We start from the raw sequence: 72,089 nt of genomic DNA, 5'->3' as shown, positions 1-72,089 counted from the left end.
CATCTTCAAATACGCTGATCGGTTTGTATAGTTTTAAGTCATCAGCAAATAATGAAAATTGACTGTGTCGGATCTCCTGCGTGATATCGTTGATAAATATTAAAAATAGTACTGGGCCTAAGTGAGATCCTTGTGGAACACCGGATACAGCATGAAAATTGTTTGATTCATGTCCATTGATGACGACTGACTGAACTCTGCTGTTGAGATATGATTTGAACCAATTGAGTAATGACCCGAAAATTCCGCATGATTCCAATTTGTTTAGGAGCAAATGATGGTCAACCTTATCAAAGGCACTACTAAAATCAGTATAGATAGCGTCTACCTGAAGACCGTTCTCTATATTAAATGACAAATCAGACAAAAATGGAATTAAATTGGTTTGCACTGAGCGTCCTGATCGAAATCCATGTTGATAAGTTGAAATTATGGTACTAATATGACAGTTCAGAATGGGACATATTAAAGACTCAAAAAATTTTGACAGAGCGGACAATATTGAAATGGGGCGATAATTAGCTACATTCTTATGATCTCCTTTTTTAAACACCGGGACTATTCGCGCCTTTTTCCACTCATCTGGAAAAACACCATCGTATAAAGAACGATTGATGATCATTTGAAGCGGTTTTGCCAAAGCGTCACCACATAGTTTTATGAAAAGAGGAGGAATTTGGTCTGGGCCCGCGCCTTTAGAAGTATAAATTTTTCTGATTTGGTTAATTATATCGGGTAGAGTAAACTGTATTAGACTAACGAAGTTATTGTTAGATGCTGAAATTATACTATCATTATTATTTATCTGTATAGGTAAATGGGTGTAAACTGACTCGAAGTGGCTTGCAAAGAGATTCGCAATATCATCTCCTCTTTTTGCTGTAGAATCATTGTAATACATTTCAGCAGGAAATATGGATTCACATTTTCGCTTAGCTTTAAAATAACGCCAAAATACTTTTGGGTTCTTTACAATATCAGATTGCAACTTTGCTTTATAATTAGAATAACATTGACGGAACATTCTGTCACAACGGCCTCGAAGAAGTGTATACTCTAATTCGTCTCGTGGATTATTAAATTTACGAAACTTTCGCCTTATTTTATCTTTAAGTACAAGTAACTTTATTAGAGCTCTACTAAACCATGGAGGATGGAAAGCCCTTTTGGACGTTCGAATAGGTACAAATTTAGTTATAAATTTGTTGACCTCTTCGTAAAATACTGAAACCATCACATTCACATTTTCACAACCCGAAAACTTATCATTCCAGTCAATATTTTCCAATTCTAAAATGATGTTATTATAGTCCGCTTTATAGAAATTTGGATCTGAGCGGCACTTAGATTTAAGATACTCTATGTTGGGATAGGAAACAGATATTAATAGAGGGGGATGTACCGGGTCCAACTTACTAATTATATCCAGAGGTGAAGTTACTGTAAGGTTCGAAATATTACTGAAAACAAGATCAAGCATCCGGTTATCGACGTTAACAATACCATTATACTGTGACAAGTTATTAAGAGTTGCAAAGTCAACAAGAGTAGTATCAAGTGTACTACTGTAATAAATAGGATCTAAGTGTAGACTATCTGTGGCACTGCCCCATATAATAGATCCTTGGTTAAAATCACCCAATATTAGCGTATCAGATACTCCACACATAATATCATTTGTATTATCAACAAATTTACACAGGGTTTCCAGCTTAGCGGGTGATGGCAAGTAGACAGCACATATTGCAAGTTTCTTCTGGCATTTATTTACATTAAAATGTATTAAGATCCATAGATCTTCACAGTCACTTTCCCAATTTGTCATTCTTGATGACTCGATATTCCGCGAGACAGCAATCATTATACCTCCCCCGTCAAGCTTGGAACTCCGTGTGATAGCACGATCTCTACGATAAACTACATATCTATTGTCAATAAACTCACGATCTGATATAGTGGAATTCAACCAAGATTCGGTGAAAACAATTACATCGTAATTGTTTTGTAAAATCACATTATGTACTTTATCGGTTTTGGTTCTAATACCACGAACGTTTTGATAGTATATATCAAGCATTGTGAATAAAAAGTGACATAATAATCATTGTTAACAATTTAAATGAGAAAGTAAGTTACTACACAATTTTCTTAAGACATTCCTCATTCCGAATTAGTATGACGTCGCTACTATCTTCCGATTTTCGAGTATAGATTCTCCCATTACGAACCCATACAAACTTGTAATTCATCTCTCTAGCTTTTATACGTGCGGCAGCATGCAGGGATTTGTTTATTGGTGTCAGATGCTCGGCAACAAATACAGGTGAACGCGGTCCTCCAATGCCCAAATGCTGAGAGCTCAATTTATCACATTTTTCCTTCTTGTTTTTGTTGAATTTGGTAACGGCAGCCAACAACTCATCTCGTCGACGTGGGCTGCGCAGCTTTACTATCACCGTGCGGGGTCTATCGCTCTCCTTGTTGAGTTTTGCAACTCGAGTAACGTGTAAGACATCGCCATCACAAAGAGGATTGTTGACGGTTTCAGAAAGCTGTTTCAAGGTCGATTCTAGGTTTTCGGATTTAAACTCAGGTATACCGTTCACCTCTACGTTACTCTCCCTCATGTGCTGTTCCACCAATGATAATCTCGAGGACAAACTCGCCACGGATGTTTTAAGGGAATCATTTTCATCTTCAAGCCTTTGAATGGTAGCGCATTTATCCTCCAAACTCTTCCTTAATTCTTCGTATTGTTGATTGAAGAAATCAAGGGAATTTTTAAAGTCTGATACTTCGTTTTGGATTATTTTTAATTCTCCTGTAACATGGGTTTTCATGGTAGCATTCAGCTCATATTTGAGAATGTCGCGTAGTCTACCTTCAGTCAAGAAAGATTCGTCAGTCGGATGTTCGTCGGCGATTGGAGGTTCCTGTGCGGCGTTGTATTTATCCTTGTTTCGCATGGTTACGTTGCTTATATTCAAGTCAGGGGTAACAACAACCGGAGTATCAGTATCAGTTTTAGGAGAAGTTTTAGGGGTATCAGTTTTAGGCTTTTTGTTGTAACACGGCGTGCATTTCCAGTTCAGCTTATGATTTTGTTCCATCAGATAAAACCTCTGTTGTGATACGTTTGCACAGTAAATATCGTAGTGTAATTTACAATTTGTGCATTGCAAGAATTGTCTGTCAGTAATTTTTCTTTTACATTTATTACATTTGTTAGTAACAGACGACATTATAATAATCAGCACAAGATAAAGCGAAGATCATAAAAGAAACAGTTAATAAAATAAAACACGGGCGTCTAATGCGTGCGCTTTAAAGCGATGTGATAGCTTGATGGTCAACGCAGTGAGCGAGATAGTTGCGTGCGTGTGAGTAGAAGCGACGCTGCGCGTGTGTGTGAGTGTAAGCGACGTGCGCGTCTCTCGGCACGGTAGTTATTCAATGTTTTTAAATATAAATTAGCTTGTAACTCACGAGTTCTTAAGATTAACACAATCACTGTTAGTTCAATAAATAGCTAGTTACTTCAGCTTTACACAGGTATAACTTTGTAAGGAAACGATCACTTGACTTGGAATATACATATAAATTTCTATAACGAAGACCATTTTTATGCAATAAAAGTCCAATTATTAAATTAGTTTTGCCGCAATTAGATGGTCCACAAATAATGCACCTTATTGTATTCGGCAATAGTTTTCCATGACGTCGAGTGTCAGAGCTCGATATACAGGGTGTAACGGAAGGGGGGTATCAAGCCGAAAGGGGTCAAAACTATACCTTATGTAGATCTTATCTGCAAAATTTCAATTAAAAAAAAAAACACTTTTGATATTTTTTTCAATTTCAGTTAAAAAAATATTTTAATATTTCCAGCATGTAAAAAACACGGCACAGCACTATTGAGGTCACTGTTCTTAATCCACTCAAATATTGGCACTACACAAATCTCCTAGCGCGTCCTGGTCGCCTGGTACTCGCGGCGCTCGCACGGCCGCGATAGGTACGAAATTCGAGCGGGCGGCGGCTTTGGCGGCAACGTCAAAAGGAGTCGGCGGCCGATTGGAACAATCCGAGTCGGCGGCACGTCGGCGACTGTAACAAACAAGAATGACACTAAAGCATCTAATAATTGGAGTCATTTTGCTTTGACAACTATTCTCACATTATTTTATGACGTGTAAAATAAGTTAAAATTACCTACTTGTTTAGGTAAGGTATTTAATTTAATAGTAAATAGGAAAAAAAAGTGTGAAAGTGTGGGTAAGTAGGTAGGTAATTAATAATTAGACTTACGTTTTACAAGAAAGGTTCGAAATGTCGTCATCCCCGTTCGATGCACAGACCTGCCGCTTCATCTGTCCACAACACTTTCGAAGCAAAGTCTGGTGAGCTTTCCACTTGAACTCGGTACCATTCTCAGAATGCCACACGAGGTAAATAATCAGCAGGAATTAGCTCGGGCGTACGTTGCATGTGGTAAGGTTCGCGTGGTAGTCCTTGGGTTGGCTGCACGGCTAGTACGGCTTCTTCAAACTCCGGATCACGGGTCGCCGAGCGGCCAGTCTCGGATGACGCGTGGAAAGAGCCCGTTAAATGCAGTAGGCGATTGACCATTTTCCTGAAGCAATGCAGTGAAGGCAGTTGCCTGGCTTCATCAGCTGGTCTACCTTCTATGAATCGCTGATACAAGTTCCGTGCTTCACTTAAGTTGCCATCGCCGGCACCCACACACATCATCATTTCATAATAACCTACATTACTCAAAGACACCTCGAACTATCACTGATCACAGTTATCACAACAAATCCAAATTTCGAACTTCACTCCACAGATAGTAAACAAGCACTGACAAATAATTTGACAGTTTACTTTCGTGTGCATGTTTCTATCTCTTTCGAATGCTAGTATCCTGGTACTTAAGGGTATGTTATTTCTTTGTGCGCAATAAAATATTTTTATGGTATTGTTTGAATGAATGAATGTATTGTATTTTATGAAAGTAGGTACGTATTTTACTTTGAACCTAGAAAAGTAAAAAAGTCGTTTATCTAATAAGGATCACCCGCGCTCACACTCTGGCACTAACACAGAATTGCCACGTTTCTTCGCAAATATCCCGCGCAATAGCAGAAGGCGAAATTAATCTGTCAATAATAAGACATACTATCACTCTGCCCGTATCCCTAATGGGGTGGGCAGAGTCACAAGAACATCCCATTAGCGGTACGGGCATGATAATTATTTATGTACCTATGTTATGATTACTTGTGGCTCTGTCTGCCCCATAAGAGATAAAGGCGTGATATTATGTATGTATGTTTGGTACGGGCATGTAGCGATACGAGCGTGTAGTGGTAAGTGAAATTCCGCAGTCTCTGCCTACTCCAATGGGAAAAAGGCGTGATGTTATTGTTCACTGTTGGATAATACACGACTACAATTTAGGAAGGAAAAAAAACACAAAAAAAAATAATATTTTTTATCATGGTTAATGATAACTTTCCCTTAACAGCACCGCCATTTTGAATTTCGGGTGCACTAGGGCTTGCCGATCAAAAAATTACTATCGATAATCTATCCCGACCGAGAGTCGATCGATAGCAAGACTATTGATAACTCGGAAAGTGGGAACATTTTCGATTTTATTACCTAAGTGCAATACAATCGATAGTATCGTTGCGGATTAATAACAAACTATCGATAATTTTGCCCTCAGTCAGTAGTATTGCTACACTCCGATAGTATGGTTATTTTGAGTGGGCTGATTGTCTAAACTGAATTTCAATAACTCAAAAGTCCATGGATTTAGATTTTTTGAAAAGCTATTTTTTTATTTCTACCAATCAAAATCGTAGTTGAAAATGATTATGATCGATAATCTGAAAAGAAAACTGAACTATCGATAGTTTGAAACACTAGCGTGCCTTTTTCTATTCGCGAGCCCTGGCATCCTGGTACAGGGTATAAATCCCATTAACTGTCCCAATGCAATTTGCAATTCCGTGCTTCGGAAGGCACGGTTGGTCCCGGTGACTACTTACTCATGTAAGAAAGTAGTTATTACATGAGTCATGTCAGGGGCCTCTGGCGGCTCAATAGTTACCCTGACACCAGGGTTGATGAGGTTGGTAATCCACCTCACAACCCACACGATAGAAAGATTTAAAAAAATACTGTTATGTGTTTTTAATTCCTTGTACGCAATAAAGTATTATTGTATTGTACGAAAGTACTTATTTTAAGATCACTTTTACCATGTCATAGTAAAAGTAATGTTAGGTAGGTACTTTACTTGAGAAATTGATTTTGTCTTTACTATGTTGTAAACGTAACATTAATGTCTCGTTAATAAGATACACAATCACTTGCAGCTGCTCGTATCCCTAATGGGGTGGGCAGAGCCATAAGTAATCAGAACATACTAACATAATATCACGCCCGTATCACTAAGGGGTAGGCAGTCACAACGGTACTTGAGAAATTTATTTTGCTTTTACTATGTTGTAAATCCCCAAGGAATTCTAAGAAGCCTCTGACGTTGCCGGTCGCCTCAGGGAGGCACCCCGTCTGGCCAAGGTGCCGGACCCGGTAGTTGGCGGCTCCTTCACACTCCAGTAGCACATGGGCCGCTGTCTCGTCCATGCAGGTTCTGCACAGGGGCTTGTCGGTGACACCTAGTGTAAACAGATGTTTGTTGATATCACCGTGACCACACAGCTACACCTGCTACCTGCAGCTGTTACCTGTATTAGTGGAGACCTCTTCACATTTAGAATTCTTTTGGAGAGACAACTATTGATGTTGGGTAGTGCCATCTTAGCCTGCCTGCATTTATTTACGGTGGTTCATAGTCTGGTGTGTTTGTTCATTCCCAAATACCCTAATACCGAACTAGCTTTATTTGCGGATGATACAGCCATCTATTCTTCGTGCCGTGGTCGAGTTATGATGACCGGAATTCTCCAACGCGCCAATGCCTTGGGCAAGTAGTTTCGCAAATGGAGAATCAAGGTAAACCCGGAGAAAAGTGCAGCGGTGTACTTTTCAAAGGGCTATTATAATACGTCACGGTCACGCTGTCAACTTAAGTCATCAAGATGTCTGGCAAGCCGATCCCTTGGGAGGAGCAAGTCAAATATCTCGGCGTAGTCTTAGATAGACGTCTTACTTTCAAGGCCCATATCAAACGTGTGCGCGATCGCGCCACGTTTGTAATGGGCCGTGTTCATTGTCTCCTTAACAAGCGTAGTAAATTATCCCTTTGGAATCTACACGACTTGCATCCGTCCGATCATGACCTATGCAGGGGTAGTTTTCGCTCACGCGAGTCTCTCTCAAATCCACCGTCTACAGGAAATACAAAATCGTTCGTGGTTCCATCGCAATGAAAATCTGCACATTGACCTAAGTCTGCCAACCATTGCCCAATGGCTCAAATTAGTTTTTTCGATTCTGCTCCGCACCAACCAAATCCCCTGGTAGTTGCGGCTTCCGAATACATCCCGCTTAGGAACGGTACTGAATAGCATCGGCGTCCGAAGTATGTAATACGATCCCGACGACCCGATTACTCTAGCCATAGAATCAGCCAATCAGCTCGCGACAACAAACATTTCAGGACCCCGATACCGACACCGCCGGCGTGGTCGACGACTTCCCTCAATCAGCGCTTATCGCTATCGACTTACTAGGGTCGTTTAATTCTTTCAAATATTTTTCCTCTCAGACGACGCCCTGAGCCGAGGTTCGCGCCCAACTGGGCACCCTCAGGCCTGTTGTCTTAAACGTTGTACCGGGTGAGAGCCTTCAGCGCTCCCCATTTGTCCGGCCAAGTAGCTAATGTCATTTGCGGCAAATCTTCGATAAGTCACGTCAAAAAAAGGTGTGTTTGTTGGCTGCTCTCGTTCGTAGCAGCGAGCGGACCTGTCCGAATGAGATCGGCAATATCGGTTCCGGACCGATGGCTGTTACCTCCCATTCCCCTTCTGGCCAACTCGTCCGCCGCGTCGTTACCTCTTGAATCACTGTGTCCTTTGATCCATTGTAAAGTGAGGTGTTAGTATTTGCACACCTTAGTCAGTGATTGGTGGTAACTGTGTATGAGTAGTAGTAGTTGTTTAGGGCCTGCAAAACTCTGAAAGTATTCTAATGAAACTGTCCCGTACCTAGCTAGCCATGAACGCATTCGCCGCTAGTGTGATGCCCATTTGACCTGGATGACGGTGTTAAGGGAGCCTGATATTACGTAATCATAAAATAAAGCATACTACACAAGGAGACGAGATGCATTGTAAAGTACATTTCTTTATCAACTATTAATGTAGGTAATCGACTACATTTTTGGACAAAACTTGTACAACAAAGTGACTCTGCCCACCTCAGTAGCGCAGTAAGTGTGATATTAGATATGTGTAATTACTTGTAGCTCTGTCTGGTCCATTAGGGATAAAGCCGTGATTTATGTATGTTCACATCTTGTTCTATCCTATTGGTTGTGAGGTGGATAACCAACCTCGTCAATCCTGGTGCGAGGGTTATTATTGAGCCGCCAAATGCCCCTGACATGGCTCATGTAACGACTACTTATTACATCAGTAAGCAGTAACCGGGACCAATGCCCATTGTTTTTTTAACTATTGTGTCTGGAAATCTTGGCCTCACAAGGATGAAACAAAACAATTTAAAAAATATTGATTAATATGGCCATCACTGGCACGTTTACCCTTTACTAGGGCAGGCATAAATAAAAGAGGTGGTAGCTGTTCACTCAAAAGTTAAATACCTTGAACAGCTGATTGCTACGTAGTGTTGTGCAAATTTGAATTTATTACATGAAGACCTGGAATTCAATTGCTCATAACTAATGCAAATATGAATTTAGGCGGCCAATACTCTCGCATGTGATTTGTAGATAGTGACAGAGTAGGCACACTTCGGGTTGATACCCCCGTTCCGTTACACCCTGTAGAACAGATTTCAGGTAGTTTCAAAGCATGTTTCTGTTTCACAAATTTCATTCAAAAAAATTCAAAAATATTTATTTTTCAAAATTGGCTTACAAAGTTAGCGCTTTTTGAACGTCAAACATAATTAAATTACATATTATGTAACTAGCTGTAAAACTACTACCACATCGGAATCTGTAACGCTGAGGGAAAGACGTGGCCAGAAAACCTCCCAGCACAGGGCCCTAGTCCTACTGTTTCATGTTTTCCTTTCTTTTCTTTTAATCCAGTTTGTATTACATAATTTATAGACTTAAATACAATGGTATTCCAATTACAGTCGGTGGAAGGAAAGTGAAACATAAAGAGTTTATGTGACTTTATCACAGAAACAGTGTTTTATGAGCTCCCTGACAGAAGCAGGCCTGTCCACATACGCAGCACCCGATCACGAGTTGACGCGAAAGCCAGCCATCGCTCCCTTCGCACATTTTTGAGGGAAAGGTGCGACCCGACTTCCGGACGCCACCGCGTACACGAACATTTCGAGGCGAGCATGCACCACTTATATAAAGAAGCTCAAAAATCCTCCGCCTGAATATATAAAAAAAAAGTACTCTACTGTTCAAATATCATCAAGTGTTTCACAATCCTTTTTAATCCACTTACAAAGTTATTTCAAATTCAGTATTTTAGGGCCAAGTTTTTATTGCAAACATTCTTGTCTTTCTTGTGTTGAGCTGAAGTAATCCATTTAATATTATTATCTTTAAGATAGTCTCCTACTTTATAATAAGCTTTACTGATTAAAGTAGTTTTTATAACATTCTTCAACATGTTTCCCGAAAGGCCTAGTACATCTTCTGGTATCTTATTATAGTATCGCACACACAGCGCTACAAATGATGTGCTAATTTTGGATAGTCTGGAACTAGGAACTGCTAATTTGTTCTTATTCCTTAGGTTGTATTTGTGCTTATCACAGTTTCTTAAATATAAGTGTAATTTTTTCCTAACATACATAATGTTCATATATATGTATTGACAAGGTACAGTCTGTCAAAGATCATTGGAGTCGGTGCGTCAATCAAACACGGTTGTTACATTAAGACTGCTTTATTTGTTTTTTATTTACAATCACCCTCATGCATATTTTCCAAGATAAATATTAATAATGTGAAGATACCTACAATCCCCTCATTAAAAATAATAATAAACAATTACCTACATAACTTTCATAAAGTTAACACTTATTCAATTGCATCTATTCTCAAGCATTTACTTATTACATGTATAAGTTTTCTGAGCAATGTATTGACAAGTATAAAATTATTAAATTAATTAATTAAGTATAAATAAAGAAATTAGGTACACTGATTATAAAACTCAAGCCTTAAGTTACACTGTGTATAATTTAAGCGAGTAAACAAACTTAATTTATATTACAAAATAAATGGTAAAGATCACATGCACTATGATAATAATATTTTATTGAATAATTAATATTTTCAAAGCAAATGCAATTACTAATTCCTATTACTTAGAAATAGGTACTATATCCTACATTTACGTATACATTATATATTTATTGTTTGTTTATTTTTTACATTCTTATTTATTTATTGTATAAAGTACAGCAATCCCAATTACATATATATAAATTATCTATTAAATTAACATTTTATCATTCATTATAAGGTACCCACACGTGTTTCTTCATTAATACAACCTATTACTAACGTTAATACAAATTATAATGGCAATAAATAATAAATTCACATAATTAAATCCACCACAGGCTTCGTCAAAAAGGAACTAAAAACAAGAACAAACCATAAATCCACAAAAGTTTCGTCAAAATACAAACCGAAATCAGCAACAAGCTTCGTCATTATTCGAAAAGCCCGCCCCGGATCATTCCTGGCTCAAACGTACCCATCAAACTGGCAGCATTCCCGCGCTGAATTGCCAGAGAGATACGCTGAACCAGAAATGAACCGGAGCGAGGGTCTTGCCCCCTTTCCCGCAGACGCTTCCCAAGTTCCCTAATAAAAGACAAAGCCTCATGTCCCCAAGGACCCGCAGTTTCAACCGCGAAGGGCAAAAACACGTAGTTACCCACCAAGTTCGTGTACTTAGCATGTTTCGCCCTCGCTGCCGTCTCCGCCGCCGCACCGGCCACTCGGACTGTACCCATGAGATGCGACGCCGCAAACGTACTTACACACGTTGCATCCCACAACAAAGAACGCCCCTTCTGCCAAGGAACCAATGTTAGTCCATCCGGGCGTTTACCGTCCGTACGGCTTAACCCCGGCGGTTCCAAAAGACACGGCACGTTTGCGGTCGTCAAGGCCCGGCTGATGATATCATTCAAGGCACTGTGTCTGGAAAATCTTCCCGCAGCCCTCACACAGCCCAATGCGTGGTGCCCATCAGCCTCGACATGAACACCACAAACGCACCTATGAGGGATACACACATCACAACCCAGTCTATAAGCCACGGCCATACGTGTAGTGTCTCTGTCCAGTAGTGTCCCCAACTGCGGCGAAGGGAGAGCATACAGCCAGGCGCCAGACTCCGGTTTTGCCGCTGCCCGCAAACGCGCCAATTCCGACCCGGAGGAACTCTGCAACAGACCCTCAAATATGACTTTGCAGCCCTTCTCGTCCCACTCCCTCTGTACTTCCGGATGCTCTGGAATCGTTTGATTAGGGTACAGTATAGCCCACTCAGCCAGAGCCTGATCAACATATGGCATCGAGAATCCGTCACCATCAACACCAAGTATTTGAGCGACCAAAACCCGAACACCATACGCAGAACCCAGGAAAGCTGTAACACCGGCATCCTGTACCCGACGAATACCAAGGCCGCCATGCCTAATCGGCAACGAAGCTTGAGACCACTGGGTGTCACTCAAGGATATATTTAACACATCCTCCAAAATATTCCGCACACATGAATCCATAGATGTCACTTGAGTTGGGCAAAGCCAAGTAGGAGATGTACGTACCGTGTAAGTCAACCTAGGCATAGCGAGGCAACTTCGCAAAAGTACTAAAGCGACACACATATGGAGCTGCTTTAAGTGCATCTTCCGCGAACTCAGAGCCGCCTCCTTCGTTGACAAAACAGTTGGCACTCCCTCAGCAAAGATCGGGGCCCCAAGGAGTGTCAAACTATTCGCACCCACGCTCTGTATTCCCGGTATTAGCTCCTCGAACTGCGAAAAAACCTCCGGCACATCCCGATTGCAGTAAAATTCACACTTTCGCGAATTAACCTCCAAGCCCATTGCCGCCAAATTGCGAAAAAGCTCCGGAATGTCACGCATAACGGTATCTGGACTCCCGCCAATAGTACCATCATCCAGATACCACACATTAAGTGGTGACTTAATTGCAGTGATGGCTCTCTGTATCGCCAAACTAAAAATAAGCGGCCCCAAAGGGTCGCCCTGTTGAACCCCCACCTGCGACGAAATGGTACCATCTCCGTAGAACAGCTTGGTGTGAGCAGAGTAACACTGATGCAGAAACGGATATAGCACAGGAATGTGTTCCTTGATCCCAGCTAATAAGATATCCCGCTCCAAGCTATTAAAAGCGTTCCGGATATCTAGTTTAATTATAACATTATCGGCATTACTCCCCTCACACACAAAGGTACGGGTGGCATGAATAGCAGCCTCACAGCCCAAACGTGTCCCAAATCCCAGCTGATGCGGCTGCAAGTACCGAGACATCTCATCCTTCACAGCCGCACAACCTAGCTTCGCAACAAGTCTTCGAAATGTACTTCCTATGGCAATTGGTCTGATTCCTCCATCCTTCTTTGTTAACGCACAAAGAGTCGCTCCGTACAAATAAGGACTAACTTCGCGATTCAAAGTTCCTCTCAACATAAAATTTGACAGCCTAGTGAGCGAGCCCAACAGACGACGCCCGTTATCACCCGCAGTAAAAGACGTCAGCTCCTTCAGATGCTGTGGACGAATGCCATCCAAACCAGCAGCGGAACCACTATAAAAGCTGGTAATGGCTCTTTCAACATCCTCGTCAGCAGCGGTCAAAAAGGGACATGACGAATCCGGATCGTCGGGCAACACCAAAGCTCGGTTTGAAGAAGGATGCTTTGCACGCAAAGATGATAAAGTATCACCATTATTTGGAGCAATAACGTCATCAGAAATCAACAACCTAACAGCTCCCCTCAAATCCCCTTCAAACACCCTTGATTCAATTGCCCTATACATATTGTATGGTTTAAAACCGTGGTTTGGCGGGAAATACATGCTATCTGACGCAATATTCTCCTTTACCTTTACCGTCAAGGACCTATTATCTGCACTATCAGGAACTCTCGAGGCAGTGTACGCAAAAGTAAATAATTGATACCACTCATCTACCCCATTTGCCCGCACGCAGTTATCAATCATAGCCGAGAGCTTTGCAGCGGCACAGCTCCTCGCACCCTTCGGGATATGCTTCAGTACCCTTACATTCTTTTTTAAATTGTGTACTTCCTCCAATTTCCCTGGCGAAGGTGGTGCAGTACTTGTAAGGATAGAAGCACCATTAGAAATCCCATCCCTGTGCATGCGCCCAATATGTATATTTAGACCATGCGATCCAACAAACCGGCGCGAAGAATTCGGGCAATGAGGACAAGGCAATCTCTCAGGTTCGTGCATCCTAAAAGAATTCTGGGATTACCATAATAGATATTGGTCTTTAATAAAAAAAAAGGGCAAACACTTCTTAAAACAAAATATATATCTATTATCTGCTTTACGCATCGTCAACTTAAAAATATAATACAAAAAAAGAGTTAAATTCTAAAAAAAAAAAAAAAATATGTACAATATTAAATGCACCATGCAATAGCACGCACTAAATTAAAAGCATTAAAATGAAATAAAAAGTAAAAAACAAAAACTTATTTACAAAGACTAATTAATGAGAAATATGTATACACTTTTCTAGCCACTAGGTACCTATTTTAATTTCACTTAATTAATTATTTGTTCAAAACTGATAAAATACCAACAAAAATCTATCCACTTAATAATATCTTCCATAAAAACAAAATAAAAAATTAAATTAAATTAAAAACAATTAAATATAGTACGAAATTAATAATAATAATAATTTAATTTAATATTATGAAATTTTTAATCGTAAAAAGTTTTCACCACCAGAGGCGCGAACCCAGTGTAATATATAAATTAAAAAAAAAAAAAAACAAGAAAAAAGTTCATAACTCCAAAAGTCTTCATCAACTAGGATGCGATCCCGGGGACATTGGTTCCACCGCTCCGCGGTACTGTATCCAGCGCTCGCTTTGCCCGCCGCTCCACTAAGGCGATGATACGTCACGTCGAAAACATCAGTCGCTTCTTACAATGTTTTAACAATATTTTTATTGCGTGGGTATACGCGAGTAAATATCTCGTCAATAAACGACGACGAAGACAAGATACCCGCACTGCACTACTTTATCCTACTTGCACACACACATTTTATGTGGTTTTTTTCACTCCATGTTCACACTCCCAGATTCATTTTTATTTGTAAACCTTTACTTGATCACTGTTTCCCACTTTCTATCACTTTTAGTTGTGGTTTGTCGCGGTTTACTTGCTAAAAATATTTAAAAACACGGAGCTTTGCGTATTTACACCCGCACGGCGAGCACGCGCGGGGGGGTTTTCATTATAATATTTATTTTAATCTTGCATAAATTAGTTTTAGCTAATAGTATCGTAATTGATTGAAATAAAATATGTATTATAATATGATGTACACCTTCCTTCTTGTGACATCATTGCGCTAACGCACTTGTGGGGTATGCAGCGGGCGAGTGTCCCCACCGATCAGGAGGCCGCACTGTCCTGCCGGAACGAGTACGATAACAATAATCATTAGGTTGTGAGCCATGATCAGCTGATTGCGAAACCGGATTGCTGGAGCCGGCCGATGCGCAGGAGGCGGGGAGTGCGGGCCCTATTGTTATGTCATCGTAATGAGTGTTGACTGTTGATTCACATCGTCTATTCGAGTCTATTATCAGGTGTTTTCTATTTCGTCTTATAACATTCCCGTTTGCCATGTTAATGTAATATGACCTAGGTCCTATTACTTTTTTAACTGTTCCCGGAATCCAATGATTGTTTAACCTAACTTTTACGAGTTGACCTGGTATTAATGGTTTAGAACCCCTGTCATGATAGATTTTTTGCTGTTTTTGTCGCAACTTTAGTTCCTTTGTGTAGTTTTTCTGTATATTTGGTTTTAATATGGATGGTTTGCATGGAACGATACTTCGGAGTTTCCTGTTGTGCAATAATTCTGCCGGAGAAACTATGTCCTTGCTAACTGGAGTATTTAAATATTCTAAGATAGCCAAATTTGTATCTGTTTTTTCAAATGTGGTTTTTTTTATTATATTTTTTATGGTTTGAATTGCTCTTTCAACCTGACCGTTCGACTGAGGATATCTAGGTGAAGACGTGATATGTTGAAAACTCCAATCCGCTGAAAATGTTTTGAATGAGTCGGACGAAAACTCTGGTCCATTATCCGACATGACGATTTCCGGTATTCCTAGCCTGCTAAAAATATTTTTTAATGCGTTTATTACATTTGCTGATGTTAATGAGTAAAGTTTCGCAATTTCAACGTATTTACTGTAGTAGTCAACGACAATGAGATACGACTGGCTACCTACATGAAATATGTCCGTGCCCACCTTGCACCAAGGTCTGTCGGGTATTTCATGTGGTATGAGCGGCTCTTTACTGTTTTGCTCCCTATACGTCAAACACGCCTGGCAGTGCGAGAGATAGTCTTCCAAGTGTGCGTTCATGTTCGGCCAGTACATAATCTCCCGCGCTCTTAGTTTACATTTATCTATGCCCAGATGACTAATGTGAATTTTCTTTAGCATGTCATATCGCATGCATTTTGGTATGACCACCCTATCACCTTTCCAAATTATTCCAAAATTTACAACCAACTCGTCCCTTACATCCCAATACGTTCGCAAACAATAATCGACTTCTTTCTTTTCATTTGGCCAACCTCGTTTTATATTTTTCATTAGTTTTTGCATTTCCGCGTCTTGCTTTGTGCATTGTTGAATTTTTATGAAGTGTGTATCGGTCAATGTGTTATTGGCTGCTATGGCACAAACCTGCGCTTGCGCATCGAGGTAGTCGCGGGGCGGCATATATATGTCTGCGCTAGGCGCCGTTGCTCGTGATAACGCATCCGCTATGTATAGGTACTTTCCTGGTTTGTATACCAATTCAAACGTATACGGTTGCAATCTCATTAACATTCTTTGAAGGCGCGCTGGCGCGCTGGCTAAAGGTTTTTTAATAATATGAACAAGAGGTTTATGATCTGTTTCGATTATTACATCCGTGCGTCCATATATATAAGTGTAAAACTTTTCACAGGCGAAAACACATGCATAAAGCTCTTTTTCGATTTGTGCATACGACTGTTCTGTTTTTGTTAATGACCTTGATGCGTAACAAACCGGTAGGTTGTTTTGCATTAAGCACGCGCCTAGGCCATTCTTACTCGCATCTACAGATATAGTAATTGGTTTATTTAAATCGTAATACTGTAGAACAGGGGGGCTAATTAGAAATTTTTTTATAGACTGAAAACATTGTTCATGTGCACTGTCCCAGTACCACTCGACGTCCTTCTTTATTAACTCTCGTAATAAAGTTGTTTTTTCTGACAGACCCGGGATAAAATTTCCAACGTATGTTACTAAGCCCAAAAATCTTTCGACGTCTTTGCAATTTTTTGGAGTAGGCATATCATTTATGGCGGTAACATGCGAATCATCCGGTCGAATACCGTCTACGCTGATTTTGTGTCCTAGGTATTTTATCTCTGTCAAACCGATTTTGCACTTGAGCTTGTTTAATTTTATATTAATGTCTTCGCATCTTTTCAACACAATTCTTAATCTTTGATCGTGAACTTCCTTAGTCGGCCCGTAGATTAATAAGTCGTCAACAAACAATACAACGCCCTCTATATCGTCGAAGTGTTCGTATAAGCGTTTATGGAATATCTCTGACGCGGATGATATTCCGTACGGCATGCGCAGGAACTTATATCGGCCAAACACTGTATTGAAGGTACATAAATCGGTACTTTCAGGACTCAATTTTATTTGCCAAAATCCTTGCTTTGCATCTAGGGTACTGAAATATTTTGCGCCTACTAGGTTTGCAGTTATTTCGCTAAAAGTTGGTAATTTAAAATGTTCGCGTCGAATTGCTTTGTTTAGGTCCCGGGGGTCTAGGCAAATACGTAAATCCCCATTGGGTTTTTTGACTACGGTCATACTATTAACCCAATCTGTGGGTCCCTCAACCTTCGCAATAATACCCTCATTTTCCATCTCTATTAGTTTATTCTTAATCTGATCCCTCAATGCTATTGGTAACTTCCTAGGTGCATGTACCACCGGACAAACATCATTTTTTATCCGTATTTGATATTCTCCTGGCAAACATCCCATGCCCACAAAGACGTCCGGATATTCATTTAATATATTTTCTGATTCATTCGACTGTGACACTGCCATAATGCGTTTAATTAATTGCAACTCTTCACATGCGTGTTTGCTTAAAACTGGCGTCGAATCTACATCTGCTACTATGAATTCTAAAAAATATGTAACATCCTTATACATAGTTTTTAAGTATATTTTACCCACGACCTTAATGTTTGCACCAGAATAACCGCTTAATTTAAGCGAAGTTTGTGTTAGACTATCTTGTGATACATTTATACGCGTTAAACAATTTTTCGGCAACACATTCACGTCGGCTCCAGTATCCAATTTAAAACGAATACGATTATTATTGATTTCTAATTCTACTGTCCAATCACCCTTTGATTTATTGTTACATATTACCTGATCGGTGGAGTCCTCCTGCACCGCATACACTTGACGGCCCGCCCTGCACATTCTCGCGAAATGATTCATACGATTGCACTTATTACACCGCATACCATAGGCTGGACACTCCAATCTCCTGTGGATTCGTCCACAATTCCAGCAACTTTTGTTCGTGCTCATTTGATTTTTGTTTGATAGTCCATGAGACGACGATGACGTAGCACTATTCCACGCTGACTTATTTATTTGCTGCGCGTTTGTTCGGTTCGTCGTGTTGTAACGCATCGGTGTGAGTGGCGGCCGCTGTGTACGAGATTGAAACGGCGGTGGCCGACGGTTGACTACGTATACATCACCATCAGTTTTTACTTCGTCGCTGTTTTGGTTTTGTGATATTTCGTGTACGTGTTGTTCATTTTTTTCTGATTTAATATTTATTGCTTGCATTCTTGACATTTCCGCCAAGCGGGAAATATCCAGCGCTTTTTGTAAAGTTATATCGGGTTCCCTTAATAATCGTTCAGAGAGACCTATATCTGTAATACCACATATAAATCGGCTGCAAACTAGATCATCTTGCAGATTACTAAATTCACATGTACCCGCTATTTTCTTCAGCTCAAAAATGTATTGTTCTGTCGACTCCAAATCTCTTTGATCTCTCTTGAAAAACTTTTGCCTTTCAACTGCCAGATTTTTTTTCGGTATAAAATATGTGTCGAATTTGCTTAGTAACTCCTTAACTGTCTTAAATTCTCCTGTGAATTGTTCACATACCTCCCGGCATTTCTCTCCGATTATATGTAGTAATATGTTTATTTGTGCCTTCTCGGGTTTTTTCGACAACTCACATGCTTCGTAATAGATATGAAACGATTTTTTCCATTTTGACCACTCTGCACTCAAGTTTCCTGATGTGACGTTAATTAAATTGTTCTCGTATAGAAATGGTGGCGGCGGGTGCAAAATTGACTCCATTGTACACGATAAATCCTCGATTGCTTCACTTGAATCCTCAAATTGTTCACTGTCACTGTCACCCGACATGCAGTAGTTCAACTGTTCCCCGCTAACACGCGAATTTATTTTAAATATCCTACCGACTGCGCCATGTCAAAGATCATTGGAGTCGGTGCGTCAATCAAACACGGTTGTTACATTAAGACTGCTTTATTTGTTTTTTATTTACAATCACCCTCATGCATATTTTCCAAGATAAATATTAATAATGTGAAGATACCTACACAGTCATAATGGAAATCTCTTTAAAAAATTCTCTGAGAGAATCGCGGCATCTCAGTTTATAGATAGATCTGATTGCCCTTTTTTGTAGAATGAAAACGGTTTCAATATCAGCTGCTCTACCCCAAAGCAAAATACCATACGACATAATACTATGGAAGTAGCTAAAATATACCAATCTTGCAGTCGTCACGTCAGTCAGTTCTCTAATCCTTTTGACTGCAAATGCAGCTGAGCTAAGTCTACCTGATAATGATTTAATATGTGTGTCCCATTTGAGTCTATCATCAATATTTAATCCCAGAAAAACTGTATTTTTAACAAAGTCTAGTTTCTGGTTATTTAGAAGTATATCACAATCAGCAGAATTTACGTTAGGTAAACTGAATTTAATACATTTTGTTTTCTTTCCATTCAAAACTAGGTTATTTATTGTAAACCAGTGGTGGATCTGGCAAAGGGCGTGATTTATATGGTCATTGTTGGGCTTTCGTCTGTCTGTTTTAAAAATAAGGGAAGTATCGTCCGCAAAAAGTACGATATTTGACAAGTTCTGACCCTCCACCATGTGGGCCAAGTCATTAACATAAACTAAAAACAAAAATGGCCCGAGAATGGCGCCCTGCGGAACACCTATCTTGACTTCAGAGCCGAAAGATTCTGTATTATTTATTTGAACCTTTTGTGATCTACCAGACAAATAAGATCGCATAAATTCCAATTCTTTACTTTTAATACCGTAGTGTTCTAATTTGAGAAGCAAAGTTTCATGATCCACACAGTCAAAAGCTTTTGAGAGGTCGCAAAAAACTCCTATAGCATCTTGGCGTTGCTCCCAGGCTGCGAAGATATGTCTCATGAGAGCAACTCCCGCGTCACTTGTCGAACGACCCTTTGTGAAACCAAACTGTTGCTCGTGTAGCACCTTAGTTTGGTTAAAATGTAAGAGCAATTGGTGCAGTACAATTTTTTCGAAAATTTTACTAAAAACGGGTAATATAGCAACAGGTCTATAATTTCCAGGATCTTTTTTGTCACCGGATTTATATAACGGTACAATTTTACTTTGCTTCATCAAATCAGGAAACATACCCTTGTCAATACACATATTGAAAGTAATAGCTAGATATGGAGCTAGTGTATCAATGACGGCTGTAGCTTTCACACTCATCCCAAACAAGTCCTCTGTTTTTTTTACTTTGATTTCTCTAAAGGTTTTTACAATAGTGTGCGGGGTTATATACTTAAATTTAAATTCTAATTCACAGAGAGGCACATTTTTCTTAAGTATCTGAGCTGAAAGTAGCGAAGAAGAGTTAAGAGATTTTGTAGTTTCAATTGGAATATTACTAAAGTAATCTAAAAATTCTTGCGTAACTTTTGCATCAGACTTAGTAAGACCACGAGGTGTGTTAAGCACAAATTCATTATCTCGGGGTTTTGCTTTACAAGTTTCAATATTAATCACTGACCATGTAGTTTTAGTTTTATTATCTGCGCTTTTAATCTTGTTCGTCAAAAAATTCGATTTAGCTTTAGCGCAAACAGCTTTGAAAAGTTCAGAATATTTTCTAATGTAATTCTTGAATTCATCATCCTGCCTTATAGTTCTCTCTCCATACAAATCAAAAAGCAAATCTCGACTCTTTCTGATGCCTTTAGTAGCCCAGTCACTGAACTTAAACCCGGGGCGTATAACTTTAGAAATCTTAGTAAATAATTGGTTATATTCCTGACTGACAATAGAAAATAATCGGATAAATAACTTGTTTGGGTCATCGTGTTCACAATTAAATAGATCTAATTTTAAAGTCAGAGCTTCAATGAATCTGTCTACTCTACGAATTGTGATAGGTCGGCTTACTACTGTAAAACTCTGTAACTGTTCTGTGACAGTATAGATTACACTTTGCCCAAAGTGATCTGACTTGAGCGATTTCACTATCGACTTCTGCAGATATGGGCAATTACAAAATACGTTATCAATACAGGTGGCCGATGTATCTGTTATTCTAGTCGGCTCAAAAAATACGTGATCCAAATTAAATGATTTAAAAAGGCCCACAAACTCAACACTGTGACTATCACTTTTTAAAATGTCTATATTGAAATCCCCACATACAATTACACATTTCTTGCACTTGCAAATAATTCGTAGAACATCCTCCAAGACTTCGCGTAAAGTTTTAAAAGAACTGGTGGGGGGGCTGTATGCGCATACTACTATATACTTATCCAGCTCAACACAGGATAACTCAATGTGTCTTTCAACCATCAGTCGAGCTATGTCTTTACGTTCCTTATATTTATAATTTTTCCTTAACAAAATCAATGAACCTCCACAGCTAGCCGTCTCTCGATTGAAAGCACTCACAATATGGTAGTTCTCGTAGTTACATAACATCTGGTATTCCTTTTGAAAGTGTTCTGTTAGGCAGACTACGTCAAATTTGGTTTTTTCTAAAAACAATTCAACCATTGCTAATTTGCTGGAGAAACCTTGAATATTTTGATGAAAAATATTAAAAGTCCTTTGTTTATCCTTTGTCAATGTTTTGCCAGAAACTCCCACCTTGTTTTGTCCAATGACAATGTCAGCGTTAGGAGTATCTTTTGTCGAACTAACTAGTTTTTTAAATCTAAAAGAGGTACGTTAGTAACATTACTAACATTAGTCAACGAATGTTGAATATAAGTATAAAGCGATGACAATTTGTCTATTGCGTGTTATAGCTTTTACAGCAATGAAATGTATTTCTTGACGCAATGTTATTTAAACTTAAATATTGATGTGATATGCCGTCTCGTAGGTTATGAGCATTCTAATTCGAAATTGTGACAACCACAAACGGTGGTAATACAAGGATTAATAAATACTGTTTTGCGTTGTCGATTAGATAATTATTTTAAAACAGTTTATTGTTGTGTGAATATACCTACTTTCAATTTGTGAATTGAACATTCTAGACGAGTTTATTGTTAAAACCCCACACGGAACGGAGTGAGCGCAAGCGAACGAAGTGAAGTTTTGTGTTTTAACGATAAAGTGGTCTAGAAAGCCAGGACAAAAATCTAGACTCAAAAAAATGTGATATGAAATCGACTCGTGCTATACTGGTGAGTGTTGTAGTTGCTAACCGATTGATCGTAATATTAAGAACCACACTCGATGTTATTGGGTATTTCTAGACCATCGAAGTGAAGGGATTCGCGAAAATGTTCTTGGGCATTCTAGACCATCGAAGCGAAGGGATCCGCGAGAGCGCGCGCGATAGCCAACGCGCCAACGCGCCAACGCGCTCTCGCGCGCGCTCTCGCGGATCCCTTCACTTCGATGGTCTAGAATGCCCAAGAACATTTTCGCGAATCCCTTCACTTCGATGGTCTAGAATGCCCAATAACATACTACTAACATACAGACCAAAAAATGAGCAAACAAACTAAGTTGACAAACAAATATTAAGAACTCTTACGTGTACCTCGCACGGCGGTTGACAGGCAAGTGAGCCCGAGACTCTCGTACCCTGCGCTTTTATACTGTCAGCCGTCGTACTCCTATCCTTAACCTAACTAATATCTGTGATGTATGTAGGTAGTTGTGTTTACTTTTTATAAGGCAGTTAAGAATATACAAGCTAACGAACGGACGTGTCGGCCTATTATTTCGCATTTCCCTACTTCCAAGGACATTACAGTGGCGAACGATTGGATGGATTGCGTGCTGTGTATTACATTTAGATAGTGATTATGTCTATTGGAAGAGTGAGCGAGTTTGATGTGAAGACGGGTGTGTGGTCGTCATATGTCGACCGACTGGACATGTACTTTACGGCCAACGATGTGAAAAGTGATCGTAAACTACCTACGTTAATCGCGGTTATGGGGGACGAAGCCTACGAGTTATTAGTGAATTTATCAAGTCCTAGCAAACCGTCGGAGTTGGGGTATGAAAAGGCCGTCGAATTACTGCAACAACATTTACAGCCGGCACCGTCGGCGTTAGCGGAGCGGTTTAAATTCAGGCAAAGAAGACAGGGTGCGGAAGAAAGTGTGTCCTGTTATGTCGCAGAGTTGAAAAAGCTAGCGCGATTCTGTAAATTCGACAAGAATTTAAGTGAAAATCTGCGCGATCAATTTGTCTGCGGGCTCCGAAGTGACATTATTCGTCAGAGGTTATTCGCGGAAGATGACGCATTGACGTACAATAATGCGGTAAAAATGGCTACGTCTTTAGAAGCGGCAGAGCGCAACGCGGCAATCGTAGACGCGGCGGGAACAGCCAGCGTCGGAGGGGACATCGCTGTGCGGGCCGGGGACTTGCACGCCATAGCTGTAGCGGGCGGAAGGCGGCGGCCGGCCGCGGGTGGCGGCGGCGGCGGACGCGGCGGAGCGCGAGCGCAGCGCGGTGCTCGCGGCGGAGGTGCCCGTGCGGGGTCGGCAGGCGCGAGCGCGCCGGGGAGGAAAACTTACCATGGGAGCATAAGGCCTTGTACAGGTTGTGGATCGACTAACCATGGATACGAGTCCTGCCGATTCCGGGAATACGAGTGCAGTCGTTGCAGGCGGCGGGGTCACTTACGGCGAGTGTGCCCGGAGCGAAGCCCTGCCGAGGCGGCAGGTTACGGGAAGGAACGCACTTTGTATTATGCAGACATGGATGACGTTTTGGAAGGTCAGGGGACCTTGGAGGAGGAAGAGAAATTCCATCACCTGTGTCTAAACGACTACCGGGCGGTGAGTTTGCCGGTTTCTATCGAAGGTTATACGATTAGCATGGAGGTGGATACGGGCTCTGCGGTGTCTTGTATCAACAGTGACACGTATTACAAATATTTCGGACATTTAAGTTTAGAAAATACAAATGTCAAGTTTAAATTTTATGATGGGTCCATTCTAAAACCATTAGGTATGGTAAAAGCTAAGGTTAACTATGCGGGAATAGAAAGGATGTTAGAATTGTTCATAATAGAAGGGGGTACTACCTCACTTCTCGGGAGACAATGGCTAACGGAATTAATTTATTTTATTTATTTTATTTATTTTATTTAAGGAAAACCAACAGTTATAAAATACAGAAAGTAGACAAAAAACATAACAGTTGAAAACTAATTACAGGTTTCCACTGATAATCTTAAACTAGTAAAAATGATATTAGAGAGTTGTGCACAGGCAAATTAAAGTTAAAATAAAGAACATAAAAAGAAGATTAGGCATCAAAAAACCTTTGACTGAGTAATCTCCTCGCCGCTGCAAAACCGGTGTTAAACAAGTCAAGATCAACTTCCTTACAAAGTTTATTGAAATTATTACACGCTCGCCATACATAGGTGTTCTGTCTATAGTTTGTTGAGGCCGAAGGCAGAGAAAGGGGTTGGTGGAACCTGAGGGTCCTGTTAGGGACTCTGATGGAGATTTGCGATAGAAGTTCTGAGCAGTCTATTGAATTACAAGCAACTTTTAGCAAAAATATCAGATCGGCAATTTCTCGACGTTTCATCAGTGGAAGAAGGTGATGTTTTCTACACTGGTCGTAGTAACCAGCAGACTCATAGCGGTCGTTACTACGATAACATAAGTAGCGAACAAACTTTTTCTGTATACTTTCGATACGATCAACGTAAGTTGCGTATCTGGGGTTCCAAATTTGAGACGCATACTCCAGGTTACTGCGAACTAAAGAGCAATACAAAATTTTGAATGTTTTAATTTGCGTGAACTCCTTACAGCTACGTTTAACAAATCCAAGTGCTTTAGATGCCTTAGCCACAATGTTATCAATGTGGCTCTCAAATAATAGCTTGGAGTCATGAATGACTCCGAGATCGCGCACGGTAGACTGTCTTAGAAGAATTTTGTCTTTAATCTTATAACTATGCGATATTAAGTTGCGTTTACGACTGAAAGTCACAACACTGCATTTGGTAGGATTGAGATCTAATTGATTTAAACAACAGTACTCCTCCAAACGTACGAGATCAGCTTGTAGGTTATCAGCATCAGCCACCGACGAAACACGCGCATAAATTTTCATGTCGTCTGCGAAACATAGTAGTTGGGAAGTACGGAAACAGAGGTCGATGTCATTTACGAAGACAATAAACAACAGAGGGCCTAACAACGAACCCTGGGGAACACCACTTGGGACTGTGACCCAGCTAGATATGTAGTTATTAATAACAACCGCTTGTGAACGATTATCAATATAGGAAGCGAACCACCTTAGCAAGTCCCCGCTGATACCTATTTTTTGTAATTTCAATAGAAGTAGATCGTGCTGAATTCGATCAAAAGCCTTACTGTAGTCTGTGTAAACGACATCGACCTGGCTGCCCATATCCATAACTTCGGTCACGAAGGCATTAAGTAACACAAGATTAGACACAGTTGATCGACCCGTCAAAAAACCGTGTTGGGATGGAGCAAATGAATTTTTTAATGCTGGGTAAACCTGACTATAAATTATTTTCTCAAAAACTTTTGATACTATGCACAACTTGGATATGGGACGGTAATTGGTTACTTCAGTCTTAGGCCCTTTCTTATGAACTGGCGTAATAAAAGCTTGTTTCCAAAGACTGGGTACAACACCCTCGGCTAAAGATCGTTTAAAAAGAATGCTCAATGGAACCGCTAAGGTTTTAGCGCAGTTAACGAGAAAAATAGCCGGCAAATGGTCTGGTCCAGCTGATTTAGAAGTGTCAAGTTTTTGAAGAAGGCTTATAATAGTATCTGTGTCGATTTGAATAGATGAAATATCAAAGGCAGTGGAGCAGGAGTTGGAAATTTGAGGATCGATTTGATGGCTTGTTGTGGTCAAGAAATTAGATTGGAAATAAGACGAAAAAGCATCACATATGGAGTTTCCAGTGTTAACTACAATATCATCATAATTTAAGCTACTAGGCATTGTATTGGATTTTGATTTCGATTTAAGATACGACCAAAAAAACTTGGGGTTTTTTTCAATAGATTTTTCCACAGTACCAATATAGTCATTGTAACATTTTAATTCTAAAATCTTAACACGGTCCCGCAGTAGTTTGTAAGACTGCTCGTCCGAACGGTTTCCGTAAACTCGATATTTGCATAAATATTTAAATTTTTCTTTGATAACTCTCTTTAAGGTTGACGAGTACCAATTAGGGTACGAACTATTCTTTATAAGTTTAGACGGTACATACTTATCTCTTAACCTTTCAAAAATGCTGTAAAAACCACCCACAGCGTCGTCCAAAGAATTAATGGACAGTTCAGCGTGCCAGTCAATATTAGAAATTTCTTTATTAATAGATTTGTAGTCTCCCCGATCAAAAAGAAACCTAGTATATGGAGCAGTAATTAATGGGTCCCATTTAACAAAGTCTAACTGTATTGAGAGGGCGCCGTGATGCATATCAACAGGAACTAGAGGGTCACTACTGCAATCCCGGACTGTAACACAGTCGTTAGCCAATACGAGATCGAGAGTCCTACCGTAAGAGTTTTTAATTCCATTATATTGACTTAAATCAAGAGCATTCATCTCATCCACTAAGCGGACTTCACAATCAGTTCTGAAGTTAGAGGGTATCAACACATTGTCATCGTAATTGCTAGGCGTCCACTCTATGTCACTCATGTTGAAATCACCCACTACAAGAAATTTATCCTCCGGGTTAACGGTTACAACTTCGTCGAGTTTGGTAAAATAGTTATGTACCTGTTGCGAAAAAGAATAACCCAAGTTTTGTTCGCATAAGTAAAGCACACAAGTGTTAAGCTTTATGGGCGACCTGCTACCGTTGTATTTAACAGACAATGTAAGCCATAAGTCCTCAGCGCATGAGTTAAAGGTGGGCTGCGGGGTGACCGGGATGTCCCTGCGTATAGCTATAAGAACCCCTCCGCCTTTCGTTTGCTGAGTAAAGGCATAGTCACGGTCTCGTCTCCAAACCACATACCTTCCATCAAACAACTCAGCATCCTTGATTAAATATAAAAATACCTACATTTACCAGTTGTAATAAAATTGAAAGTGTGCAATTCAATAAAGAGATACAAATATTGCTCGACAGGTATAAGGAGTTGTTTGATGGAGGTTTGGGGCGATACACAGGAGGCAAGGCAACATTACGGGTACGGGACGGAGCGGCGCCGGTGTTCCATCGCGCGCGGCCGCTGCCATATGCGCTGCGCGACCGGGTCGACGCGGAGTTAGATAGCATGCTGCGCGACGGCGTCATCGAACCTGTCGACTGCTCAGACTGGGCTTCTCCTTTGGTACCGGTAAATAAAGCGGACGGCTCATTGAGGATTTGTGCGGATTATAAAGCCACTGTAAACCCAGTATTGCTGGTAGATCGTTACCCCTTACCTAAGATTGACGATGTTATAGTGGGATTGAATGGGGCTCAGTATTTTTCGAAGATAGATCTCTCCCAGGCCTACAACCAAATTGAGTTAGACCATACAAAAAAATACACGTTAATTAATACTCATAGAGGTTTATACCAATACAACAGGTTGGTTTATGGTCTCGCGTCTAGCGCGGGCATTTTTCAGCGTACTATGTGCAATTTGTTGAGCAATATCCCGAATGTGGAGGTATTTTTGGACGACGTAATAATCGGGGGTAAGAATAGGGAAGAACACTTAAGAGCGTTAGAAACTGTTTTTAGTAGGCTACATCAAAAGGGAATAAAATTAAAAACCAGCAAATGCGTTTTCCTAGTGGAGGAGGTGCAGTACTTAGGTTATATTTTAGGGAAAGATGGTATAAAAACTGATCCAAAAAAAGTGGAAGCAATAACTAAGATACCTAGACCTGCTAACGTCACTGAGTTACGTTCATTTATAGGATTGATAAACTTTTACGCCAAGTTTATACGGAACATGAGTGCTAGGTTAGTGCCTTTGTATGAATTACTTAAAAAGGGTAGGGTTTGGTTTTGATCGGGCGACTGTGAGCGGGAATTTAATGACATTAAAAATGTATTAGTCAGCGCGGACGTGTTAGCTCATTACGATCCGAACCGCTCTCTTATTTTGACTTGTGATGCGAGTGCGCGCGGTGTGGGGGGGGGTCCTCACACAGCCGGCCCTGGACGGCCGCGGCGAGCGGCCGATAGCATATATATCACGTACACTTAATGACGCGGAAAAGAACTACTCTCAAATTCACCGAGAAGCGTTGGCTATTATATTTTGTGTTAATAAGTTCCATCAATATTTGTACGGCCGCCGGTTTGTGTTGCGAACGGACCACAAACCCTTAGTGTCTATTTTCGGGCCTCAAACAGGCATACCTGTTATGGTGGCAAGCCGCATGCAAAGATGGGCTATTATTCTTTCGGCATATACTTACGATATAGAATACGTGAGGACAAATGAGAACGGAGCGGACGGTTTGTCTCGGTTACCGGTCGTCGCTAAGGATAGTAAACAAATGAGTCATGCGTATGCAGTGCCCGAACAAACCTATCTGCATTTCATTCAACAAGCGTTGTTATTAGATTACGAGGAGATAAGACGTCAAACTGGAAAAGACCCACTGCTGTCTAAAGTTTTAAGTTACTTACGGGATGGATGGCCTACTGAGTGTGAAATAGCGTCGCTACAACCGTTTTTTAACCGGAAAAAGGAACTTTACGAGGAGTTAGGTTGCGTTCTATGGGGGCATAGATTAGTGGTTCCGGAGAATTGTAAAGAGAAAGTTTTGCACATGCTCCATGAGCCGCATATGGGGATAGTCAAGTCGAAGGCAATGGCGAGGAGTTATGTGTGGTGGGCTGGCTTAGATGAGGCAGTGGAGCGCATGTGCCGCGCGTGCGAGCTGTGCGCGGCGCAGGCCGACGCGCCGCCGCGGCAGGCGCCGTGCATGTGGCCGTGGCCGAATCGTGCTTGGTCGAGATTACATTTAGACTTCATGGGGCCCATATTTGGTAAAACTTATCTAGTAATAGTCGATGCTATGTCTAAATGGGTGGAAATTTTTAATATGACACGTACCACGGCCGGGGCGGTCTTAGATAAGCTGTGTGAACTGTTTAGTAGTTTCGGACTTCCCAAGCAAATTGTTTCGGATAATGGGCCACCTTTTACTTGCACAGAATTTAAAAACTTTGCCACTAATCATGGCATAGAACATGTAGCGGCGCGCTCCGCGCACGTCCGCACTCTTCGACGCCGCGACGAGCAAAACCGAGACGCGGTCAGGCCGGTCGTATTTATAGCTCGCGCAAAGTTTCCGGGGTGGAAAGCGACGCGCGGGCGCAGAGGAACGATTGCGCCGCGCATGCGCGTACTGCATATTTTACTTTAAATTGTCCTTTTTTAATTGATAGATAATAAGTTTATAATGTGCAAACCTACCACTAGTTGCGTAGACATTTTGTACACATAATTAGATATCCCGAAAATAAAAAAAGGACAATTCATTTCACTACGCGAATGGAGTCTTTTATTTGCTAGGTGTAAGACCCCATTACACCTACACTGGTGACCACCGAGTCTGAATCTGCGCACCTTCCTGCTACTGCAACCCTGCAAGTTTCATCACGATGGAATCTCCTATTACTAAAGAGACGAAACGAGCCGACGAAGCAGGACCGACGAAAGAAATCTCCGCTATTTCGCTGCAAATGAGAATTCCGAAGTTCTGGCGCGACCGAGTACGACTATGGTTCATAAGTTTCGAAGCTGTCACCCACGAGCTGAAGAAAGGCCAGAAGGAGCTTGCCCAGATGGTCGTCGCTCAACTTGAAAAACACGACATTGAGCAAGTCGCTGATCTCCTCTACCATATGCCTGACGAGAAGCCATACGACGCCCTGAAAGCCCGTCTTATCTCCGTCTACGAGGAATCCGAAGAGTGCCAACTGCAACAGCTGCTTTCCGAAATGGAATTAGGCGATCAGAAACCTACTCACCTGCTAAGGAAAATGAAAGAGCTGGCGCACAACAAGATTTCCGACGACACACTGCGCATGATGTGGATGAACCTCCTACCATCCCATGTCCGTTCCGTACTAGTTGTCAGTGACAGTTTCAGCAGCAAGTCGAAACTAGACGAACTCGCACTCCTTGCCGACAAGATGATCGAACATACACATCAAGTTTCCTCAGTCGCATGTCGACCACAGCCGCAGAATCAAGATCTAATCGAAGAAATTCGCAAGTTAACACTTGAAGTAGCCGAATTAAAGCGAAATCAATCACGATATTCCCGTCCGCAAGCCCGCCGCAACCGCGACTCGTCGCATAGTCCACCTCGCTCGCACTCACGTGGATCGTCTCGCTCGCACTCCGCAAGTTCGCCGCACTGCTACTATCACCGCCGATTCAAGGGAAATGCAAAACGCTGCCGATCGCCGTGCACTTTCAAGAAAGAAAATTCGGAAAATTAGATAGAACGCTAGCTGCGGCGGAATCTAGCGTTCCCGAGAAGCTTCACCGCCTATTTGTTACGGACAGAAGATCAAAACTTACCTTCTTGGTCGATACAGGCGCTAATATATCTGTACTACCAAGGAGCAAAGCTTCTACATTGCAACCGCTGTCGTATACCCTGTACGCAGCTAACAACACGCCGATACCTACCTACGGGGAACGCACTATGGAGCTAGATCTCAAACTACGACGCCCGTATACCTGGAAATTCGTCATCGCAGCAGTCAGCAAACCCATCATCGGAGCAGATTTCCTCGCACATCATAACCTCATCGTTGACTTAAAACATCGACGTCTCATCGACGGTACTACGCAACTGTTTATCAAGACACCAATATGCACCAACACATCACCGCCGACCGTGAGAAGTATCGACACACAGCAGTCATACCACGACATACTAGCGGATTTCCCCGGCACCACTCGCCTAACATCGATGAAATTGAACCCTAAACACATCGTGGAACATTACATCGAAACCACAGGACCACCGCTACACTGTCGAGCTAGGCCGATATCACCGCACCGATACGAACGAGCGAAGAAGGAGTTCGAGATGATGGTCAATCAAGGGCTATGCAGACCAAGCAAAAGCCCGTGGTCTAACCCACTTCACATCGTCCCGAAGAAAAATGGTGATCTACGCGTGTGTGGCGATTACAGAAGGCTCAACTCCGTCACGAAAGCAGACCGATACCCGATACCGAGGATCAAAGATTTCACCTATCAACTCGCCGATAAGAAGATATTCACCACTCTCGATCTAAACAGAGCCTATCAGCAGATCCCCGTCACACAGCAAGACATAGAGAAGACTGCAATAATAACACCCTTCGGACTTTTCGAATTCCCACGAATGTGTCCCGGCCTTAAAAACGCCGGACAGACATTTCAACGATTCATACACGAAGTACTGCGTGGTTTGGACTTCGTATTTCCATTCATCGACGACCTACTCATCGCTTCAGTCAACGAGGAAGAACACCGCCATCACCTACGCACCGTACTGTCACGCTTAGACCAGTACGGTATCACAATCAACCCGGCTAAGTGTGTGCTAGGCAGGAGCGAAGTCACTTTCCTTGGTTACACCGTGAACAGCGAAGGCACTAAGCCACCGCAAGAGAAAGTCGAAGCTATGATTCAATATCCCCAGCCGAAGACTGTCGAAGAACTCCGACGTTTCCTCGGAATGTTAAACTTCTATCGAGCCAACATTCCCAACGCAGCCGCAGTACAAGCCCCACTACACGCATATCTACATAATTCGAAGAAACGCGACAAGACAGAGATACAATGAAATGAAGAATCATCAAATGCATTCGAAAATTGCAAGCTAAGCATCGCGAACGCAGCGCTACTTGCACACCCGCATCACTCATTCCCACTCGCACTCATGTGTGACGCGTCGAACACATGTGTCGGAGCTGTACTACAACAAGGAGTTGAAAAATGTTGGCAACCACTGGGATATTTCTCGAAAAAGTTCTCCGAAGCTCAACAACGCTATTCTACATACGACAGAGAACTACTGGCTATCTACATGGCTACCAAACACTTCCGCAAAATGTTCGAAGGCCGAAACCTCATCGTGTTCACTGACCACAAGCCGCTAGTATTCGCATTTTCGAAGAACAGCACAGACAGCGAAACACCTAGACGCACGCGACAGCTACTCTATATCAGCGAATTCACTACTGATATACGACATATTAACGGACAAGAAAACACCGTAGCCGACGCCCTGTCACGTGTCGAAACAATCAACTCACCATCGCCTATCAACTACGAGGAACTAGCAGACGCGCAAGAAAGAGACAGCAACATCGCACCTCTCGCTCAGCAAGATAACATCAAACTGAAGAAAATACTACTACCTACTTCTACCAAGCCTATATACTGTGAAGTATCTACGAGCAACATTCGTCCATACCTACCGACGGAATTCCGTGTAGCCGCATTCAAAGCACTACACAACCTAAGTCACCCTGGTACCCGGACTACTCGAAAAATGCTTCAACAACGGTTCTTTTGGCCATCAATGAACAGCGACATCGGCAAATGGGCGAAAACATGTATTCCCTGTCAGCGTGCGAAGGTACATATACACACGTCGAGCGCACTTTCTACAATTCCGCCATCGGAACGCTTCAACCATCTGCACATCGACATAGTCGGACCGCTACCTACTTCAGCCGACGGATATCGATATGTTATCACGATGATCGACCGTGCGACGCGCTGGCCTGAAGCCTATCCAGTCCGTGATATCACCGCAGAGGAAACCGCGAAGACACTGTACGACGGCTGGATATCACGATTTGGCTGTCCCGCGAAGATAACGACAGACCAAGGAAGACAGTTCGAGAGTCAGCTGATGGCCTGTCTCACTCGCACAATGGGAATAGAGAAAATTCGCACTACGCCCTATCACCCGCAATCGAACGGAATCGTCGAACGATGGCACCGATCCATGAAGGCAGCTATAGTAGCTCGATTAACTCCTAACTCTAACTGGATTATCGAGTTACCTACCGTGCTACTCGGACTACGCGCAGCCACACGAAGCGACACCGGTGTAAGCGCCGCCGAGCTAACATACGGCTGCACACTCCGCTTACCCGGTGAATTTTTCACTCCGCCGTCAGCCACGCCTACCATTATGGATTACGCCTACGTAGAAGACCTACGCCGAGCAATCAACAGCCTACGACCAATACCTACAGAGCCACATAACAACAGCAGAGCAGTTTTCGTCCATCCGCACCTACAAACTTGCGAGAGCGTATTCATGAGAGTAGATGCCGTAAGGAAACCTCTAACAACGCCGTATGAAGGTCCTTATCGTGTACTATCGCGCACGGATAAGTTTTTCACACTCCAGTTGCCAAATCGACAAGCAACAGTGTCGATAGACCGCCTGAAACCGGCCTACATTCTCAATGAAGACGAACCGACCGAAGATACGACTACACCTGCATCGCCTGAGAAGAACGCTCATCATACCAGTCCTCCACCATCGAATCGACCTACATCGAGCACAGAAGAGAAGAAGACGCAGTCTGGCCGCATTGTCAAGAGGCCGGTACGCTTCGCTTGAGGGGGTGTACTGTAGCGGCGCGCTCCGCGCACGTCCGCACTCTTCGACGCCGCGACGAGCAAAACCGAGACCGTGTGGTTTCTTCTCGTCGCGGGCGAAGCCCGCGACGGGGAGACATTCACGGGGCGTAGCCCCTCTAATGTAGCGGCAGTCGCCGCCCGCAGAAACGGGCGTGGCACGGGGGTGGGTCACGGCGGGCGAGAACGCCCCTCCGTGAGCCCGATGATGTTTCGTCCGTGGTGCCGCCAGCGAGGTCGAGCCCACCGGGTGGTTCCCCATTGGGGGAGGCCCAGTGAGCGCCCGTCAGCCGGCGGTGGTGTCAGTCCGGTGAAGCTGCTCCGTCGCCGGGGCAGCTGGTGTCGAGTCGGCTGGAGGGGGGGAGAGGACTGCTTCCACTGCCACTGGAAGCGTCAACTCATCCCCCGGGGGGGTGGCCACAATCCTGACTACTCGACGGGGAGTAGTGGATGTGGGCAGCCCCGGTCCAGTCCGATGTCCGAGAGGTCAGTGCCCACCAGTGAGTTGGCCCAGCAGTGATGCCAGGCCTCCCACGATGATGGGCACAGGGTCAATCCGTGAGCGGATGGCAGCGAGGACGTTGTGCAGCAGTTGGATCGTCTGCTCCAGCACTTCCAGTTTCTCACTGGATGGGGCCGATGGTTCCTCCACTTGGGGCTTCGCCTTCTTCCCCCCCCTGGGAGGGGCGGCGACCGCTTGGTTCGGCGTCGGTGTCGGCTGCGGCTCGACAGTGATGGAGGCTGCAGGGGCAGGCTTTGCCCTCGCGCGGATGCGCTTCGGCCTGCGCGGCTTGGGCCCGTCTGGGCCGTTCGCCGCGGCCATAAGCGAGCTCCGCGCGGTCGGCTCGCTGTTGGGGTCCACTGTTGAGGGTGGAGGTGGCAGTGGGGCTCTTCTTGCTGTGGTCATAGGCGCGGTTCCCGCCTTCGTGTTCCGCAGCTCGCGCAACTTGACCGGGCAAGAAGGGCTGTTGGCCGGGTGTCCCCCCCCGCAGTTACAGCAGGTGGCTGGAACCTCCCGGGGCCGCTGACAGTCCTTGGCCGCGTGACTTTCTCCACAGCGGACACAGGCCATTGGCCGGTGACAGTTGTGGCTGCTGTGGCGAAATTGTTGGCAGCGGTGGCATTGGGAGGGCCCCTTGCGTCCTCTCCATGCCTCGATCTTCACGCCGGGCATGCACAGCAGCTCGGTGGTCTCGTATACGGTCTGGAAGCCCTGTGTCCTCTTCATCTCCACGAAGAAGACGCAGCCTCTTTTGCCCTGGATGGGGCGCACGTACTCCGGGAAGAAGCCACGGTTGCGCAGCTCCTCCTCCAGGTCGGTGGGATTCGTGTTCGCGGGCAGGCCGAGGATCGCTAGCTTGAGCGAGCGTTCCGCCGGGGGTGCGTAGGCAAACCAGGAGAGTCCAGAAGCTCTCTCCAGGTTGGTGAGGTAACTCTGGTAGAGCCTGAACTCCCCCTCGGTTCTTGCCATGAACCGTACGCCTTTGCCGTAGGGGCGCGCGTTTGGAGCGTGGCCCAGCATCTCCCGCAGCTGGCGGAAGTGGTGCGGCCAGTTCGGCAGCTGGTCCACCACTATGGGCGGGATTTTCCTGCTCGCGGGGGCGAGCGGCGGTTGCTGGGCGGTCTTCTTCGACGGCGGCGATGGCGTGGGCGTCGTCCGGAGGGACGGGCGCGGTGGCGCGTGCGGCGGCGAAGCCGGGTTGGTGTTTAACACCGCCGCGTATGATCGCGGCGGTGTTGTCTCCGTGTCCGGCCTGGACATGGAGGGCGGCGAGAAGGGGTTGGTGGGCGCGAAGCTGAAAGTGCGCGGCGGCGATGTCTCCATGTCCAGTGAGGGCATGGAGAGTGCGACGGGCGGGCTAATCTTCGTGCGGAGCTGCGGCGAGGGCCGCTCCGGCGGCGTGGAGGTCCTCTTTGCCGCGGCCTCTGTTCCCGGAAGTTGGGGCAGGGGCAGCGGGAAAGCGGGTGGCCGGTGAGTTGCGCCACTGAATGGCGGTGTGGCGGACGGCATCATTGCTGCGATTGCAGCGGTGGCGTGCGTTATGGAAGGGCAGGTGCGCACAAATACGCGCGACCTGCGCTTCGTTATTCCGGGCGTTGGGGGAGCCATGCTCACCCCGTATGGACGCAGCGTGGAGATGTCCTGTGCGCGATGTCGAGCAGTCCGCTAGGCAGGGCACACGCTATCACACCCTCCCCGGTGAGACCCGCTGGTGGGAGGCCGGGGGTGATAGGCGTGATAACGGTGTTACCTAGCGAACGTGCGAAATCTGGAGGGTACTTTTGAATAAAAATACCCCCCCCCAGCTCTTTGATGATGTCAGGCAGCAACGTACGGCGACAGAGGTGCATCCGTGCGCATCGAAGGACAAGCGAATCCGCAAAACCGAGACGCGGTCAGGCCGGTCGTATTTATAGCTCGCGCAAAGTTTCCGGGGTGGAAAGCGACGCGCGGGCGCAGAGGAACGATTGCGCCGCGCATGCGCGTACTGCATATTTTACTTTAAATTGTCCTTTTTTAATTGATAGATAATAAGTTTATAATGTGCAAACCTACCACTAGTTGCGTAGACATTTTGTACACATAATTAGATATCCCGAAAATAAAAAAAGGAGGATCGCTGCTGTTAGCTTGTGCTCGGAAGCCTAATCGAACGTCTACCCACACGAGCTGCCTTAGACGGAGAGAAGCAGGGGGGGGTATTTTTACCAAAATACCCTCCTGATTCCGCGGTACCAAACGGTATCACCGTTACTGCTCCTACCAACCCCCGGCCTCCCACCAGCGGGTCTCACCGGGGAGGGAGCGGTAGCGCGTGCTCTGCCAGGCGGACCGCCAAGCTTCGCACGCTGACAGCCACACACCGCGCCCTAGCCGTAACGGGGTGAGCATGGCTCCCCCAACGCCCGGAATAACGAAGCGCAGGTCGCGCGTATTTGTGCGCACCTGCGCTTCCCTAACCCACGCTACCGCTGCAATGGTAGCCATGACGCCGACCACCATACCGCCATTCAGTGGCGCAACCTACCGGCCGCCCGCTTTCCCGCTGCCCCTGCCCCAACTTCCGGGAACAGAGGCCGCGGCAAAGAGGACTGCCACGCCGCCGGAGCGGCCCCCGCCGCAACTCCGCACGAGGGTCAGCCCGCCCGTTGCACTCTCCATGCCCTCACTGGACATGGAGACAACGCCGCCGCGTACCTTTACCTCCGCGCCCACAAACCCCTTCTCGCCGCCCTCCATGTCCAGGCCGGACACGGAGACAACACCGCCGCGATCATACGCGGCGGTGTTAAACACCAATCCGGCTTCGCCGCCGCACGCGCCACCGCGCCCGTCCCTCCGGACGACGCCCACGCCATCGCCGCCGTCGAGGAAGACCACCCAGCAGCCGCCGCTCGCCCCCGCGAGCAGAAAAATCCCACCCATAGTGGTGGACCAGCTGCCGAACTGGCCGCACCACTTCCGCCAGCTGCGGGAGATGTTGGGCCACGTCCCGAATGCGCGCCCGTACGGGAAGGGCGTACGCTTCCTGGCGAGGACCGAGGAAGAGTTCCGGCTCTACCAGCGGTACCTCACCACCCTGGAGAGAGCTACGGGACTTTCCTGGTTCGCGTACGCCCCCCCGGCGGAGCGCTCGCTGAAGCTGGCGATTCTCGGATTGCCCACGGACACCAACCCCACCGACCTGGAGGAGGAGCTGCGCAACCGCGGCTTCTTCCCGGAATACGTTCGGCCCATCCAGGGCAAAAGAGGCTGCATCTTCTTTGTGGAGATCAAGAGGACCAAAGACTTCCACACCATCTACGAGACCACCGAGCTGCTGTGCATGCCCGGTGTGAAAGTTGAGGCATGGAGAGGACGCAAGGGGCCCTCCCAATGTCACCGCTGCCAACAGTTTCGCCACAGCAGCCACAATTGCCATCGCCCGATGGCCTGTGTTCGCTGTGGCGAAAGCCATGCGGCCAAAGACTGCCTGCGGCCCCGGGAGGTTCCAGCCACCTGCTGTAACTGCGGGGGGGGACACCCGGCCAACAGCCCTTCTTGCCCGGTCAAGTTGCGCGAGCTGCGGAACACGAAGGCGGGAACCGCGCCTATGACCACAGCAAGAAGAGCCCCACTGCCACCTCCACCCTCAACAGTGGACCCCAGCAGCGAGCCGACCGCGCGGAGCTCGCTTATGGCCGCGGCGAACGGCCCAGACGGGCCCAAGCCGCGCAGGCCGAAGCGCATTCGCGCGAGGGCAAAGCCTGCCCCTGCAGCCTCCATCACTGTCGAGCCGCAGCCGACACCGACGCCGAAACAAGCGGTCGCCGCCCCTCCCAGGGGGGGGGAAGAAGGCGAAGCCCCAAGTGGAGGAACCATCGGCCCCATCCAGTGAGAAACTGGAAGTGCTGGAGCAGACGATCCAACTGCTGCACAACGTCCTCGCTGCCATCCGCTCACGGATTGACCCTGTGCCCATCATCGTGGGAGGCCTGGCATCACTGCTGGGCCAACTCACTGGTGGGCACTGACCTCTCGGACATCGGACTGGACCGGGGCTGCCCACATCCACTACTCCCCGTCGAGTAGTCAGGATTGTGGCCACCCCCACGGGGGATGAGTTGACGCTTCCAGTGGCAGTGGAAGCAGTCCTCTCCCCCCCTCCAGCCGACTTGACACCAGCTGCCCCGGCGACGGAGCAGCTCACCGGACGCGACACCACCGCCAGCTGACGGGCGCTCACTGGGCCTCCCCCAACGGGGAACCACCCGGTGGGCTCGACCTCGCTGGCGGCACCACGGACGTAACATCGGGCTCACGGAGGGGCGTTCTCGCCCGCCGTGTCCCAACCCCGTGCCACGCCCGTTTCTGCGGGCGGCGACTGCCGCCACATTAGAGGGGCTACGCCCCGTGAATGTCTCCCCGTCGCGGGCTTCGCCCGCGACAAGAAGAAACCCTTGCTGCTAAAAAAAGGACAATTCATTTCACTACGCGAATGGAGTCTTTTATTTGCTAGGTGTAAGACCCCATTACACCTACAAACATATATTTACAGCTCCATATCACCCGGCTTCTAACGGTTTAGCAGAAAACGCAGTGAAAACTTTTAAAAGAGTGATAAAAAAAGCGGTCCTAGGAAAACAAAATATAGATAGAGCACTTTGGACTTATTTGCTACATTATAGGAACACCGCACATTCGACGACGGGGGAAAGCCCGGCTTTGTTGTTGTTAGGCAGACGGCTGCGAACTAAACTTGACGTATTAAAACCGGATAGGGAAACCACAGTTGCAAAATCTCAAAAACGACAAAAAGAGGCAGCAAAAGGGGGGACATAGGGAAATAGGTTTAGATGAGGAGGTGTGGTATAGACAATTCTTGAAGGGGGAAAAATGGGTTCCAGGTCGGATAGTTCAGTGTGTAGGTCCTAGTAACTATAGAGTAAGAGGAAGTGGGGGAGACGTAGTTCATAGGCACATTGATCAGATAAAAAGGAAGTCTGTCAGGCAATCTTTAATGTCCGCGCCAGATGTTGATCATGGAGGGGTTACTAATCCGGTTACAAACAGTACTAATGAGCCGCCCGAATTATTACTGGAGCGAGGTCAGTCTGCGCGGTCTACAGATGAATCCGCGATGAGGTCTCCGCCGCGGGCGCAGCGCGAGGATGCTGGGGCAGCGTCCCCGTTAACGCCGCCGTCTCCGGAGTTCCAAGATGCCTTGCCGAGTGTAGTATCGCTGCAGCCTCGGGAGCGCCATGTTCGGCAATGTAGAATTAAAAATAAACCTAATTATAAGATCTAGTGTAGTATGAGTTGTAAGAGGTGTGGGGTAGCAAGTAAGTAATTAGAATAAAGCAAAGTATTATTATTCTTTTCTTATATTCAGTTTAAGTTCGTTAGTGTATCTTTAATATGTTATGTAAAAGCTCGTTGTGGAGGAGTGTGATGTATGTAGGTAGTTGTGTTTACTTTTTATAAGGCAGTTAAGAATATACAAGCTAACGAACGGACGTGTCGGCCTATTATTTCGCATTTCCCTACTTCCAAGGACATTACAATATCTAACATACAAGACATGCTTCAACGGAAGTCCGCGTTGACTTCTAAACCAACAAGTAAGTCTGAACAAGCAACTACTTCTTCTTCAACTGTAACTAAACAACTTGCGACCACTTCGAAATTTAATTTTGATGATATTAAGTTCGAAGTACCGCTACGGGAAACTAACGAAACTAAAGAGAAGCAGCAAGAAATGTTAAGACAACAATATTGCAATTTTAGAGCCTTTGAGCGCACAGTGGAGAAAACTAAATAACACAACAAAACAACAATAAAACAACTAACTAACAAAAACAATAACAACAACAACAACAACTAATAAAAACAAAACAATAACTTATAAACTAACTAAACTTAACTTAACTTGTTGAATAACTTATCGTGAAAACATTTCGGAAAAATGGGAGCTTGAAGATACTTTAAAAATTCTAAAAAACAAACGGGACAATATAGAAAAAATACATTGGGAACTAGATTGCATTTTGCAGGATGACGAAACAACTTATAAACTGAAATACGAGGCATTAGAGAGCGTCTACGATAACTTACGTAAAGAACTAAACCACAAAATTTGGAACAACGCACATTACCAACAATCTACGCCAAAGATTGATATCCCGGACTTCTATGGTAACTATAACCATTGGTTAACTTTTAAACTACTGCGGGGCGGAAGGCAAGAGGGAAACCACTGCCCTATTTTTCCCTAAAAAGTAGCATGGAGAATGCTACACCGACACGAGCGCGGCTCTTAAATTGAAGATGATGAACTTTTAAAGATCTTTTTATTGAGAGCGTACACATCAATCCTCTCCTCTCTAATGCACAAAAAATGCAACACCTTAAGTCCAAGCTTAAGGATGAGGCTGAGAGAATAGTATCTCATCTCAGAGTGAGCGCCGAGAACTACACTTCATGCTGGGAACTGCTTACAAACAGATACGACAATCAGAGCCTACTTTTTAACTCTTACATGAACACGCTCTTCAACCATCCCGCTCTACAACAGGAGTCCGCCGCGGGCCTAGAAAACTCCATGATGAAATTAAAGAGTGCTTGAATGGATTATGTAACATCGGAGTCGACGTAGCATCATGGGGACCTATGGTTGTGTAGTGTAAGGTAGATTTACATTAACTATTAATTCGCAAATAAGAGGGTATCACACATGTACTTCAGTTCGGAATAAACTGTCAGAGCATTCACCCGTGTCTTTGATTATCTGGTCCCTAAGAAGCCCTGGCCTTCCGCCCTAAGAATATTACAGTGGCGACGAGTTAAAAATAAAAACGATACGTGTGCTAATAATACGGAAAAAAAAACGATGTCGATCGGGAAATTAGGCGAATTTGACGTGAAAAGTGGACTATGGTCGTCGTACAAAGACAGGTTGGATATGTACTTCAAAGTCAACAATGTGGAGGCGGGAATGCAGCTGCCGACCCTAATCGCAACAATGGGAGATGAAGCGTACGAGTTACTTGTGAATTTGGCTAGTCCTAAAAAACCATCGGAGCTCAAATACGACGAAGCGAGTCAGTTGATGACTCAGCATTTGCAACCGACGCCATCTTCACTCGCAGAAAGGTATCGCTTCAGACAAAGACGTCAGTGCGCGGGAGAGGACGTGGCCGTTTACGTCGCAGAGTTAAAAAGGTTATCACGCAATTGCAAGTTTGGGACTAATTTGAACGAAAACTTAAGGGATCAATTTGTGTGTGGCCTCAGGAGTGACGTAATCCGACAACGTTTGTTCGCGGAGGACGATTCAATATCATTTGCGCGGGCAGTACAGTTAGCGAACTCACTAGAAGCGGCGGAAAGGGACGCCGCGATCGTCGACACGCCTACAGCCGGGGAGTCAACGCAGGCGGTGCATGCAGCGTCATCGTTCACGGGCCGCGGTGGCGGCGGCCGGGAGTGGCGGCCGCGCGAGCCCGGCAGCGGGCAGGCGGGGCGCATGGCAGCGCTAGTCAACAAGTCGCGCGCTCCGCGCCGCTCACAACCTTCGGCGCAAAGGGTGAATTGTGCAGCCTGCCGAGCTACGAACCATGGTTACTCTCAGTGTCGTTATCGAGAGTTCGTATGCAGCAAATGTCAGCGCACGGGCCATTTACGGCGGGTTTGCCCGGAACGTCAAGGAACCCCGGCGGGAACATCGTCGACGGCCCGGGGCCGGGCGTCGCGAGGAGACGTCAATTTCGGTGTCGCCGGTCGCGAGTCGAGCGAGGAGGACGGCGGAGAAGACATCGAGGCGAATTTAAATTTGCTGTCGTTAAATAACTACAGAGCAGTAAGTTTACCTATACGTATAGATAGCACGGTCATAAGTATGGAAATTGATACCGGAACAGCCATTTCGTGCATAAATACCGGAACTTATAACCAGTATTTTTCACACCTTCCGATAGAAAGTGATAATACAATATTGCGATTCTATGATGGAACAAAGATCAAGCCTATAGGTATTATTCGGCCCAAGGTTCGATACCACGGTTGCGAAAAGTGTTTAGAGCTGTTTATTATTCGCGGTGGAACTACTTCTTTAATAGGAAGGCAGTGGCTGGCTGAACTAGGTATAAATATACCTAAGTTTGTAAATAATGAATGTGTAGGTACTAGTACTAATGTAAATAATGTATATGTGGATAATGACATTCGGAACCTCCTCAACAGGTATAAGGAGCTATTCAGCGGCGGACTGGGTCGGTACATGGGCGGGAAGGCGACACTACGCGTGCGCAAGGACGCGGCGCCGGTGTTCCACCGCGCGCGGCCGGTACCGTACGCGCTGCGCGAGCGCATCGACGCGGAGCTGGATGGCATGCTGGCGGCCGGCGTCATCGAGCCCGTCGACTGCTCCGATTGGGCGTCGCCGCTGGTGCCGGTCATGAAGGCGGACGGTACGTTGCGGATCTGTGCGGATTATAAGGCAACTCTCAACCCGGTCTTGCTGGTCGATCGTTACCCACTCCCTAGGATAGAGGACGTGCTTGTAGGCTTGAATGGTACGAAAGTTTTTAGTAAAATTGATCTGTCCCAAGCTTACAATCAGGTGGAATTAGATGACTCCAAATCCTTTACAAGTTATCAACACTCACAGGGGCTTGTTCTGTTATAACCGACTCGTGTACGGCTTATCATCAAGCGTAGGTATTTTCCAGCGGATTATGACAACGCTATTGCAGGGAATACCTAACGTACAGGTATTTTTAGATGACGTCATAATTGGGGGACGTACTAAGGACGAGCACTTACAAGCTTTAGAATCCGTTTTCCAACGGTTATCAGATAACGGGTTGAAGTTAAAGGAACAAAAATGCGTTTTTCTAGTGGACAAAGTTAAATACTTAGGTTACATAGTTTCAAAAGACGGAATTAAAGCGGATAGGTCGAAAATAAAATCTATTTTGGAAATGAAACGTCCGAGCAATGTAAGTGAACTACGCTCTTTTATCGGGATGGTGAATTTCTTCTCCAAATTCGTTAAAAACTTTAGCACCTTATTAGTTACATTAAATAACTTGTTGCGTAAAGGTATAGAATGGAACTGGGATGAAGAATGTGAGCGGGCTTTCATAGAGGTAAAACGATCCTTGACAAGTACTGACACGCTGGCTCATTACGATCCAAACAAACCATTGATAGTGACGTGTGACGCATCAGCCGCGGGGGTAGGGGGGGTCCTAGCGCAGCCCGCGCCCGGCGCGGCGGCGAGCGCCCGGTGGCATACGCCTCGCGTTCACTCACCGCGGCCGAAAGAAACTATTCGCAAATACATAGGGAAGCGCTTGCTATTGTATTTAGTATGCGGAAATTTCATCAGTATGCCTATGGTAGGAAGTTTATCTTACGAACAGACCATAAGCCGTTAGTGTCTATCTTCGGGCCACAGACTGGCATACCAACCATGACCGCGAGTAGGATGCAACGCTGGGCTATTATCCTATCTGCTTATGACTACGATATACAATACGTCAGCACTAGTGAAAACTGCGCGGACGGCTTATCGCGCCTTCCTATGTGTAGCGGTCAAGGTCACGATAGGGACGATGACTCACTGCCGGAACAAACGTACTTGCACTTCGCGCAAGAGGGCTTGTTATTGGAACACAGTGAGATTAAGAAGCAAACCGCCAAGGATTCAGAACTTAGTAGAATATTGAGTTATATACGTGATGGGTGGCCGGAAAAATGTGAAATAATAGGCTTACAGCCCTTTTTCAATAGGCAGTCCGAGTTATATGAGGAACTAGGTTGTGTCATGTGGGGTCATAGAGTAGTCATACCGGGTAAATGCCGCGAACAAGTTTTAAAACTAATTCACGAACCCCATGGGAATAGTAAAGTCCAAAAGTTTAGCTCGGAGTTACGCTTGGTGGCCGGGCATCGACGAGGCAGTGGAGCGCGAGTGCCGCGCGTGCGGCGTGTGCGCAGCGCAGGCTGACGCACCCCCGCGCACCCCACCCCGCCCCTGGCCATGGCCTGCGCGTCCTTGGACTAGATTGCACTTAGATTTTATGGGGCCAATCGCGGGAATAACCTATCTAGTAGTGATTGATGCGACGTCAAAATGGTTAGAGGTTTTCCAGGTTCCAAGTACGGCGACTAGTAGTACTATCGGGAGGCTAGCGGAGCTTTGGGCTAGGTGGGGTATACCCAGACAGATTGTCACGGATAATGGGCCTCCATTCACGAGTGGAGAATTCGCACAGTTCATAAGCAGTGACGGCATTCAACACATATTTACGGCACCTTATCACCCGTCCTCAAACGGAGCGGCGGAAAACGCCGTTAAAACTTTAAAAAGGGTAGTAAAAAAGGCGATGTTAGAAAAGAAAAATGTAAATATGGCCCTTAATACATTCCTATTACATTATAGAAATACGGAGCACTCGACCACTGGCGAGTGTCCATCAGTAATACTGTTGGGTAGGCGTCTTAGAACAAATCTCGACGCTTTGAAACCGGATAGGCAGGATAAGGTACGTCGGGCACAGGAGTGTCAGGTTGAGTTAGCGGGGGGTACGAGTAGAGAGATCAGAGAAGGGGATGGGGTGTGGTATCGCCAATACCTAAAGAGCGAGAAATGGCTACCGGGCACCGTAGTGACGTCGTCGGGGTCGAAGGACTTCAGGGTCGTTGATAGCAATGGGAATCCGGTACATAGACATGTCGACCAGCTTAAACGTAGACCGAGGAGTTCGCTTGTAGTCCCCACAGATTCCCCAACACGTGCAGACGTCACAGAAGCGACGGGCTCCTCGGCCGACCGGCCGGAGCAGTGCGTCGCGGCTCGAACGCCGCCGCCGCAGCTATCGCCCTCGCCGCCGCCTCCGTCTCCGGCACGAACCGCGCGCTCACCGCCGCAACAGGATAAGCAGGAACAATTTTCTACTCCGCCGTCCGCCCCTGTACCGCCCCAGTCTCGCCCGATTCGTAAATGTAGGTTTAAGGTTGTTAGTTATAAGACTTAGTTGTATAAGTGTTTATAGGAGTGATTTAAGCGTTCTGTAATAGTGTATTTTAATAAATTGTAATAGTGTGTAAGTTAGCTGTTAGTTTCAAATGTTAAATATGGTGGAGGGTTGTAGTGTAAGGTAGATTTACATTAACTATTAATTCGCAAATAAGAGGGTATCACACATGTACTTCAGTTCGGAATAAACTGTCAGAGCATTCACCCGTGTCTTTGATTATCTGGTCCCTAAGAAGCCCTGGCCTTCCGCCCTAAGAATATTACAGGTTGTATACTTGATGGTTCAGAAACTTGATCCCACCAGTTACAGTGAAAATAGGAAAGAACGAGAGAATCCTAGAGGGTTGCCTAATCTGGATGAATTTACTCATTTTCTGGAAACAAAGTTCATGGCTCTCGAACCAGTTCAAGGTGAGAAAATTCAGAAATCATCAATGAACAAACCACACTCTTACTACAATACCGCAAATAACAACACGAAGCATATCTATAACAACTATAAGAAGAATTATTTTTCGCCGAAGGGGTCATCAAACTTTAACAATTCTAAAAAGGAAGCAAATACCTACTTTACTATAGCACGAACTTGCCCACACTGCAAAAGTGATCAGCACGTGCTAATGCAATGTCAGAAGTTTTTGAATATGACACCAACTGATCGCCGCAAAACAATTATAAACTTGCGCTTATGCAAAAACTGCTTATTTACGCATGGCAATAATGCATGTACATCACAGAAAAAATGCAAAATTTGTAACAAAGCCCATCATACATAGATGCATGAGGCGGAAACTGAACATCTAACGAATAGAAATAATTCTAACCAACTTCCTCTAACTTCAAGCTCACATGCCGTCAACAACATAACTGACGTTAACAAAGAGGTTTTACTGACGACTATACAACTACGAGTAAAAACTATAGATGGAAACTATGTAACACTTCGGGGCCTACTTGACCAGGGCTCACAAGTTAAAACGTAAAAAACTGAGTGCGGTCGTATCTGGAATCGGATCGCTGTCGGGAAACTGTAAGGGAGCGGTGAACTTAGAATGCAAGTCGATCCATACTGACTACACGCTCCACATCGAAGCTTTAGTATTGAAGAAACTAATAAACAACTTACCAAGCACTACATTTTCCCTGGACAACTGTCATTACCTAGAAAACTTAAAACTCGCCGACCCTAACTTCAACACCTCGGGACCAGTTGATCTGTTGCTGGGTGCCGACATCTACTCAGACATCATACTCGATGGTGTGATGAGAAACGATAACTTACCAGTAGCGGAGCAACCGAAGGTGGGTTGGATTATCAGCGGCAGCGTGAAGACGTTCAACTGTCTCGTTATACACAACGACCTGCAAAACATGACGCGCTTTTGGGAGTCGGAAGAGATAACGCCTAACTCAACCGACATAAACAAACAGGACTTCTGTGAAGAAATGTACACTAAAACTACAACTAGATTTCCAGACGGGAAGTACGTGGTCCAGATGCCTATGCAGCCAGGCTATGAACATAACTTACCAACAACTCGACCTCAGGCTCTGTCGCAGTTCATGCAACTGGAACGAAAGATGGAGAAAAACAACGAGTATAGCAAGGAGTATAATCGTTTCATGAACGAATACATTGCGATGGGACACATGAAACCTATAACTAAACAAACTAAACAGAAACAACAACTATACTTACTTCACCATGGTGTACTCAGGTTAGAGTCACTAACGACTAAACTACGAGTGGTCTATAATGCCTCCTACAAAACAAGAAATAATCAGAGTCTCAACGACTTAATGTACACGGGACCTAATCTGCAGAAGGATATGTTAACACGCCTTATCAACTGGCGAACATACAAGTATGTTTTCACTGCTGACGTGGAGAAAATGTACAGGCAGATTTGGCTTGATGAAAACCAGCAACATCTACAAACAGTATTCTGGAGAGGGTCACGCGCCGAACCTTTGCAAGAATGGCAACTTTGTACTGTGACGTACGGAACAAAGGCTGCACCGTATCTTGCAATGCGGACCATGCACCAACTCGGTCAAGATGAACAACTTAACTACCCGGTGGCGGCAGAAGTGCTTAAAAACTACTTTTACACGGACGACTTAGTCTATGGACAAGACACGATCGAATCGTCTAAACAGCTTATTAGCGAACTTATTAAACTACTGGAAAAAGGAGGTTTCAACTTACGTAAGTGGAACAGCAACGAGCCAACCATTTTGGATGACTTACGAGATGACCAGCGCTGTAGTAAGACGACTATCGACTTCAGCTCTGAACAAACTCCAAGCTCGATGACACTCGGAATGCGCTGGAACCAGGCTGCCGACACTTTTACCTACAATTGGAACTTACCTGCAAAAGATAATTTAACGAAACGTAACTTACTAGCACAGATAAGCAAACTCTATGACCCACTCGGATGGCTGTCACCCACAACCATCAAAGCGAAATTACTCTTTCAAAAGATGTGGATGAGTAAAAACGAGTGGGACGAACCAGTATCTGCTGAAGTAGTAAAGGAATGGGAGGACATACGACAAGACCTACACAACGTAAACAAACTTACTATACCCAGATGGTTAAATTTCACTACAAACAAACTTGAAATACACGGATACTGCGATGCAAGCGGAAAGGCGTACGCTTGCGTCCTGTATAGTCGAGTGCAATCTGATGGCGGCTGTTACATCACTACATTAATAACAGCCAAAACAAAGGTCGCACCGCTGAACAAGAAAGTAACATTGCCTCGAATGGAACTATGCGGGGCCCTTTTATTGGCCAAACTGGTTGATAAACTGAAAACTATCATAACTAGCAAAGAACTGCAAATAAACTGCTGGAGCGATTCCAAAGTAGTCCTGGCGTGGCTACAGGGCAATGTACAACGATGGGAGCGCTACGTCGCTAACAGAGTGACACAAATAAACAATGTAATTCCTCCCACACAGTGGCGCTACGTAAAGTCGGAAGAAAACCCCGCTGACTGTGCCACTAGAGGTCTCACACCATCCCAACTTTTAACATTTAACTTATGGTGGGAGGGACCCCAACAGCTAAAAACCGAAAAGTTTGTAAACAACAACGAAAATCAAGAAACATACACTACATGTGATGAAATAAAAACAAATTGTTTCATAACAAAAGGAGAAAAGAAAGGCGATATCATACCTACTGTTTCTTCTAATATTCTTGTTTTTGTTCTCACCTATTATTTATTGATGTATTTTCTTGTTTTTAATTGTATTTATGATAATTATCCATACTATAATATTATAAATGCGAAAGTAACTCTGTCTGTCTGTCTGTCTGTCTGTTACTCTTTCACGCCTAAACGGCTCAACGGATTTTGATGAAATTTGGTATGGTGATAGATGATAACCTAGAAATGGTCATAGGCTATAAATAATCACGCCATCGTTCTTAGGGGGTAGGCAGTTGGCAGATAACTAAATTGATTTAGTGATTTGTAGTCGTTTTTGTTGGGACTTTTGCTCTTTCACGTCTAAACGGCTGAACGGATTTTAATGAAATTTAGTAAGGTAATAGTTGGTTATCTAAAAACGGTTGTACGATCAAATTGATCACGTCATCGTACTTAGGGGGTAGGAAGTAGGCAGAAAACTGAATTGAGTTAGTGATTTTTTTATGGTTTTTGCTGGGAGTTTTGTCTATCATGCCTAAACGGCTCAACGGATTTTGATGAAATTTAGTTAGCTGATAGATAGTAATCTAGAAAAGGATATGGCCTATTAATATTTATGCTATCGTACTTAAGGCGTAGGCAGTAGACAGAAAACTAGGTTAGTGATTTTTAATTGTTTGTTTTAAAAGTTTGCCTCATTCACGCCTTAACGTCTGAACGGAATTTTATAAGACTTGGTTAATTTAAAGATAGGATCTTAGGCACGGACACAGGCTACTTTTTATGGCGGGAAAATACCTCATTCCCGCGGAAATCTAGATTTCGTGATCGTGTCAAGAAGCGCATGACGCCATAGCTACTGGAATGATTTCGATGTTTTTTTTTTAAACTGAGTGACCTCAAGTTAGTATTTGATCACTTTTCTAACTTAGAGGGTAGGTAGGCGCCATAATTTAGGGAATTTACGATAAAATTTTGATGCAACTGTCTTTATTAAACAGTTATATCTCATTCCTACAGGAACCTACACATAGCTATAGCTAGCTATCTATTAACATTAAAACTCTTTCTAGAATCACATTACGCCAATTAATTGATCTGATTTGTATAAGTTTTTTTATTCAACTGACTGTTACATTACGTACAAATAAAATCTAATTACTTACACCATATAATTAATATAGTACTACATGACTAGCTACGCTTTAAACTTGAGGAGGTAATTCGATAGACATTTATACGAACTTTAAGCCCAGTAATCAATCATAGTAATAAGGTAATACTCATTTTAGACAAAGAAACGGATAGGTAATCAGTTCGTCAACGAAATTATAACACCTACACTTAGTTTGTTTACTCAGAATCAGAATCAGAATCAGAATCATTTATTCAACGTAATTATCATGGATAAACTTGTTGAAGGTCAATGTAACATTTTTGAATTTACGTCATTTCGCAAGGTGTTATGGCTGAGGAGAAGAAATGACAAGAAACTGCAACAGCAACACATCTTTTAAATCAATGAGGGTACATTACAAGTTATTTAATAACTAGAGGAACACATTCAATACCAGACATTTTTATCATTTAGGTAATCATTAATCTTATAATAGGCTTTTTTACATAAAGTAAGCTTCACGTGAGCTTTAAATTTGTTCTCTGACAAATTTAAAATATTATCTGGTATTTTATTGTAAAAACGTATACATAACCCCAAAAAAGATGAATTTAATTTACTTAATCTAGAATTTTGAACAACAATTTTATTTTTATTCCTTGTATTGTAAGTATGCCTTTCACAGTTTCTCGGAAGGAGAGATACATTTTTACGCACATACATAATGTTTTCATAAATATATTGACTTGCGACCGTCAGTATATTTATTTCTTTAAACAGCTCCCTTAAAGAGTCCCGACAACGCAGATTATAAATAGCGCGAACTGCCCTTTTTTGAATAATGAAAATAGTTTCTACATCAGCGGCTCGACCCCACAATAAAATACCGTAAGACATTATGCTGTGGAAGTAGCTGAAGTAGACAAGTCTAGCAGTGGGTACATCTGTGAGTTGTCGGATTCTTCTGACGGCATATGCTGCTGAACTTAGCTTGCCCGCTAGTGATACAATATGTGGGCCCCATTGAAGTTTTGAATCTACAGTAATTCCTAAGAAAACGGTGTGTTCAACAAAATCTAGTTTCTCGTCGTTAATTTTAATGTTATTATTTACTTTCTTTACGTTTGGTAGAACAAATTTAATACACTTCGTTTTCTTAGCATTTAGAACTAGGTTATTTACTGTAAACCAGCTTAGAACCTGCGACACAGCGCTGTTTGCTTCGTCAAGTTCCTCTAACTTTCTATCGATTTTAAATATAAGAGAAGTATCATCCGCGAACAGTACAATGTCAGCTTGGTTCTGTACTACATAAGGTAAATCATTTATGTACACTAAAAAAAGGAACGGCCCCAAAATGGATCCTTGAGGAACTCCCATTTGAACATGAGAGCCCGAAGAAGTCGTACTATTGATTTGTACCTTTTGTATCCTATCACCTAGATATGAATTTAACAAACTGAGAGCTCCATTATTTAATCCATAGTGCCTCAATTTCAAAAGCAAGGTCTCGTGATCCACGCAGTCGAATGCCTTAGACAAGTCACAGAATACTCCTACGGCATTCTGCGACTTCTCCCAAGCATCGAAAATGTGTCGAACAAATGTGACACTCGCGTCTGTTGTAGACCGACCCTTAGTAAAACCAAACTGCTGGCTGTGAAGTAAGTTATTTAAATTAAAATGACATAGCAGTTGGTCGAGAATAATTTTCTCGAAAATTTTACTAAGTACTGGTAGAATAGAAACCGGTCTATAATTCGTGGGGTCTGATTTTGTGCCCGATTTAAAAAGAGGTATAACTTTACTGATTTTCATTAAATTTGGAAAAGTGCTATTTTCAACACTCATATTAAAAATGTAAGCTAGATATGGTGCTAAGATATCAATAACAGAGCTCATCAATTTGACAGACAATCCCCATAAATCTTTCGAGGTTTTAAGTTTCAGCTGTTTGAATACTTTAACAATACTACTCGGATCAACGCGTTTGAAATCAAATAATTCAGTGCAAGCAGTAACATTACTTTTCAACAATATATCAGCTTGAACAGGAGAGGACCTGAGAGATTCTGTAGTTTTTACAGGGATGTTCGTAAAGAATTTATCAAAAACTTCAGCTACATCTTTATCTTGTTTAACTAACCCAGTGCTCGATTCTATATTATATTCTAATTCACGCGGTTTCGAAGCCTTTGTTTCGCTATTTATTACTTGCCAAACTGCCTTTATTTTATTATCCGCGGTCTTTATTTTACTACTAATATGCATCTGTTTGGCTGTATAACACACTCTTCGAAATATTTTAGAATAATTTTTGACGTAGCTTTTAAAACTATCAGTGTGTGTATACGTTTTTTCCTCATATAAAGAATAAAGAGTATTTCTACTTTTGCGAATGCCTACGGTAGCCCAGTCACTGAACTTGAATGATTGACTGTTGGTAACTACCTTTTGAGGAAAATTATTTTCAAATTCTTTATGGATAATAGTAAAGAAATCCCTGTAAAAATCGTCAGGATTGTCTGTATCAAAGTTTGGACAAGGTAAGTTACTTATAAGACTATTTCGATATTTCTCTATCCGAGTATCAGTGATGGGTCGTGTACGAAATTTAATTTTCTGAACATTTTTAAGTACTGGAAAACTGACCAGCTGCCCACTGTGATCTGACTTAAAACAGTTAAGGATACTGTTGTCTTGAAAGTCACAATTGCAAAAAACGTTATCTAAACATGAGGCAGTTGTTTCTGTAATTCTAGTTGGCTCCATAAATATATTAACAAGGTTAAAAGATGTAAACAAACTTAGAAATCTAGTTGTAATTGAATCTACTTCATATAAATCAACGTTAAAATCTCCACACACTGTAATGGCTTTATTACTTTTAGATATGACCTTCAGTACATTTTCCATCACTGATTCAAAAACTGTGAAGTTAGCACTGTATGGGGGTCTGTATACGGCCACAACAATATGTTTCTCTGTTTCTATACATGAAATCTCCATAGTGCCTTCTATCGAAAGTCCAGTAATATCTTTGCGTTCTTTATATTTTAAACTATTTCTGATAAAAATAAGGGAGCCACCACGTAATTTGATCTTTCGACAGAAAGCGCTAGCGAAATGATAATTTTTAAAACCGAATAACAATTCATAATCCTTTAACCAATGCTCTGTAATACATAAAATGTCAATAAAAAATGTCTCTAAAAATAATTCTACGTCTAATTCTTTGCCAGAGAAGCCTTGAATATTTTGGTGAACTAGTTTTAATATTCCAAGCTTCTCTTTTGTCTTATTGTCTAGTTTAAAGATGAAGTACCATTCGTGGTACATGGCTGACTACCGTCAATAAAAAGTTTTGTACTGTAAAAGACAGTACAGTCAATAAGTTTACTGCCTGGTCTGGCAGAAGTGTCTGTAATATAAAAAACTAGTACTGAACATATAATTTTTTTAAAGTACTTAGATAGATATATTCTATCTGTCGTTATTATACAATTTCGAATAAACTTATTCAAATCTAAATAAATAATATTACTATGATGACAGGTTCTGTTATAAAGGTGTTGGTTGAGAGAAAATATATAATTATTTTCCTCACTAGCTAATGTATTTGAGTATGGAAAAGAACAAATAATTAAGTTTCCACACTCAACAGTCATTAGTGACCTATGATACCTAGTCAATTGCTCTTTTGTGAGCCCTGTACTATTGCCTACTAAAAGAATAACGGTAGTGTTTGCATCATATTTACACTGGAATAATTTTGTGATGATTTGCGAATATGACGCGCCAGGCATGCACACATTAATAATGTCATGATCAAAAGAGTTTTTTAGAAGTAGTCCTAAACCTATGCCTATATCGTCCGAGAACACAACAGTCTTTTTCGCTAGACGTGGGACACAGTCTTTCTGGGGCGCGACGATGTTTGGCAATGCGGTCGTGACCTTTTCGGGCCCTCGCAGCGCCCCACCTGTCGGCGCAGCGGGCGCGGGCGCCGCGGGCGGTGGCGCTGTCGCTGACGCCCCGCGCCTCGAGGCTCCGCGAGCTCCGACCCTCCGCGGCTCGGCTCCCGGCGGCACATCACCGGCCGGCGTGACACTTGGCAGCGCGGCACACGGCGGCTCGTTGTTGGGCGGTGCGGTGTCGCACATCACTGCGGCCAGCGGCGCACCGGCGGGGAGCACGGCACTGCATTTCGCTGCTCTGCGTGACGCAGCCCTACGCGGCGTGGCCCTTGCCGACGCAGCACTAGGCGACGCGACACTGGGCGGCGCGGCTCTGCGTGTCGCAACCCTACGCGATGCGGCCCTGGCCGGCGCAGCACTAGGCGACGCGGCACTGGGCGGCGCGGCTCTGCGTGTCGCAGCCCTACGCGATGCAGCCCTGGCCGGCGCAGCAATAGGCGACGCGGCGATGGGCGGCGCGGCTCTGCGTGTTGTAACCCTGCGTGATTTGGCCCTGGCCGGCGCAGCACTAGGCGACGCGGCACTGGGCGGCGCGGCTCTGCGTGTCGCAGCCCTACGCGATGCAGCCCTGGCCGGCGCAGCAATAGGCGACGCGGCGATGGGCGGCGCGGCTCTGCGTGTTGTAACCCTGCGTGATTTGGCCCTGGCCGGCGCAGCACTAGGCGACGCGGCACTGGGCGGCGCGGCTCTGCGTGTCGCAGCCCTACGCGATGCAGCCCTGGCCGGCGCAGCAATAGGCGACGCGGCGATGGGCGGCGCGGCTCTGCGTGTTGTAACCCTGCGTGATTTGGCCCTGGCCGGCGCAGCACTAGGCGACGCGGCACTGGGCGGCGCGGCTCTGCGTGTCGCAGCCCTACGCGATGCAGCCCTGGCCGGCGCAGCAATAGGCGACGCGGCGATGGGCGGCGCGGCTCTGCGTGTTGTAACCCTGCGTGATTTGGCCCTGGCCGGCGCAGCACTAGGCGACGCGGCACTGGGCGGCGCGGCGCTGCGTCTCACAGCCCTACGGGGCGTGGTACCTCGCGGCGCGGTCTCGCGGCGCGTGGTACACGCGGCGCTGGTGGACGGTGAGGCTCCAGAATCTACGACCAGCCCCCCGCGCTGCAAATCCTCTCTAGGCTCGCTGCTTGTTTTGGCGCGTAGTGTTTCCAGCTCCAGGTTTCGGTCGTGCACCAGAGACTCAAGCCGTTCCGTGTTAATTACCAGGGACTCTGTTGCCTTGATGTGTTCGGCAATTTCCTTCTGTGCATTGTCATATAGTTGCTGTATTCGGGCTAATTGGCGTTGGAGCTCACAATTTTCTTGTCGTAATTTATATTTTTCTTCATAACCTTCATCATCATCACTATATTTATCGCTCATTGAAGTGAGATCTATGGTCATGGACTCATTATTTTGGCAATTTTCTTCATGGACTAACTCATTGTATAATGCCAAAGTTTGTTGTGACTCATTGGTAGAATGTTGGTCCTCATGAGCTTTTATTGTATTATAGGCTACAGCAACCTGTTGCTCTAGTTCTCTGATACGATTTAGAGCAGCCTCATGGTTGTTTTGACATTCCTCCTGTGAGTTGATCACGGATTGTAAGTGGTCCCGTTGCTCCTGTAAGTCCTTATACCGACCATCTAACTCAGTGAGCTCGTTCTTTAAAAACAGTATTCTATTATTTATATTTATTACTTCTGCCTCACTCTCTTCATGTTCTTCTAGAAGCTTCTTGCATTCCTCTTGAGATGCCTGTAGTTCAAGAAGGGCTTGCTTCAGTTTTTGTTCTAATTCCTTTTTGCTGCAGGGAGCCATACTAGACAGAATCTGAAATAATAAAGAAAAGGCAGCAGTAACTATTCCAAGAAAAATAGAAAATACCTATAATAATTATTTTACTTAGTAAACAACAATAAGTACCTACATAACGGAATGCTATGTGTATGTCTGTATTATGTTATTTGTGTCTAATTTGTGGAGTAAAAAGTAATGTTTTACACTGCTACAATAAACAATATATTGCTAACAATATAATGTTATTGCAAGTGTGCAAATAAGCAGAAAATATTGTGTGTTTCCGTTGCTTTTGTCGTCAACTTTGTTTTTACTTAACGTCAAAAACAAAGCGAGACTACAACGGTGCCGGGTGTGAGGTTGGACTTTAATCTCTGGTGTGATCTGTGTACTATTATGTTATAGCAATAATATTTATCGCTAGCTAATGTAATAATATAGAACAAAAGCAATACTCCCCAGGTTTTAGTCCGTATTTTCGAATTCGTAACGTCGGTGTCCGTTGGTCTCCGTACGACAATCAGCTGATTTGAATTTACACAATTTTTTCCACTTCAAATACACAAATTTATATTTTACACACTTTATATACTAAAATTAATACAAATACAAGTAAATTAATCGGCTAAAAACTATGATATTAATAAAAATAAGAAATTAAAACTAAGATACGCGTCTTGACATTTACGCGTCAGTGTTGCCACTTCCTATTTAACGAGGGAAAATAATCCTTACTAATATTATAAATGCGAAAGTAACTCTGTCTGTCTGTCTGTCTGTTACGCTTTCCCGCTTAAACCTCTCAACCGATTTTGATTAAATTTGGCACAGACAATCTTTAGACCCTGAGAAAGAAAATAGGATACCTTTTATTGCGAAAAGAAGGGACGAAGAGATTGAAATAGGGGTTGAAAGTTTGTATGGGATATTTTAATTTTAAAATATAAATCCATGAAACTTTATATTTAAGCACTTGATAAAAAATAATTAAACATTTGTTCTAGCGTTGCTGAAATTTCGACCAGTGAGGGGGTGAAATGAGGGTTGAAAGTTTGTATGGGAGTTCGTCATTTTTGGGGATAAAACCACGAAACTTTATATTTAGGAACTTGATAAGAAATAAAAAAACAATTTGTTAAAGCGTTTTTGAAAATTCGATCTTTGAGGGGATGAAATAGGTGTTGAAATTTTTTATGAGGTTCGTCATTTTTCAAGATAAAAATATTAAATTTTGTGTTTAGGCACTAAATAACAAACAAAAAATCGTTTGTTCAAGCATTTTGAAATTTTTACCAGTATGGGGGTGAAATACGGGTTGAATGTTTGTATGGGTATTCGTCATTTTTGAAGATAAAACCATGAAACTTGGTACGTAGGTCTCTTAGGATGTGCAGAGTTTTTCAACAAACGGATTTTCCGAAATTCGAACGGAACGGAACGGATTCGGAACGGGAACTACGAAGCCAAACTTTTTGTATACAAAATATTAACCACTGAACCTAGGAACATGATATTTAGTAGTTTTGGGTGTATCAAGTTAAAAAAATTTGGCTTTTGTAGATAAAGTTCCTTTTAACGAATACTCTGCATCGCCGCCACTGCCGTCGGTCGTCGTTCGTCGTCGCGCACATTCGCCGAAGTGTGGCGGCAGTCAACGGCGCTGTCTTGTGGTGGGGGAGCGCACGTGGTGTATACGTGGCCTGCTCGCGAGTGTCGAGTCCAAACAATTTCTACATTTTAACGTAGTGTACGAATCAGTAGAAGTAAGTTCACTATAGAACCCTGGATGACTCCGGGTTTGCTTCGTTGTGCACGGCACCGTGACCACCTACACCAGCTAACTCGTCTCTTTCCAGATGATAGGATCCTAAAAGTGTCCTTCACTAGGTACAGAAATTTCTATACCAATTTAATAAGGAAACTGAAAAACCAATACCAGAGCTCGGAAATTGAATCTAAAAAGCATTCACCAAAAGACATGTGGTCCTCTATTCGTAAAATTTGCAACCAACATAATAGATCCGGTTCGGCTAGTGAACTCCTTGACTTGGCTGCGGATCCTTCCGAATCCCTATGCCTAACTAATGATTTCTTTACATCCGTTGGTCAGAACTTAGCAACCTCTATACTGAAAGAATCAAATACTAGCGAGGAGGCTCTTGCAGCGTCTATAAATGTTACCTCGGGACCCGTTAACTCTTTCTTTCTAACTCCCACTGACGAAGGAGAAGTGGACCTCATTATCGCACAGCTCAAAAACGGTTGTACCCCTGGACTCGACGGATTCAATAATCAGCTAATTAAAGCCGTAAAACCCTTTATTGTCCACCCGTTAACCCATATCATAAATCTGAGCTTCAGCACGGGTTGCTTCCCTGATGTGTGGAAAACTGCCGCAGTAACCCCAATTCATAAAGATGGTGCCAAAGACATCCCCAACAACTATCGCCCAATTTCTCTTCTAAGTGTGTTCTCAAAAATATTTGAAAAAGTTGTAAACATTCGTCTAATATCTTTTTTGGAAAACTTAAACTTGCTTAGCTGTAGGCAATTCGGCTTTAGGAAAGGAAACTCAACGGAAAATGCCGTCTCAACGCTAGTGGACCTGGTTTCATCTCAGCTTGATAAGGGCAACCGATGTATTGGTGTCTTTCTTGACCTGGCCAAGGCCTTCGATACAGTTTCCTCTCGAATTCTACTTCGTAAACTAGAAGGCATAGGTGTGCGAGGTGAGGCCTTGGCATGGTTTGTTAGCTACCTTGCGGATCGAGACCAGTTGGTGAGGGTGGACTCTTTCTCTAGTGGACTGAACGCGGTTAGCTTTGGTGTCCCACAGGGCAGTATTCTTGGGCCCTCTCTGTTTATAGTTTACATGAACGACATCCATAATCTGTCCATCCCCAATGCAGAGATTATTTGCTACGCTGACGATACAGCTCTGTTGTTCTTTGAGAAAAATTGGGAACAGACTTTTCGCTCTACTGAAATAGGTATGAAATGTGTATCGGGATGGCTGCAGCGGAATCTCTTGACCCTGAACACTAAAAAAACCAAATATATATGTTTTCACATGACAGCAGCTACTAAACCCCCTCCAAATAAAAATGTTAAGATTCACAAATGCTCCTCAGATGAGTCGGTATTGCAGGATTGTAATTGTGAAATCATAGAACACGTAGCTGTTATGAAATACCTGGGTGTAACACTCGATGTAAATTTAAATTTTAAAATAAAAAAAAAAATAAAAAGAGTTTATTTCGGACATGTTCCATAGTGGTTAGTAACAAGCAATAAACAACTTAATCTAGTGTTAGTAATAGAACGATAAAAATAAAATAACATTTACACACGACACGGCTCGACAATTATAAACAACAAGAAAACGTACACATTAACACAACACATTACTAATAAGCAGGTTCCCACCGCCTGGTCACCGGTATCTGCAAGTCCACTTCAGTATGTAAGCGCATCCAGTGGCCCAGCAGTGGGGAGTCCCACCTATCAGTCAACACGCTCAGAATGCCGTTTGAGCTGGAACGTAAGCGCCTCAATAGCGATGCACACCTCTTCCTAATAATTGCAAAGAAACAATCTGTATTGTGATCGGCAAACATTTTTGACGCACTGCAAAAACGCGGCAGCCCAAACAGCACCCTGAACGCGTTATTGCACAAATAAGTGTTTTAGCTGGTCGAGTTCGCAAAACTATTGGCATCATGAAAAAGCTTCGCGACATCTGCAACTTTAAAATCTTAAAAACTGTCTATACCGCAATCTGCGAATCTATTCTCTATTACTGCATAGGAGTTTGGGGTTCCGCTGCCAAATCTTATTTTATAGTTCTAGAGAGAGCGCAACGCAGTGTACTTAAAGTAATGCTAAAAAAACCGAGACGGTTTCCGACTAACCTTCTTTACTCTGAAGCTCATGCGCTGCGTGTCAGACATCTCTTTGTCAAAAAGGTGTGTCTCAATGTACATAGAACAACTCTGAAGCACGAAAACTACCCGCGTCTGCTGTCTAAACGCGTTTTCTCATTACCTGCACCTATACTAAAAACCATTTTCGCGAAACGATTTCCCGCCTTTGCTCATATCGCTACTTACAATAGATTTGTGAACCTGTGCAATATGAAATCAGCTACAGTCCAACAAGCCGGTGTTTTAATTACAAAATATCTTTCTGACCTAAATTATGAACAAACGGAGGCCCTACTACCCTTTTGATGATACACCACACATCATTACACCACGGAATTCTTATTTTCACAATGATTTACCTCATCGTGCAGTTTTGACTAATTTAAGTTAATTTGGCTAATATAAGTTATAGTTAATTTTAGTGATAATTTTGGGAAACTTTGTAAACCTAAATTTTAATATACCTACATTTCATTTTACCTTATCCGTACAAACTCAGCAACCTAATTGTAATTTGGTTCCCCAAGATACAGGCTGTGCCTAGTTTGGGGACCTCTGCTCAATTGTTAAGAGATGGATTTATTTGGGTCTAAGTTTGAATATATCTCTGTATTTATAATTAAATGAATGTACCTAATTAAGTCCTATATCGGATACAATAAACAATATTTTCATTTTCATTTCATTTCATTTTTCATAATAACAAAATAGCAAACGTTGTGTACAAAAAAGTTTTAAATTAGGTCATTTTAAAATATTTTTGTACACAACGTGACGCTGACCCCTGTAAGTGTCTTGGACATAAGGGACCGATAAATATTCCTAGGTAATTTCTGCCACTCAATGGAATACATAGGTACTTTATAACGACTGTAAACATATTTTTTATTTTTTTTAAATATACCTACTTACTCTCTTTTAATCACATGCTATACCGTTCCTTTTATATAATCCTTAATATTCAAATTAAAAGTACGCAGACGAAGTCGCGGGTACCAGCTAGTTTGTTTATAAACAGAAATAAATATGCGGCGTGTGCGTCTTCTAGATGTCAAAATTGTCAAAGTGTGACCATAGAGTAAAAAACGCCGCTCGCAGTATGATGTCAATTTCGTTCAGGAACATCTTCCCCCCCCCCCCCTCGAACACGTCAGGGTTTCGAGATGTAGAATAGCTTGATGATGGCAGTAACGGGCAGACTTTATTTAATGCTCGGCGAATGATTCCTTTTGATGTTTTAATATCAGCCACTCGAGCAATTCCATCAGCTCCAGGATATAGCTTGTAGATGCGCCCCGTACGCCATTTAAGAGGAGGCAAATTAACATCCTTGAGAATGACCATTTCTCCTTCTTGTAAGCCTTGTTGGTTGACCTTCCATTTGCTTCGTTGTTGTAATTCGCTCAAGTACTCACGGCGCCAACGTTCCTAAAAATGCTGTCGCATTTGTTCAATGTGTTGGTATCTTGATAGTCTGTTAGTGTTGATGTCCAATAATGTCGGTGATGGTAATGAAGTAAGAGTTTGTGGCAGCATGCATCATCATCATCATCACCGGAGCGTCCGGCGAGCCGACTAGCCTACGACTGCGTGAGCACCGGCAATGCGCATCATTTTATAGTGTTTGAAACTACCCTCAATATTGTCATTATTCTTCTACCTACCACCGTTAACATTTTATGTACGGAAATTGTATAAATACGACAAAGGTTCTATTAAATATTCATTCTTCTCTGCACCATCGATCGTTTCACTCGCACCACCAAACTGCCACTAGCAACATCCCCTACAGTGGTAACCCCGACGTTCGAAACAACATTTGGTTAAAATGGCTGACCCTCGGCCAAAATCGAAAGAAACTGAACACGCTGTTCCAGGGCAGGGCAGTGACACACTTCCACCACAGCCACTAGAGATATCAGGAGTATCTGTTGGGTTACGCATACCACCAATATGGCGTGATAAATTACGTGGTTGGTTTGCTCACTTCGAAGCTATCATGTCATCGCAAAAAAAAGGTGACCAAGCCATGTATGAACTAGTACTCGGCCAACTCGAACGCCAAGACGTAGATGAAATCTATGACATTATTTTGCGACCACCGGAAAGCGGAAAGTACCAAGCTATAAAAACCCGCTTAATAGAAGCCTATGAAGAATCTGAACAGAAAAATGTACAGCGCGTAATCGCCGGTATCGAGCTCGGCGACTGTTTGAGTGTTTAAGGTTCACAACGTTTGTTGGTTTTGAGGAAAAAAATAATAAGACACCTTGTTAGATTGAGGTTTGCATTGCGACTGGTTCTATTCAATTTGTAACAGTAGTTTTATACACAACATACCGCCCACCGTAAAGGGCATAGATCCTTTACAAATAACCAAATTTTACATATTACAAATAACATCTAAATATTAACTTATATCAGGTAGTTAACATGTTCAAAGAATTTATACGATATGAATACAATAGAATGAACGCGACCGGAGCAAAAAATAATGCAAGTTATGCGTAAACAACTAATAAACAACATATTAGGAAGGTGATACACTGAGCAAAATATTTTAAATTTAAAACTTCATGCAAAATTATTTAATCTAAGTATTTGATATTACTAACAATATTATATATTTTGTACATAATATTATATACTTTAGCTTTATATATTTAAATTATTTATGATTTGTCTATGGGAAGCGCACATATTTTTGATACCAATCTTTTAATTACATTTCCATTACTTTTTATACTATATACTCTAGTGACATTATCCTTCCCGGGATGCTTCTCAACTATACGGCCAAGCGACCATTTTCCAGGGGGAAGTTGATCATTTTTCAGAAGAACGATGTCACCAAGATCGAATTCCTTTTGATGTTTCATCCATTTAGGACGTTCTTGAAGTCTCGTGAGATATTCAGATTGCCATCTATGCCAAAAATCTCTTACAAGTCTTTGTGTAAGTTGCCAGCGTGATAGTCTGCCGACGTTAACATCTCGCAAGTCAGGACTGGGTATATTCACCGGAGCTTCACCGATCAAGAAGTGTCCAGGTGTAAGCGGTTCTATGACGTCGGTGTCGACGGTGTCTATACATGTCAATGGACGAGAATTGAGACAAGCCTCGATTTGACAAAGTGTTGTTGTCATTTCTTCAAAGGTGAGATTTGCTACTAAAACTCTCTTCAAGTGGAATTTAACGGATTTGACTCCAGCTTCCCACAGACCTCCAAAATTGGGGCTATATGGTGGTATAAAGTGCCACTGGGTTCCATCTGACGCCAACTTCTCAACAAGGTCATCTGGGAGTTCAAGTTTAGCGTCGTTCCATGCATTGAGTAATTCCTTTTCAGCTCCAATAAAGTTCCGTCCTTGGTCACTCCAAATATGAGTACATCTGCCTCGTCGAGCTACAAACCGATGAAATGCTCCAATAAATGCTTCTGAGGTAAGATCGCCTACCAGCTCCAAATGGATGGCTTTTGTAGCCATACAGATAAAGATGGCGATATAGACCTTCAATGACTTTGCTCCTCTCCCCTTTGACATAAGAATTGATAAAGGACCGGCAAAGTCAACTCCACTATGAAGGAATGGTCTTGCTTGAGTAGTGCGAACACTTGGAAGATCTCCCATAATCTGAACTCTGTTCAAGGCTTTCATTCTCGCGCATACGATACATTTGTGAATATACGCCTTCACAGAATTCTTCGCGTGTATTATCCAGTATTTGGATCTAAGATAGCAGAGCATGAGTTGTATCCCACCGTGAAGTGTCCTTTTATGTGCGTCTGCCAGTATCAATTGTGTTAGTTGATCCTTATTGCCAAGAACTATAGGATGCTTCGCACTTTCGTTCAAATCTGAGTTTCTTAACCTGCCGCCCACCCTGATAATATTGTGGCTATCAAGATAGGGATTCAGCGATCTTAATTTGCTACTTCTCTTCACTGGTCTATTTGTTTTTAATCTCTCTAGTTCTTCCTTATATTCCTTTCCTTGAGATATTCTTACGCATGAAATCATAGCATCTTCGAATTCTTCTGTCGTAATTTTTTGATCTATCTTTTCGGGATTCCTTTTGCTATTTAGAAATTTTTTGCAGTATACAATAACCTTTAGCAATTCTTGTAATGTGTCATAATTTAATTCTTCCCTCTCAGGATTCTCTATTTTTTAAGTTCGCTTGTAAATCTTTCTTGCTCTCTATGTCAGTTGGTGTGATGTTTGGTCGTCTAAATTGTATGTCCTTATTTTGTAACCATTCTGGTCCACTCCACCATAATTTATTCTTGATAAGTAATTGTAAGGTTGTACCTCTTGATCCCAAATCCGCTGGATTCTCATCTGACGTAACATGGAACCACTGTTCCTTATCAGTGTTATCTAAAATCTCTACAACTCGGTTGCTGACATACGTTTTCCAACGATTAGGATCTCCGTTTATCCAAGACAAAACCACTGTGGAATCTGTCCATGCAAATATTTTGTCTTTGGAAATTCTCATGGCTTCCCTCACAAACGTTAAAAGCTGTGCAAGAAGTAATGCACCGAGAAGTTCGAGTCTTGGTATTGAGACAGGTCGTATTGGAGCCACTCGTGTTCTTGATGCTATAAGTCGTGACTTAATTCCATGACACATGGATTCAGCTCTTGAATATACTACGGCGCAATATCCCTTTTCGGATGCATCGCAAAAGCCATGGAGTGTTACACATGTTTCATCTTCTCTGGTGTTTAGCCATCTATCAATTTGAACCCTTTCAAGATGTTTAAAACTCTCTCTTAGTCTTAACCACTCTTCTTCAAGATCTTTACTTAACACGTCGTCCCAATAACAACCATGAAGCCATAATTTTTGAATAAACATTTTTGCAGGTATTATTGCAGGTCCAAGCCAACCCAATGGATCGAACAGGCGTTGGACATCGGCAAGTACACTCCTCTTTGATATGGTTTCAGGTAAGGTTGAAAGACTGGTCAAATAATGGAATGAATCAGTCGCCATGTTCCAGGTAAGTCCGAGAGTTTTGGTAACACGTTCAGAATGTATGGCCTTGTTGGCATTAGAACATCTGAGTGAGGGATGGATTTCATTCATGAACTCGGTACTATTTGATGCCCACTTTTGAAGAGTAAAACCACCCTTTTGTAAGACACGAGTAAGTTCTTTACTAACTTCTTTAGCTTCTTCCAATGTATCACACCCGCTCATGCAGTCATCAACGAAAAAATCTTCTTTTATGACTCGAGCTATTCTTGAGTATCCCTTTTCATTGCCCTCGTCTTCAGCAAGTTGCATCAAGGTTTTAACTGCAAGGTAAGGCGCAGAAGACGTACCAAAGGTCACTCGTAATAGACGATACTCCTTGGCTTCCTCTCTGTTGTCGTTTTTCCATAACAGTCTTTGGTAATCTACATCTTCTTTGGTGACAAGAATCTGTCTATACATTTTTTGTATGTCTGCAACAAAGCAGATTGGTTTCATGCGCCACCTCATCAGAATACTCCTTAAATCTTCTTGCAGCTGTGGACCCACTAATTGTTCTTCATTGAATGATTTATTATTTGAGCCTTTACAAGATCCATCAAAGACTACTCTCAATTTCGTCGTTTCTTTATCCTCTCTTAGGACTGCGTGGTGCGGTAGATATATTGCTGGGTTATTTTTCTTTTCTTCTGGAACTTCTTCCATATGATTTAGCTCTATGTACTCTTCTATTACCTTCTTGTATTCTTGCTTTAGTTTTGGATTCTTCTCAAATTTTCTTTCCAGATGATTTAATCTCTTCAATGCAATATTTCTTGTTTCACCCACTTCTTTTATTGTATCGTTCGTCTTTAAAGGTATTTTAACAACATAACGTCCATCTAAAGTCCTGGATTGTGTAGTATCATATATCTCTTCACACAGTTTCTCTTCGGCTGTAAATTTTCTTTTATTTGTGTGTTCTACATCCCACATATTTTTAAGTATGTCATGTATGTCGAGATCCAGGTGATGGTGCATTACAACAGTTTCTTCTTCTGAGTGTGCATCACTTATATTCCCGAACAAAATCCATCCCAAGCTGGTTTCTTGCGCACATGGAGTTCCTGGGGGCCCTTTGATCAGGTTGTTCTTCAAAATCTCAGTGTAAACATCTATTCCTAGCAGCATATCTATTTTACCTGGTGTGAAGTACTCTGGATCAGCCAGGTTGAGTCCGTCTAGGTGTGACCATTTCATAGGTGTGATTTTCTTGCATGGCAAGTGTGAAGTCAGCTGTGTTGATAAAACATATGCTCGTATTGGAAGCATGAATGACTTCTCGTAACTAGATAATACTTCCAACTGTACCACATGACTGACTTTTGTCTTCGTTGAACCAACTCCAGTAACTGTACCTCGAATTGGTGATTTTTTGAGTTTCAACATTTGAGCCGCTCTCTCACTAACAAAGGTAGCCTGTGACCCCTGATCGACCAAAGCTCTCAGTATTGTACTTTGTCCTGAGCTGTTTCTTACAGGTACAATAGCTGTGGCTAATAATGCTCTGTGATGCTTAGCATTAGAAAAATGTGTAGCAACTGATACTCCTACAATATCAGTATCATCTTCTTGGTCGTCAGCAATGTTTGCATGTAGAGATGTTTGTTCTGCATTCACTGAGTCTTCCTTCTTCTTAAATAATAATAATAATAATAATAATATTTATTGACAAAAATATCGGTACATAGTTTTCCTTAAGTTAAGCATAATTGACATGAATATAATTGAGTAGGTACCATAGCCGACTAAGTATATAAATACTTGTATTTCAGTCTATGATGCCTCTCTCCTGGAGAAAGACACAAAAATATAGCCAGCATACAATCCTATGTTTCCGACAGAGTCAACAAAAAAGTTACAATAAAGTTACTATCATACAAAAGGTTGTGAACCTCTCTTTGTGTAAGATGTAAGTGTACGTGAGTGATTGTGAGTGAAATGAATGCAAAAGCGAATGATGGCGCTTATTGCAAATCTTACAAGTTGTCCCTTGCCTACAGTTGAAAACTGAGTGTCCTATAGCAAGACAGTTGTAACAAAGGTGATTTTCCTTCGCATATTCGGATCTCCTTTCTGCACTCCATTTTCCGAACTCTTTGCAGTGGCAGAGGTAGTGTTGTTCGTTGCAGATCCTGCATGTAGGCGTTGAAGCAGTCGTCGCAGCTGAAGCAGTAATAGCTTGCACTTTGGGTTTTTCCCTCGGTGTGGAAATAGCAGTTGTTAATTCAAGTGTACAAATTCGGCTTTCCAAGAATTGAAAAAATTGACTCTGAGTAGGTAAAGTCGCGGCGTTTCTTTCACTCACATAGTTCTCCCATTCTTTATGTGAATCTTGATCCAATTTCTGAACTAGCAGAAATATAATTATCGGGTCCCAAGATTCGATATATTCAATGACTTTAGACTATTGAGACATTCTTTAGTGTTATCAATTAGTGCCTTGAGTTGCACAGAAGATTGTGTGGTCATCTTCTTCAATAAAAATAGTCTCTTCAAGATAGCATTGACAATAAGCCGTTTTTGACTGTATCTAGACTTCAGACTTTCCCATGCCGGTTTGTAATTTCTTTCCGTTACTTGAAAATGCTTGATTGTGTTCTTCGCTTCGCCGATTACGCACGATTTTAAATAATGTAGCTTCTGCACATCGCTGAGACACTTGTTATTGTGTATTAATGAAGTAAATGTATCTTCAAATGATTGCCATTCTTCATAGGCTCCTGAATAATTCGGTAAATTGATCCTGGGCAACTTGACTTCTACGATTTTCTCCGTCTGTGAAGTACCTTTAAGTGGTGAAGACGATGATGTTGACATTAAGGGCTTTGGTGCCATTGAAATATGAAGCAAATCCGATATATCGGCCTTTAGGTTAAGATAAATTTCTTCACACTGACTATATCTATCTTCTACAAAATATGGCATCGTGGATCGCTCTTGCTTGGTTGTCATTTTGAATAGCTCTTGATGTCCAGTATGGAAGTTATGCCAATATTCGTCAACACATTTCAGTCTTGCTTCTAAATATCCACGTGTTAAACGAGTTTTAGGGCACTTCTTGAAGTTTGTTTGCGCCTTGGTAATCAAGTCTAGTAGTGATTCCAATTGATCAATAACTGTTTCTGCAGTTGTTGTTGACATCGTTAAAAATATTTGATTCACCCGGTGTGTCTCCTTCCTTATGTCTCATCGGCGATAAGACTTGGTACCTATGCGGCCGGGCGCTTCTAATCACCGTCTGGTTGCTGATTGATCCGGCTCGATTATGACCACTATGTTTGAGTGTTTAAGGTTCACAACGTTTGTTGGTTTTGAGGAAAAAAATAATAAGACACCTTGTTAGATTGAGGTTTGCATTGCGACTGGTTCTATTCAATTTGTAACAGTAGTTTTATACACAACAGCGACTTAAAACCTTCCCAGTTATTAAGAAGAATGCAAAACTTAGTCGGAGATAACTTATCGGAAACAACATTGCGAGCTATGTGGCTAAACCAACTCCCAGCTAACATAAGTTCCATTATTGCAATTAGCACGACCACTAGCATCAGCGAAGCTGCAAGAATGGCTGATAAAATGATGGATCTACAAACTCAACGTGAAATTTCCGCCGTTAGCAGTCACTCTCCACCGGTACCAACGCCTCCATATACATTACAATCTGAAAAACATACATCATACGCTCAAAGCACCCCATACAAAACTCATGCAGAGGTAGCATCCGCTTTAGGCCATGAACTAATGCTGCTACAAACGAACATCGCGGAATTATCGAAGGAAGTCATGTCTATAAGAAGGGAGCACAACCGTCCCGACCGAGCGCACGCGTCTAACTGGCAGAACCGCGGCAATCGCTCGCGATCCGGGTCTCGTAGCCGCCAGCGCCGGTACAACATGCAAGGCGACAGGGCCGGATTTGGAGATTCTGCTATTTGCTATTACCATCGCAGATTCGGATCACAAGCAAAAAAATGTACCAAGCCGTGTGGATATGAAAACCAAACGTCGTCAACCTCGGGAAACTAAAAACGGCGTTAGAAGAGACGGGTACTATCGCCTTCCAGTTATCACACCGTCTGTTTGTAAAGGATCAAAACTCCAAACTTACCTTCCTCATTGACACAGGAGCAAATATATCGGTTATCCCAAAACCAAAACACATACGGATGAAACCCACAGCATTCAAACTTTACGCAGCTAATAATTCCGAAATACCTACATACGGAGAAAAAACAATGGAAATAAATCTAAAATTAGAATTTAGAATTAGAAGGCCATACAAATGCAAAATTTATCATAGCAGCCGTCAGCAAGCCAATAATTGGAGCAGATTTTCTCGAACATCATCAACTCATGGTGGATTTAGCAGGCCGCTGTCTCATTGATAAGGTCACTAATCTCTCTATCAAAACTCCAGCATGCCATACGAATGAACCAACTGTCCGCACCATCGACGTGAATCAGAAGTATCATGATATCCTCGCTCAATTCCCTGATATTACAAGGTCTTCTTCTTCTATCGTGTGGGTTTTGAGGCGAATTACTAACCTCATCAACCCTGGTCATGTCAGGGGCCTTTGGCGGCTCAATAGTAACCCTGACACCAGGGTTGATATTACAAGGTTATCATCAATGAAAACACCACCAAAACACAACGTTGAACACCACATCGAAACAAGTGGTCCTCCCTTGTACAGCAAAGCACGACCCATTCCACCACATCGTTACAGCGCTGTCAAAAAAGAATTTGAAAATATGATGGATCAAGGCCTATGTCGTCCCAGCAAAAGCCCATGGGCAAGCCCACTTCACGTCGTGCCCAAAAAAAACGGAGACATAAGAGTATGTGGAGACTACAGACGCCTGAACACGGTTACTATACCCGATCGCTACCCCCTACCGAGGCTAAAGGACTTCACATACCTGCTTAACGGAATGAAGATCTTCAGCACCCTCGACTTAAACAAAGCTTACCATCAGTTGCCTGTATATGGACCACATATTGACCAAAAACTGCACTTATTACACCCTTCGGACTTTTTGAATTCCCGAGAATGTGCCCGGGACTAAAAAACGCCGGTCAAACGTTCCAGCGCTTTATCCATCAAGTACTCAAGAACCTAGATTACGCCTACCCTTTCATCGATGACGTAATCATCGCTTCAAAAACAGAAGAGGAACACATTCAACATCTCAGCACAGTTTTATCCAGACTAGACGAATACGGCATCACCATAAATCCATCAAAATGTGTTTTAGGACAGGAGACAATCAAATTCCTAGGCTACACAGTCACGCCTGAAGAAATTCTACCCCCGGAGGAGAAAATCAAAGCTATATCAGACTACCCACGACCGGACACAATAGAACAATTATGAAGATTTATGGGCATGGTAAATTTTTACCACGACGCAATTCCTAAAGCAGCGGAAATTCAAGCACCCCTGAATGCGTATCTGCACAATTGCAAGAAAAAAGATAAGACGAAGATTAACTGGACAACAGAAGCAATAGATGCATTTGAAGCATGCAAAGTAAGCTTACGGGATGCAGCATTACTGGCACACCCCGCACATAATGCACAACTCGCGTTAATGTGTGACGCTTCAGACAAGTCCGCCGGAGCCGTACTACAACAATTTGTTGATAACCGCTGGCAACCACTCGGTTACTTCTCAAAAAAATTCTCTAGCGCACAAGAAAAATACAGTACGTACGACAGAGAACTTCTGGCTATATATATGGCAATAAAATATTTTAGGAAAATATTCGAAGGCAAGTCACTAATTATTTACACTGACCACAAACCGCTTATCTACGCACTCCAAAAAGTGTCTTCCCACAGCGAAACACCACGCCGCATTCGTCAAATACTGTTTATCAGCGAGTTTACAAACGATATTCGTCACATCAGTGGAGAAGACAATATTGTCGCTGATTCTTTATCACGCTTGGAAACAATTACATGTCCGTCCTCGATCGACTACTCAGAGCTCGCCGTGGCACAAGAAAGAGATAGCGCTATACAAAAAATTCTGCAAGTAAGAAGCTTGCAACTAAAGCGAATCAAACTACCAGACAATGATCAACATATTTACTGTGAAACTTCAACAACAAATATCCGACCATACCTACCAGAAGACTTTCGTTATATAGCATTCAACGCCGTACACAATATAAGTCATCCCGGAATTAGATCAACTAGAAAAATGCTCACAGAAAAATTTTTTTGGCCATTAATGAACGCGGACATAGGGAAATGGACTAAGGCATGTATACCTTGCCAGCAAACAAAAATACATCGACATACATCGAGTGAATACGGGAGTTATCCGCCAGCTGACCGATTCCAACATGTACATATTGATCTAGTCGGACCCCTGCCACCATCGCAACATGGTCACAGATACCTACTCACAGCCATCGACCGCAAGACGCGCTGGCCAGAGGCTATACCTATCCATGACGTCACGGCGGAGACCGTAGCGAAAGTTTTTTACGACTCATGGATAGCAAGATATGGATGTCCAGTAACACTAACTACGGACCAGGGCCGGCAATTCGAGAGTCAAGTTTTCACAGCCCTTACCAGACTATTAGGTATTAAGAAATGCCATACTACGTCATACCATCCCCAAAGCAACGGCATCGTCGAGCGCTGGCATAGAACATTGAAAGCCGCTCTTACCGCACGCTTACTAAACAATAACAAGTGGGTAGACGAGCTACCTACAGTTCTGCTTGGGCTACGTGCAGCTTCCAGATCAGACAATGGCTTAAGTGCAGCACACCTCACTTACGGCTGCCACCTGAGATTACCAAGTGACTTTTTCATCGCACCATCAAAAGATATAAATATAAACGAAAACTTCGTCACGGAGCTACGCCGAACTATAAACACCTATCGTCCAGCAGAGATGACACGAAGCAACCAGAGGTTATTTATTCATCCCGATCTAAAGACGTGTACACACGTATTCCTGCGAACAGACACCGTCAGGAAGCCTCTTCAGCCTCCATATGAGGGGCCATTCCTTGTGCTCAAACGAGATAACAAAATCTTCACTTTGCAACTACCAAATCGTGTGGCAACCGTTACAATAGATCGACTGAAGCCCGCCTATATGTTGAAAGATGGCGAAGACAAAATAACCACCGCATCAGGCAGAGTTGTCAGGCCCGTTGTACGCTTCGCTTGAGGGGGAGCCCTGTGGCAGCATGCATCATCATCATCATCATCATCACCGGAGCGTCCGGCGAGCCGACTAGCCTACGACTGCGTGAGCACCGGCAATGCGCATCATTTTATAAATACGACAAAGGTTCTATTAAATATTCATTCTTCTCTGCACCATCGATCGTTTCACTCGCACCACCAAACTGCCACTAGCAACATCCCCTACAAGTTCTTCCGATGAGAAAGTGGCCCGGAGTTAAAGGATGTAGATCATTAGGATCACATGAGAGAGGAGTTAATGGTCTGGAATTGAGGATAGCCTCAATTTGAGCAAACAAAGTGGACAACTCCTCGAAAGTCATGTGTTGATTACCGAGAATCCTAGTTAAGTGGAATTTGGCAGACTTAACGCCCGCTTCCCAAAGCCCACCGAAGTGTGGGGAATAAGCGGGTGAAAATATGAAGTTTATACCTTCGCTAGCAGCTGAAAACATGTCGTTGTTGCTTGACCGCAAAAAGTTTGCTATTTCGTTGCTCGCGCCTACAAAATTACGTAGTCGGTCCCAAAGTTCTGTCACAGGCACATTGTTTTTAAATTTCGAACATGCTTTTAGAAAAAAATTATGGCGTTCCATTTTTACCCACGACGGAACGGAGCAGGTATATGCGTTTAGGGTGAGAGATGTTTGTGTGTGCGTTTGTGCAAA

The 72,089-nt window shown here is 43.3% G+C and overlaps 2 protein-coding genes across 2 annotated transcripts; both read left to right on the top strand.

The window, feature by feature from the left end:
- Nucleotides 1–22,889: 22,889 nt before the first annotated feature.
- On the top strand, nt 22,890–29,506 carry LOC126381229 (uncharacterized). Its single transcript, XM_050030731.1, has 5 exons — nt 22,890–23,876; nt 26,267–26,286; nt 27,197–27,407; nt 28,855–29,062; nt 29,499–29,506. The coding sequence occupies exons 1-5, from the start codon at nt 22,890–22,892 to the stop codon at nt 29,504–29,506; spliced, it is 1,434 nt and encodes a 477-aa protein (XP_049886688.1).
- Nucleotides 29,507–40,933: 11,427 nt separating this feature from the next.
- On the top strand, nt 40,934–42,813 carry LOC126381202 (uncharacterized). Its single transcript, XM_050030719.1, has 2 exons — nt 40,934–42,025; nt 42,409–42,813. The coding sequence occupies exons 1-2, from the start codon at nt 41,057–41,059 to the stop codon at nt 42,412–42,414; spliced, it is 975 nt and encodes a 324-aa protein (XP_049886676.1). The 5' UTR covers nt 40,934–41,056; the 3' UTR covers nt 42,415–42,813.
- The last annotated feature ends 29,276 nt before the right edge of the window (nt 42,814–72,089 follow it).

This window comes from Pectinophora gossypiella, unplaced genomic scaffold (genome assembly GCF_024362695.1).
Source record: "Pectinophora gossypiella unplaced genomic scaffold, ilPecGoss1.1 Pgos_40, whole genome shotgun sequence".
Taxonomy (NCBI): domain Eukaryota; kingdom Metazoa; phylum Arthropoda; class Insecta; order Lepidoptera; family Gelechiidae; genus Pectinophora; species Pectinophora gossypiella.
This window is presented reverse-complemented; position numbering and strand designations above follow the sequence as displayed.

Coding starts and splice junctions, on each gene's coding strand:
- LOC126381229 (XM_050030731.1), top strand. CDS start 22,890: ATGTCTATTGGAAGAGTGAGCGAGTTTGATGTGAAGACGGGTGTGTGG. Junction 23,877..26,266: donor GTCTAAACGACTACCGGGCG/GTGAGTTTGCCG, acceptor ACTCTCTTTAAG/GTTGACGAGTACCAATTAGG. Junction 26,287..27,196: donor GTTGACGAGTACCAATTAGG/GTACGAACTATT, acceptor ATTGCTCGACAG/GTATAAGGAGTTGTTTGATG.
- LOC126381202 (XM_050030719.1), top strand. CDS start 41,057: ATGTCGATCGGGAAATTAGGCGAATTTGACGTGAAAAGTGGACTATGG.